This window comes from Castor canadensis, chromosome 3 (genome assembly GCF_047511655.1).
Source record: "Castor canadensis chromosome 3, mCasCan1.hap1v2, whole genome shotgun sequence".
Lineage (NCBI taxonomy): Eukaryota > Metazoa > Chordata > Mammalia > Rodentia > Castoridae > Castor > Castor canadensis.
Genome location: NC_133388.1, coordinates 91,633,791 through 91,705,879, shown reverse-complemented (window position 1 = coordinate 91,705,879; position 72,089 = coordinate 91,633,791). Strand labels below are relative to the sequence as shown.

At 38.1% G+C, this 72,089-nt stretch overlaps 1 protein-coding gene and 2 pseudogenes across 1 annotated transcript; all 3 read left to right on the top strand.

Annotated features, from left to right (window-relative positions):
• The first annotated feature begins 31,904 nt into the window (after positions 1 to 31,904).
• Positions 31,905 to 32,848, top strand: LOC109679098 (olfactory receptor 11H6-like; annotated as a pseudogene).
• A 12,302-nt stretch (positions 32,849 to 45,150) lies between these two features.
• Positions 45,151 to 48,790, top strand: LOC109679097 (olfactory receptor 11G2-like). The gene is made up of 2 exons (XM_020154432.2): positions 45,151 to 46,056; positions 48,755 to 48,790. Exons 1-2 carry the CDS (start codon positions 45,151 to 45,153, stop codon positions 48,788 to 48,790), a joined length of 942 nt encoding a protein of 313 aa, XP_020010021.1.
• Positions 48,791 to 66,165: 17,375 nt separating this feature from the next.
• LOC141421312 (olfactory receptor 11G2-like) lies at positions 66,166 to 67,100 on the top strand (annotated as a pseudogene).
• The last annotated feature ends 4,989 nt before the right edge of the window (positions 67,101 to 72,089 follow it).

Genomic DNA, 72,089 nt, shown 5'->3' with positions numbered 1-72,089 from the left:
GAAGAATTAATTTAGAAGGTAACACACATGTACAGGAAAGCAATGTGAGTCAACTCCCTGTATAGCTATCCTTATCTCAACTAGCAAAAACCCTTGGTCATTCCTATTACTGCTTGTACTCTCTCTTCAACAAAATTAGAGATAAGGGCAAAATAGTTTCTGACTGTCAGCGAGGGGGTAAGGGAGAAAAGGGAGGGGGCAGGATAGGTAAGGGAGGAGGTAGGGGAAGGGGGAGAAATGACCCAAACATTGTATGCACTTATGAATAAAGGAAAAAATTTTTTAAAAAAGAGCCTGCTATGGAGTGGGAGGAGTGAAAGTAACCTCCATCATGGCTGAGACAGATTTAGAGAGAAGAGTTTTAAAGTTATGCAATGTTTATGTCTTGTGAGTTGAGAAAAAAGGAAAGGATGACATAGAGCTGGGTTGAAGTCAGAGGAGGAGGTTTTTAATGGAGATGTAGCTTTGAATGGTAAGGAAGACACAGTTTTTGAAGATTTTTTGTTTGTTTGTTTGCTTGTTTGTTAGAAGGAAGATCTGTAAGGAATTATAAGACTGACAGAGAGAAGGTTTTGAATGGAGATAAGTGAAAGCTTAGATGTATTGGACCTCAGACCATCTGCCATAGCATTGGAGAAATTTTTTACATTGAATTTGGAAATGAAAAAGTGTTTTGTTTAGGCCAACAGTTATCGTTGTTTAATTTATATTGGAGCCAATTTGTGTCACAGTAAAAAATTAGCCATTTGGGTTTAATAGTTTTTATAAGCCTCAGGGTCTGAAGGTTTTGGAGAAGACATGTCAATGGATTGTCCTTTGGGGGGCTTAGATGACTTCTGACCCATTTTGTGGATTGGAAATTGAGCGTTTGAAATCAAGATGGCTCCAGTTGAACAATTCCAGTGAGACCTAAGGTCCAAAACTGAGATGACTCCCATGGGACCTAGACATGGGTGGAAATCTAATGATGGAAAGTAGTCTCTGGTGGAGCTGTCAAAGAAAGGAAAGGGTGGGAAAGTGAAAAAGAAGAGACAGTAGGGACAGGGGAGGAAGATTCCAGCCTCTGTTTAGGGCCTGAGAGTAAACATGGTAAGAGCTGCTATGATCCATTGCTATTCAGGTAGTGACAGCAGAGAGCTAGAGTCAAATATACACCCTAGTAGTGTGAACAAAGGGAGGGTCAGGATTTGAGGTAGAAGAAAGCCATTTGCCATTTCTCTCAATAAAGTAGTTAAGGTCTCAGAGGACATTGGGATTAAAAGTTTTAAATATGGGCCATTTAGAGGAATTATCTAAATTTAGAGAAAAATGGATGAGGTTTTTTGGTTTTAGATTGCCCTTTAGGCCCAGTTTATTAAGATTATGTAAAACACACTCCAGGGGTGAGTCAGAGGGAATCTTTGAGTGGGCATTGCTCATGGCCGAGGTTAGGAAGTTTTTCCTAGGGCGTCCCCCAAAGAAAACTTGCAAAACTGGATAAATGAACCTGGGGCAATAGGTACACATCTCTAACCTATGTAGCCAGGGGCCAGACTCACCAGGGCCAAATAGCTGAAGGTGAGAGGGAGAGAGAGAAATAGGAATAGTGAAGAAAAGAATGGCTGGAGACCAACACACTGACTTGCCAGGGAGTGCCAGACAGAGAGGCCAGGTCTTACCTGTCCCTGTAGAAATTGGAGCCAGTGTTGAATGTGTGGAGTAGAATTGGCAGGAGGTTGCAGAGGAACAGGAAGTTTAGAGGCATATGTATAACCAAAAAGTCAGGCCCCAGAGTAGTGTGGCTATTAGGTAGAAAAAGCCAACTAAGAATATTTTTTGTACTTGAGTCCAATTGAAAAGAGCAGTTGCACCTAATCCTATGCCCAGAACAATTGTCAGTATGATGGGGAGGCTCAACAGAAGATATAATAGTTTCAGAGTCATGAAGAAAACAGTGAGAAGGGAAATAAGGGAAAGAAAGAGAAAGGAAGGGTGGGAGGGAGGGAAGGAGGAAGGGAGGGAGGGAAGAAAGAAAGAAAGGAAGGAAGAAAGAGAGATAGAGAAAGAAAGAAGGAAGGAAGGAAGGAAGGAAGGAAAGGAAGGAAGGAAGGAAGGAAGGAAAGAAAGAAAGAAACAGAAAAGAAAAAAAGAAAGAAAAAGAAAGAAAGAAAGAAAGAAAGAAAGAAAGAAAGAAAGAAAGAAAGAAAGAAAGAAAGAAAGAAAGAAAGAAAGAAAGAAAGAAAGAAAGAAAAAGAAAGATAGATTTGGAGAGAGGTCAAGCAGTTTGGGATGAAGGTGCTACCCCTGCTCGAAACTCTCTCCTGGGTTTCAGCACCAAATGTTTGAAATGAAAGATGCAGAGAGACAGCTCAAACACCAACACAAGGTTTATTGTTCAGGCAGGAGCCCCATGAAGGGGGATCCCAGCAAGAGAGCTAGAGCCCACTGCCACACACAGGCTTGGGCTAGATATAGGGAGCTAGGGTAAAAGTACCAGAAAGGTCTCAAAGGAATACCATTGCTTGGCAACCAAGAAAGGTGAGTTGTGGCTAAGTTACTGTCTGCTCAACTGTCCTTGGCACTCATCTGGAGATAAAAGTTAACAACTGTCCCTTTGTCAGTCTTTGGGGTCAGGTGGGGAGTTTCTAGTAAGCCACCTGCAAGGGAGGAGGGGGTCTGGTCCTAACATGTCTGTCCTCACTGTTAACCCCAATACCAACTGTCTTGCAAAATGCTGTTTCCATAAAGCTTTGATTATTATATGCTTTCTCTATTCTAGTTCAAGTTGTTCTTCCTTGATTAGCAAAATGAGCATGCACTAGATTAGCAGAGTGTTCTCTGCCACATGACCCTTTGTTTGTACCTTCAATCTAATAATTCCTTTTCAAATACTTTTACTCTCATGGGCTCTTTTGAACATTTTTGTGTCCAAATCTTTTCTCATGTTATTATAAGATAATGTTACTTCTGTCATTGCCCTTGCAAAATTCTACCTTTGCCAAGATACATCTCCCTCATAAAAACCTTTTACTTTTTCTCTGACTAAATGTAATATTTATGTCTCTGACAACAGCAAAAAATTATTTTTATTTATCATATTTCTTTGTCACATGGCAATGATAGTGCCATAAGAAGGGTGGATGGATGCTCACATCCTTCCCACAATCTGTGTGAGCTCTCTATGAAGTTGCCACAAACAATGATGCAACTTAGGTTAATACAGTATCCTGGCTATATAAAGGAAGTAGCAGGATAAATCTCATCATATATTTTCCAATCAAATGCAAACTCCTAAGCACTCTCTCTGGAGTCACCCCTGTACTATTTGAAGATACTTTGAAGAAAAGGTATTTGACCACCGCTATCTAACATTAGAGACTTTTCTTGTTTTATTCATTGCTCTTACTCTATATCTAGAGCAGTGCCTGACAACAATAATGTGCAAACAAATGTTTATTGAGTAAATGAGGGAAAAATGGAGATAGGAGAAAATAACAGCAAAGCCTTCCAAGGGGAATGCAGTCTTATCAGAAACTCAAAATAAACACATATCTATTCACCAATAAGAAGGAAAAAAAAGTAAATATATCTATATCTATCACCTCAACAGGTTGGACCAATGAATGCCTTGAAGACTAATATCTCTGGGTCTGTGAGTGAGTGCAATCTCCTGAGCTTCCTCTGCCTCAGGAAGACCCAGATCCTCCTTTCTGTGATCTTTTTCCTCACTGCAAATTTACAGGTATAAGCTTGAATATGTTAATCTTTTTTAAATTTACAAATTTTAACTATTTCTTTCCTGTACCACAATGATTTCTACAATAGTAAGAATTCAAAAAACCTTTATTGAGCTCTTACTATGTGTTAGGCATTATTTTGGACTGTAAGGGACACAGCAGTAAAATCTAGCTCTCATGAAGTTCGCATTTTTTTTAGGGAGGCAGAAATTAAGAAGCAAATGAAGCAGGTGCTGGTGGCTTGTGCCTTCAATCCTTGCGACTTAGGAGGCTGAAATCAGGAGGATTGCAGTTCAAGGACAGCTCAGGCAAAGAATTCGCAAGACCCCCATCTCCAAAATAACCAAAATAACTGGAGGTGTGGCTCAAGCTATAGAGCACCTGATTTGCAAGTGTGAAACCCTGAGTTCAAACTTCAGTCTCATCCCCTAAAAAAAAAGTAGAGGAATAAATAGACAGTGTTTACCAGTTTCCAAGGTGATAAATTCTTTGAAGAAAAATAAAACAGGTAAAGGGATCAGGCAATAATGTAAGTGAGGTATGTCCTTTTAAATAGAATGGTCTAGTCAGACTTCTTTTTTAAAAAAGCATATTATTAATATTTTTATAAGTGTAACATAAGTATAAGTTAGTATAAGTTAATTATACAGGGGGTTCTGTTGGGATATTTCCATATATACATGTATTATACTCCAGTTAGGTTCATCTCCTCCATTATTCTCCCTCCTACCCCATTAAAGTGGCTTCAGCAGGTTTCAATGTTCCACATTCATGTTGTACAGAAAGTAAATCAACCATATTCATCGTCTTTTTCCTTAGTCATTTATCCCCTCCCACTGGTGTCCTCCCCTTAACATGATCTATTTTACGTTCCTGTCCTTCATTATTTAAGTGTCTGCTCATTGTTCAGTGGGCATTTTGCCTTGGTGTTTTACCTTAAATCATTCTAACCCCCTCCACTACTCTTCTCCACCCTTTTCCCCACCGCCCTATATTAAACAGTTTTCAGTGTGTCTTGGTGTGTCTTGTTCCTACACAGATGTGATGTATTTCATTATTATTCACTCTCTATCATTCTTTTCTTCTTTTAGGAAGGCCTCTTTTAAGCAAAATTTTGAGATCACCTAAAGACACTGAAGGAGTTCTGTCTCAGTCATTTTCAGTTTCCATGAACAAGAAAGTAAGGCAATTGTCAAATGTGTATGGAAGCACTGCCAAGTACAATTAGAAAGCCATCCTCAATGGTTGCAGCTCAGAAAGGCAAGAAGTGTCTGGAGACACACCATTGAAAAGTGTGGCAGACTCAAGACTGGTTGAGTCACTGTGGCCTGTGTGAAGTGAATAGGTCTCAGATCCCAGAATAACAATTTTACATAGGTGCTGATATGGGTGGATGTATTTTGTATGCATGTATGAAAATGAAACATTGAAATTATTATAAGAAACGGGGTGAATTTACTTAAGATGCATTGTAAAAAAAAAAAGATATGCTGTAGACACATATGTAAATGCCACAATCTATCCCCTCTGTACAACTATTATATTCAAATAAAAAAATTTAAATCATAAAAAAACTGATTAATACAAAACTGGGTGTAGTGGCCCACATCTGTAAGCCAGCTACTCAGGAGGCAGAGATCAGGACAACTGCGGTTCAAGGCCACTCCAAGCAGAAAAGTTCTGCAATCCCATCTCAAACAATAGCTGGGTGTAGAGGAATGAGCCTGTTATTCCAGCTCCACAGGAAGCATAAAGAGGAGGACTGCAGTCCAGGACTGCTTGGGTATAAACATGAGAACCTATTTGAAAAATAACTAAAGCAAAGAGGGCTGGGGGCTTGCCCAGAAAGATCAAGTCCCTGAGTTCAAACCCAAGAACTCCCCCACCAAAAAAAAACTGACTAATACACATCCACATGGAGATTCCAGCAGGCAACCACATATTCAAAGCTTGATGTATGTGTAATTCAGAGTGGATACAAAAACCTGGATTTAAACATACTGGATCCTTTAATCAGTATAAATCAGTGCTGTGCAATAAAAATGCGTGAACTATCCATATAATTTTAAACATTCTAGTAGACATATTAACAAAGGAAAAAAGAGGTAACATTTTAATATATTAATATCTACCTTTTAATTGATTTATCTAAAATTATATCATTTAAATATGTAATCAATATAAATACCATTAAAAAGGTACTCTTATCCAATTAAGTTTTCAAAATTTTATACAATTTATACTTGGGGTTCATCTAAATTAGAACTAGTCACATTCTTTTCTCTGTTTTTAATAAAGGTATATTAATTGTACGCAAGTAGGTATTGATAGATTATGATATTTTCACACATGCATACAATGTATTTTGATTATGTTCACTGGACTATTGCTCTCTTTCCCCCTCCCTCTTTGTCTTCCCTCTTTCCTTTCCACTTCAGCAGTAGACCTTTTTTATATTCATGACCTTATTTTTCTTTTGTTTTTAACCTCAAACCTTGCAAAAATGAGCAGAAGTATGTAATACTGGTCTTTGTGGAACTGGTTTATATCACTTAAGATGATGCCCAGCTCCATTCATTTTCATGCAAGTGACATAATTTCATCCTTTTTAATAGCTGAGTAAAACCATTTATATATAACATACACATAATATAATAATAAATACATATAATATATATAAAACATTTTCTTTATCCATTCTTCAGTTGATGGGCTCCTAAGCTGATTCCATAATTTGGCTACAGTGAATGGTGCTGCCCCAAACATGGGTGTGTAGGTACATCTGTACTAAATTGACTTTGATTCTTTTCAGTATATACCCAGTAGTGGTTTTTGATAGGGATTGAATTGAATTTTTATATGGCTTTTGGTAATACAGCCAACTAACATTTATTTTTGCCTATCTGTGAACATGGGAGGACTTCTAGTGTTTAATTTCATTCTTCAGTGATTTATACTTTTCATTGCAGAGGTTTTTTTTATCTCCTTAGTTTATTTCTAAGTATTTTATGTTCTTTGAGGCTGTTATGAATGGGATTGTTTCATTGATTTCTTTATCAGCCTGTGGTTATTGCTATGTATAAAAGGTACTGATTTTTCTATACTGATTGTGTATCCTGTTATTTTACTGAAAGTGCATATAAGACCTAAGAATATTTTAGTGGAATCTTTTAAATATAGGATCATATCATCGGCAAACAAGAGGACTTCTCCTTTACTAATATGTCTCATTTATTTCTTTATCTTGTCTTACAGCTCTGGCTAAGATTTCAAGCACCATAGTGAATATGAGTGAGAATAGTGGATAACTTTGTCTCCTTCCTTATTTTAATGGAAATTATTTCAATTTTATCCCATTAAGTATAATGTTGGCCACAGGTCTGTCATATATAGCCTTCACTAGTTTTCCTGATTTCTTCCCAGCTTCTTCATGATAAAAAGGGATTTGAATTTTATTGTTTTTATATTTATTCATATGTGTATACATTATTTGGGCCACCTCTCTCTTTGCCCTCCTACCCTCTCCCCCTTTTAATTAGGAAGAATATCTCTATTTGATATAGTAGCCTAGGTTGGAAGTTTTTACTTTTATGGTATGCCTTCTTAATTTTAGAATTTCTATTGAGAAATCTGTTGTTATTCTGATGGACTTGTCTTTATTCGTGATTTGGTGCTTCTCTCCTGCAGCTTTCTATATTCTTACCTTGTTCTGTATTCTTAGTGTTTTAACTATAATATAATTTGGGATGGTTCTTTTCTGATCTTGTCTGTTTAGTGTTCCAAGAGCCTCCTGTACTTTGATGAGTATTTCTTTATCAATATTTGGTGAATGTTCTCCTATTATTTATCAGATATGTTGTATATGCCTTTGCCTTGCACACCTTCTCCTTCTATGGCCATGATTCATAGTTTTGGTGAATCATAGTTTTAATGGTGTTTTATAGGTCTTGTATGTGATGCTCATACTTTCTTATTTTAAATTCTTATTATTACCTAAATGTTTGAGTTCCTTGCTCTTATTTTCAAGTCCTGATACTCTGTCTTCAACTTGATACAATTTATTGGTGAAGTTTTCAACTGAGTTTTTAATTGGTTTATTGAACTTTTTATTTCCAAAATTTCAACTTGACCTTTTTTTCAGAATTCCTATGCCTTTATTAAATTCCTCTTTCATATCCTGCATTATCTTCCTTATTTCATTCAGCTCTTTGTATTCTTTTTTAATTCATTCAAGTGATTATTTGATTTTGTTGGTCATTCTTATCATCATTCTTTTGAATTATTTGGGGCTTTATGCACTCCATTACCATTACAGGGTATTACTGTTAGTTGCCTTGCTTTTTCATATTTCTTGCATTTCTCTGTTGGGATTTGCACATCTAGTGCCAAGTTGTTGTTTGGAGTTTTTAATCTCCTGTACTCTTTTAATGAAATTTTTGCTATATTTAGGCTGAACTGGGTTGTGACAGGGTTGAGGTGTGGTTTCTCAGCACTGGACAGGAGGCATAGCTCACTAGCCCAATTTTTTCCCAACATTCTCAAGGCACTGACCATAGCACCACTCAGAGAGGAGAAAGGAGGTGTAAAAGCAATTGATACATGCACCCACTATGGAAATACTGACAGAACTGATTAAAAATCACTACCACAACTTCAACAACCTTAGAGGAATAACAGGCAAAGGTAACACTACATGAACTAAGGTGATCCTAGTTAATAAGAATAGGGGTGGAATGAAAAGGAAAGGGATAACACTAGTTAGTAGTACAAGAGCTATATATAAATAAAAATGGAAGGAGATAAGGGAGAAATAAGTAGAATGGAGGAACAAGAAAGTAGAAGGGACTAGGTAAGGAAGATTCAGGTAACAGTAATGTGAGAAAAGTAATACTAATAATTCTATCCAGAAACCAAACAACCAATCCAAAAACTGTAGCATTAGAGAAGAAATTTAAAGGGGAAATAGAGAAAGAAGAAAAGTTAAGGAGAGAAAAAAGTGATCTAATTGAAAAAATAAAATTGTGGGGAGGGACATAGAAGAGACAGCAAAAGTAGGTTGAAAATCTAATATTAACAACTGGATATGGTGACTCACATTTATAATCCCAGAAGTTGGCAGATGGAGGCAAGTGCTTTGGAGGTTTGGCCACAACCTCCAAACCAGCCTGGAGCCCATGAAGGGAGCCCATCTCAAAAACAGAACAGAACAACACACACACACACCAGAACAGGACAAAGAAATTAGATATTAACCAGGAAGTCATTTAAGGGAAATATATAAGAAATTAGATATTAATCAGGAAGTCATTTAAGGGAAATATAAAAGCAAAGAAGGGAGAAAAAACAAATTATATAAAAAATATAAAATTCTTGTGCAAATATTTAAACTAATCATTCTGGTTTTAAAAAACTGCATAGGAAAGTGCATACTTAAGGAAGAAAGAAAAAATAAAATTGCAAATCAAAATGACACTGAGATTTCATCTCACTTTATTCAGAATTACTATCATCAAGAAAACAAATAACAAATACTGGCAAGAATATAGGGAAAAGGGAGCCCACAAACACTGTTGGTAGAAATGCAAACTAGTGCAACCAGTAAGGAAATCAGTATGGAATTTCATCAAAAACCTAAAAAATAAACTTATCTATCACCCTAATATCCCACTCTTGTGCACATATCTGAAGGAGTGTAAAGCAGCATTCAAGAGAGAAACCTGCACACCATGTTTATCAAAGCACTATTCACAATAGCCAAGCTTTGGAAACAGCCTAGATGTCCAACAACTCATGAATGGATCAAGAAAATGTGGTATATGCATGTATTCTGTCTTAAATAAGAGCATGCTTGTGTCATTTGTGGGAAAATGGATGAAACTAGAGATAGTTTTGTTGAGCATGATAAGACAAGCTCAAAAGGTCAGATGTTGCATGTTTTTGCTTAGGTGTGGAATCTCAGCATAAACTGAGAGTAATGAAAATGCATAAACATAAAAGGAGGATTTTTGGGGAGTGGATATCAGCAGCAGTGGGAAGGGTAAAGGGGGGGGAATATGGTTCAAGTACTTTATACCCATGTATGAAAATAGAACTATGAAACTTGGTGTAGAGGGGGAGAGAGAAGGAGTGGGAAAGAGAGGAGGTGAATTTAATCAAGATTTAATGTATGCATGTGTGGATGTATCACAGTGAAACCTCTTTTTACAACTAATACATGCTGATAAGAAGTCAGTTATATTCCTAAAAAACTCTACAGGAAAATGAACAAATGAAGAAAGAAAAAATGAAAATAAAATAAATATTAAAAATTAAATGAAAAAGAAAAAAGGCTTCTAGTCTTCCATGTGCCAGTCATGTGGGCTGTAGTGCAAATTCTTGGTGAGTGCCTCTGGCTTTTCTCCACCCATGAGGCCACTCTGTGCACAACTGGACTTCACTTTTCTTTGTGACCATGGACTAAGCAAGAGTGTATTGTGGGAAGAGCCTGCCATCCACTGACATGGTAGTGTCCTTGGGTGTCCACCCCCAAGACTCTGCTTAGATCAGAAGTAATTTCCACTCCCCTCTGTGACTGTCCAGTTTCCCATCACCTGGAGATCTCTGACTCTCTAACTCACTGTCCTCTGGCCAGCATTCAGTGAGCGAAGACCAGCTTGGTTCCTTGCCTGTGTGCTTCCAGAGACTGGACAATACAGGGACTTCTGATCTCTAAGCTGCATTGGGAAGAAGAGAGAATTTTACCTGTGCATAACCACTATGGGATTCCAGAACTTCTGCCTGGAGAAACCCATCTGCTTAGTACTGAGGCAGGTACTCATTATACTTTCCACCTCCCATTCTATCATCTACTCTTCTTCCCACTTCTGCACAGCCTCTGCCCAGACTGTTCAGTGAAGTTTTCATCCTTCCTGTTCTGCTCTCCAAGGCCCTCTTCTTTGTTTGTTTGTTTGTTTGAGAACAATATTCCATCTGTTCACAACTGAAACTACTGGGCATGTTTTCTGCATTTTCCTTCCTTCATTCTTGCTCATGTCTCAGTCCCTGCCCCCTACAGCTTGTGAGATCCATGCTTCTCACTGAGCCCTGGGCACACTGAAGGGGAGTTTCTCTCCATTTTGTCCACTTTCCAGAACTGTTAAACTTCCTTTTAAAAATCTGGTTCATCCATTTCAGCATCTTCCTGCTGTCACCTACCTCAAAAGGTAGCAGTTCTCCAGTTTTTCTCAGTCACTTCCTAGAGCTGCTAGAAATATACTGGATGATAGTCCACCATCTTCACTTCCTTATCAATATTCTTTAAATTTCAAGGAAGAAACTGTGAGCTAAACTTTCTGTATTCCTTCCTCCACTGGGAGAAGATCTAAGGAACTGCTGCAGTTGGAGGCTACAGTATATACACTTCCATTTCCTACATGTGGGGTGTCCTGAGGAACTCTCTAGGAATATCTTAGCACTGGCCAGTCACAGGATGATGGAGGCAACAGGACAGCCACTTGAGACTCCTGGGATGAGAAGACCCTGGAGCCAGCCACATTTCATGTGCTCAAAATGCACATACAGACTATGACTATCTTATTGTACAGAGCAGGTACAGATAGGGGTCTGAGAACTAAATATTGAGCTCAAAAAATATTAAGTTTTAAAAAATGTTGAAGGTCAACATTGATTTCAACATTGACTTTGATTTTCAGAATAGCTTTCTCTTCCTAGAGAGAATAAAAATTCTCATATCTCACAAATTTTCCTAATATAAATCTCATTTTTATGGGAGAATCTACTAGGTACATTGTGGGATTAATGATCTCAGATATCCATGTAGTATACCACCTCTGGAAAAGTTTTTCCTGACAAATTCTACCTTTGACTTGATTCTCCTATTTTTGTGTGAGACTGATAGACATTCCTTTAGAAGCTGGATAAAATTCCTTTTTCATACGCTTTTTACATGACAGGATGCTCAGTCAGTTGTAGAACAATGCTTCTATACAACCCAATTTATATACCATTCAAACCCCACAATTTATGCATGTATAAAAATAGAATAATGAAACCCATTAAATTATTTAAAAAGAGGGAGGGGAATGAGAAAGAGTTGTAGAGGGATGAAATTGATCAAAGCACATTCTATGCATGCATGGAAATATCACAATGAAACTCCTTTGTGCAATCAATATATGCTAATAAAAAGAAAATAAAGCCCACAATTTATGTTTTTATATGTAAATGCACAGAAAAAAAGAGTTCAAAAATATATCCACCAAAAAAAGACCTAATACAAATGTAGCAATATTATGAAACACTGCTCACACTAATGGAAGGTCACATAAGAGAGGTGTAGGGTAAAAGAAGGAAACTAAGAATTTGAATATGGCTGACATGCTCTCTACATAAGAATTAATATAGAATTTTTTTATTCATTTATTCATACGTGCATAAATTGCTTGGGCCATTTCTCCTCCCCCGCCCCATCCCCTCCCTCTCCCTCTATCCCCACCCATCGCTTCCAGGCAGAACCTGTTCTGCCCTTTTCTCCAATTTTGTTGAAGACAAGATATAAGCAACAATAAGAAAGACAAAGCATTTTTTGCTTGTTGAGATAAGGATAGCTATACAGAGAGATTCCTAGCAATGCTACCGTGCACAAGTGTTTTACAACCCAAATTGATTCATCTCTATCTGACCTTTTCACTAGTTCCTGATCACCTTCCCATATTGACCTCTGTCACTTTAGGTTTCTGTATCAGCTCCTCTTTTTTTTTTTTTTTTCATTTTTCTTTTATTATTCATATGTGCATACAAGGCTTGGTTCATTTCTCCCCCCTGCCCCCACCCCCTCCCTTACCACCCACTCCACCCCCTCCCGCTCCCCCCCCTCAATACCCAGCAGAAACTATTTTGCCCTTATCTCTAATTTTGTTGTAGAGAGAGTATAAGCAATAATAGGAAGGAACAAGGGGTTTTGCTGGTTGAGATAAGGATAGCTATACAGGGCATTGACTCACATTGATTTCCTGTGCGTGGGTGTTACCTTCTAGGTTAATTCTTTTTGATCTAACCTTTTCTCTAGTTCCTGGTCCCCTTTTCCTATTGGCCTCAGTTGCTTTAAGGTATCTGCTTTAGTTTCTCTGCATTAAGGGCAACAAATGCTAGCTAGTTTTTTAGGTGTCTTACCTATCCTCACCCCTCCCTTGTGTGCTCTCGCTTTTATCATGTGCTCATAGTCCAATCCCCTTGTTGTGTTTGCCCTTGATCTAATGTCCACATATGAGGGAGAACATACGATTTTTGGTCTTTTGAGCCAGGCTAACCTCACTCAGAATGATGTTCTCCAATTCCATCCATTTACCAGCGAATGATAACATTTCGTTCTTCTTCATGACTGCATAAAATTCCATTGTGTATAGATACCACATTTTCTTAATCCATTCGTCAGTGGTAGAGCATCTTGGCTGTTTCCATAACTTGGCTATTGTGAATAGTGCCGCAATAAACATGGATGTGCAGGTGCCTCTGGAGTAACCTGTGTCACAGTCTTTTGGGTATATCCCCAAGAGTGGTATTGCTGGATCAAATGGTAGATCGATGTCCAGCTTTTTAAGTAGCCTCCAAATTTTTTTCCAGAGTGGTTGTACTAGTCTACATTCCCACCAACAGTGTAAGAGGGTTCCTTTTTCCCCCGCATCCTTGCCAACACCTGTTGGTGGTGGTGTTGCTGATGATGGCTATTCTAACAGGGGTGAGGTGGAATCTTAGTGTGGTTTTAATTTGCATTTCCTTTATTGCTAGAAATGGTGAGCATTTTTTCATGTGTTTTCTGGCCATTTGAATTTCTTCTTTTGAGAAAGTTCTGTTTAGTTCACATGCCCATTTCTTTATTGGTTCATTAGTTTTGGGAGAATTTAGTTTTTTAAGTTCCCTGTATATTCTGGTTATCAGTCCTTTGTCTGATGTATAATTGGCAAATATTTTCTCCCACTCTGTGGATGTTCTCTTCAGTTTAGAGACCATTTCTTTTGATGAACAGAAGCTTTTTAGTTTTATGAGGTCCCATTTATCTATGCTATCTCTTAGCTGCTGTGATGCTGGGGTTTCATTGAGAAAGTTCTTACCTATACCTACTAACTCCAGAGTATTTCCTACTCTTTCTTGTATCAACTTAAGAGTTTGGGGTCTGATATTAAGATCCTTGATCCATTTTGAGTTAATCTTGGTATAGGGTGATATACATGGATCTAGTTTCAGTTTTTTGCAGACTGCTAACCAGTTTTCCCAGCCGTTTTTGTTGAAGAGGCTGCTATTTCTCCATCGTATATTTTTAGCTCCTTTGTCAAAGATAAGTTGCTCATAGTTGTGTGGCTTCATATCTGGATCCTCTATTCTGTTCCACTGGTCTTCATGTCTGTTTTTGTGCCAGTACCATGCTGTTTTTATTGTTATTGCTTTGTAACATAGTTTGAAGTCAGGTATTGTGATACCTCCTGCATTGTTCTTTTGACTGAGTATTGCCTTGGCTATTCGTGGCCTCTTGTGTTTCCATATAAATTTCACAGTAGATTTTTCAATCTCTTTAATGAATGTCATTGGAATTTTGATGGGAATTGCATTAAACATGTAGATTACTTTGGGGAGTATCGACATTTTTACTATGTTGATTCTACCAATCCATGAGCATGGGAGATCTCTCCACTTTTTATAGTCTTCCTCAATCTCTTTCTTCAGATGTGTATAGTTTTCCTTGTAGAGGTCTTTCACATCTTTTGTTAGGTTTACACCTAGGTATTTGATTTTTTTTGAGGCTATTGTAAATGGAATTGTTTTCATACATTCTTTTTCCATTTGCTCATTGTTAGTGTATAGAAATGTTAATGATTTTTCTATGTTGATTTTATATCCTGCTACCTTGGTATAGCTATTGATGATGTCTAGAAGCTTCTGAGTAGAGTTTTTTGGGTCTTTAAGGTATAGGATCATGTCGTCTGCAAATAGGGATATTTTGACAGTTTCTTTACCTATTTGTATTCCTTTTATTCCTTCTTCTTGCCGAATTGCTCTGGCTAGGAATTCCAGTACTATGTTGAATAGGAGTGGAGATAGTGGGCATCCTTGTCTGGTTCCTGATTTTAGAGGGAATGGTTTTAATTTTTCTCTGTTAAGTATAATGCTGGCTGTAGGTTTGTCATATATAGCTTTTATAATGTTGAGGAACTTTCCTTCTATTCCTAGTTTTCTTAGAGCTTTTATCATGAAATGATGTTGGATCTTATCAAAGGCTTTTTCTGCATCTATTGAGATGATCAAGTGGTTTTTGTCTTTGTTTCTGTTAATGTGGTTTATTATGTTTATTGATTTTCGTATGTTGAACCACCCCTGCATCCCTGGGATGAAGCCTACCTGGTCGTGGTGAATAATCTTTTTGATGTGTTGCTGAATTCGATTTGCCATTATTTTGTTGAGGATTTTTGCATCAATGTTCATTAAGGAGATTGGCCTATAGTTCTCCTTTTTGGAGGTGTCTTTGCCTGGTTTTGGGATAAGTGTAATACTGGCTTCATAAAATGTGTTTGGCAGTTTTCCTTCCCTTTCTATTTCATGGAACAGTTTAAGGAGGGTTGGTATCAGTTCTTCTTTAAAGGTCTGATAGAATTCAGCAGAGAATCCATCTCAGCTCCTCTTAACACTTTAAAGTTTTGGGTTTCCTACCTATCCCCTTACTGTGTGACCCTAGTCCAACAACATTGATGCATTTGCCCTAGAGCTAAAGTCCACATATGAGAGAAAACATACAATTTTCCATCTTCTGAGCCTGAATAACCTCGCTCAGAATGATGTTCTCCAGTTCCATCCATTTACTTGCGAATGATAAGATTTCATTCTTCTTGGCTGAGTAAAACTCCATTGTGTATAAATACCATATTTTCTTAATCCATTTGTCAGTAGTGGGGCATCTAGGCTGTTTTCATAACTTGGCTATTGTGAATAGTGCTGCAATAAACATGGGTGTGCAGGTGCCTCTGGAGTAATCTGTGTCACATTCCTTTGGGTATATCCCCAGGAGTGGGATTGCTGGATCATATGGAAGATCTATGTTTAGATTTTTTTAAGAAGCCTTCATATTTTTTTCCAGAGTGGTTGCACTAGCTTGCATTCCCACCAGCAGTATATGAGGGTTCTTTTTACCCCCACATCCTCGACAAAACTTGTTGTTGGTGATGTTTTTGATGAACCTATTCTAACAGGGGTGAGGTGGAACCTTAGTATAATTTTGATTTACATTGCCTTTACGGCTAGAGATGATGAGCACTTTTTCATGTGTTTTTTTGGCCATTTGAATTTCTTCTCTTGAGAAAGTTCCATTTAGTTCAGTTGCCCATTTCTTTATTGGTTCATTGATTTTGGGAGAGTTTAGTTTTTTGAGCTCCCTGTGGATTCTGGTTATCAGTCCTTTGTCTGATGTACAGGTGGCAAATATTTTCTCCCACTCTGTGGATGGTCTCTTCAGTTTAGAGACCATTTCTTTTGTTGTGCAGAAGCTTTTTAATTTTAAGTAGTCCCATTTGTCAATCTTTTCTTTTAGTTGCTGAGCTGCCGGGGTTCCATAGAGGAAGTCCTTGTCTATACCTATTACTTCCAGAGTATTCCCTGCTCTTTCCTGTACTAACTTCAGAGTTTTAGGTCTGGTATTAAGGCCCTTGATCCACTTTGAGTTGATGCTAATATAGGGTGAGAAACATGGATCTAGTTTCAGTTCTTTGGAGACAGATAACCACTTTTCCCAGAAACATTTGTAAAAGAAGCTGTCTTTTCTCCATTGTATGTTTTTGGCACCTTTCTCAAAAATAAGTTGGGCATAGCTGTGTGGATTTATATCTGGGTCCTCTATTCTGTTCCACTGGTATTCATGTCTGTTTTTCTGCCAGTACTGTTTTTATTACTATTGCTTTGCTATATAGTTTGAAGTCTGGTATTATGATACCTCCAGCATTGCTCTATTTGCTAAGTATTGCCTTAGCTATTTGTGGCCTGTTATGTTTTCAACTGAACTTTAAGGTAGATTTTTCAATCTCTATGATGAATGTCATTGAGATTTTGATGGGAATTGCATTAAGCATATAGATTGCTTTTGGTAGTATAGCCATTTTTACTATGTTGATTCTACCAATCCATGAACACAGAAGATCTTTCCACCTTCTGTAGTCTGCCTCGATCTCTTTCTCCAGGGGTTTTTAGTTCTCCTTGTAGAGGTCATTCACATCCTTTGTTAAATTTACTCCTAGGTATTTGAGGTTTTGAGGCTATTGTAAATGGAATTGTTTCCATATATTCTTCCTCAATTTGTTCGTTGTTGGTGTATAGAAAAGCTAATGATTTTTGTAAGTTGATTTTGTATCCTGCCACCTTGCTGAAACTGCTTATACTGTCTAAGAGTTTCTGGGTAGAGTTTTTTGGGTCTTTAAGATACAGGATCATGTTGTCTGGAAATAGGGATATTTTGACAGTTTCTTTACCTATTTATATTCCTTTTATTTCTCTTCTTGCCTAATTGTTCTGGCTAGGAATTCCAGGACTATGTTGAATAGGAGTGGAGATAGTGGGCACCCTTGTCTCATTCCTAATTTTGGGGGAAAATGGTTTCAGTTTTTCTCCATTAAGTATGATGCTGACTATAGGTTTGTCATATATAGCCTTTTACAATGTTGAGGTACATTTCTTCTATTCCTAGTCTTCTAGAACTTTTATCATGAAATGGTGTTGGATCTTGTTGAGGGCTTTTTCTACATCTATTGAGATGATCAAGTGGTTTTTGTCTTTGTTTCTTTTAGTGTGCTGTATTACATTTACAGATTTGCGTATGTTGAACCACCACTGCATCCCTGGGATGAAGACAACTTGGTCTTGGTAAATGATCTTTCTGATGTGTTGTTGGGTTTGGTTTGCCATTATTTTATTGAGGATTTTTGCATCAATGTTCACTATGGAGAATGACCTCTAGTTTTCCTTTTTGGAGGTGTCTTTGTCTGGTTTTGGGATGAGTGTAATACTGGCTTCATAAAATGAGTTAGGCAGTGTTCCTTCCCTTTCTATTTCATGGAAAAGTTTAAGGAGAGTTGGTATTAGTTCATCTTTAAAGGTCTGATAGAATTCAGCAGAGAATCCATCAAGTCCTGGACTTTTCTTTTTTGGGAGACTATTGCTGCTTCAAGTTCATCTTGTGTTATAGATCTTTTTAGGTGATTAATATCCTCTTGGTTCAATTTTGGATAGTCATAAGTATCTAAAATTTGTCCATTTCTTCAAGATTTTCAAATTTATTAAAATATTGGTTTTCAAACCAATCTCCGATGATTTCCTGGATTTTCATGGTATTTTGTTATCTCCTCTTTTGCATTTCTGATTTTACTGATTTGGAGTTTTTTTCTCCTCATTTTAGTCAGGTTTGCCAGGGGTTATCAATCTTGTTTATTTTTTCAAAGAACCAGCTTTTTTTTCATTTATTCTTTGTATAGCTTTTGTTTGTTTGTTTCTATTTTATTAATTTCAGCCCTTAGTTTTATTATAATCTCTCCTTCTGCTTGTTTTGGGATTTGCTTGTTATTGTTTTTCTAGGAATTTGAGATGTAGCATTAGGTCATTGATTTGAGATCTTTCTGCCCTTTTAATATATACACTCATGGCTATAAACTTTCCTCTTAGGACTGCCTTTGCTGTGTCCCATAAGTCTGGTAGGTCATGTTTTCATTTTCATTAACTTCCAGGAACTTTTTAATTTCCTCTTTTATTTCATCAATGACCCACTGACCATTGAGCAATGTGTTATTCCACTTCAAATTGTTTGCATGTTTTCTACTATTTTTTTTATTGTTGTTGAGTTCTAGTTTTAATGCATTGTGATCAGATAGAATGCATGGCATTATTTCTATTTTCTTATATTTGCTGAGGCTTGCTTTGTGTCCTAAAATATTATCTATTTTGGAGAAAGTTCCATGGGTTATTGTGAAGAATGTATATTGTGAAGAAGTTGGATGAAATATTCTGTAGACATCAGTTAGGTTCATTTGATCTATGGTGTGATTTAGTTCTAGAATTTCTTTATTGATATTTTGTTTGGATGAGCTATCTATTGGTGATAGGGAGCTATTGAAGTATCCCACTACCACTGTGTTGGAGTCTATATATGCTTTTAGGTCCTTCAGAGTATGTTTTATGAAATTGGGTGCACAGACGTTGGGTGCATATTGGTTGATAATTGTTATTTCCTTTTGGTGTATTTCATCTTTTATTAGTATGGAGTGTCCTTTATCTCATTTGATCAATGTAAGTGTGAAGTCTACTCTGTCTGATATACATATTACTACTTCTGCCTGTTTTGGGGGTCATTGTTTTGTTAAATGTTCTAGCCTTTCACCCTAAGCCAGTGCTTTTTTCTGTTGATGAGATGGGTCCCCTGTAAGCAACAGATTGTTGGAGTTTCCTTTTTAATTCAGCTTGCCAAATGGTGTGTTTTCATGGGGGAGTTAATTCCATTAACATTCAGTATTAGTATTGATAGGTATGTGGTGTTTCCTGTCATTTAGTTGTTTTTGTTGTTTAAGGGTTTGATTGTGTGCAGCTGAACCAATGTTACTCTCTGATTCCTTGTCTTTTTTTCTCCCATGGTTTGGTGCTGCCTGTCCTCTCATGGTTTTGTTTGCTTTTGTTTTATGTGTGCAGAATTCCTTGAAGAATCTCTTGTAGTGGTGGCTTGGTAGTCATGTATTATTTTAGTGTCTGCCTATCATGGAAGACTTCTATTGCTCCATTTTGAATGATAGCTTTGCTGGGTAGAGTATCCTAGGGTTGACATTATTTTCATTCAGTGCCCGGAAGACCTTACTACATTCTCTTCTTGCTTTTAAGATTTCCGTTGAGAAATCTGTTTGTGATTTTGATGGGTTTACCTCTGTATGTTATTTGTTTTTTCTCTCTTATGGACTTCAATATTCTTTCTCTATTCTCTGTGCTTGTTGTTTTAATGATAATATGTGGTGGGGTAGTTTTATTTTGGTCAAGTCTGTTTGGCATCCTGGAGGCTTCCTGTACCTGAATGGGCATAGCTTTCTCTAGATTTGGGAAATTTTCTGTTATTATTTTGTTGAATATATTACAAATTCCTTTTGCTTACACCTCCTCTCCTTCTTCAATGCCCATGACTCTCAGGTTTGCTCTTTTGATGGAATCAGTGAGTTCTTGCATATTCCTTTCACAGGTCTTGAGTTGTTTGACTAATAGCTCTTCAGTTTTTCCTTTAATTTCCATTTCATCTTCAAGTTCTGAGATTCTGTCTTCCACTTGAACTGGTCTGCTGGAGTGGCCTTCCATTGTGTTTTGTATTTTTGGTTCAGTCTCTTTTCTTAGGTTTTCCATATCATGGGTCACTTCCTCTTTAATATTGCCAATTTTCATCTTTAATTCACTTATCTCTCTATTTATAGTGTTCTCTGTTTTACTTTTGTGTTTAATTAGGGCTCCTATGAGTTCATTTATTTGTTTCTGTGTCTTTTCATATTCTTTATTTTTGGTGTCTTGGAATTTCTTAAGTGCCTCTTGTACATTTTGGTTGACCATGTCTAGTAACATCTTCATGAAATTTTCAGTGATTACTTGGAGGATTTCTTTCAGGGTGTTCTTGTGGACTTCGTTGTGTTCCTTGGCATAGTTTATCTTTGTTTTGTTGGAGTCTGGAACTGGGTATCTTTTTTCTTCATTTCCTGCTGAATCCTGTATTAAATTATCTTGGGAGGTAGAATGATTTCCATCTCTTTTTCATCTTCCCATTGCTCCACTTGGTACCATGAAACTATGTTCTTGATAGGCTATTGGTGGTTTTAGTCACCTGTTTTCTTTCCCTTGGTTTAATTTTGTTTTGTGGGTGTGTTGGGTTTTATAGGTTAGTGGATGTATGGTATTTCTGTCCTTGGTCTGTGTGTAGTTTAGTATTAGCTAACTCACAATAGTAAAACTAACAAAACAAAATTTAAAAATTAAAAAAAAAAGCAACAAAATCAACAGGGAGAGACAGACAAATACACACAAACAAACAGGAAGCAAAACAAGCAGCCAAACACACAAAAAACTCCAGGTTCAGGAACAATAGAATTTCAGTCTTAGTAGTTCTGGTTTTACTCCTTCAGCATCTAATCCTGGTGTTGGTATTTAAGCAGAGGCTCTGACTTAGTCTTGCAACATGGCTGGGGAGTCTCACCAGTTTTGATTTCCTGTCCTTCAGTGGCAGCTGCTTATGCAGCTCCTACCTCAGTGAGGTGTGACACTTTGAGTTTGTGTATTGTCCTCAGGTTCCGGAGAACAGCTCTGTAGCCCACCAGCCATCCTGCTTTGGAGTTGGGTTTTTGCTGTGTTGGTTTATTGGGGGTTTGTTTCTTTGCCTCACTCCCTTTCTCTGGGGCAAGGTCAGAAATCCATCAGCCAACTCCCTGCTGTCAGAATGTTGTGATGGTTTGCTCATTGTTTTTCAATTTTGCAGTGTCATTTGACTTTGGATGCTGCTCACTGGCTCAGGAGATGAGCTTTGTGGACCACTACCTGCCCTATTTCAGGCAGCGGCTTATCACCCACCTGCTGTCAGACTTCTGCCTTTCCAGTCTTTGTTTACTAGAAGTTTGCACAGAGATCAGGTCCTTGCTCCTCCCCGCTTCTCCAGTGCACTTACAGCACCCCACCTCCTCTGCTGCGTGTTCATTTTCAGTTCCTTGTTTTTTATTCTGTTTTTGGTTGGGCTTTTTTTTGTGGGCTTGAGGGGGTCAATCTGTCCAGGGGGCTATGCTGGTTTATCCCAGGAGTGGCCTTGGGAATACTGTGTGATGCTCGGTGCTCACCTGTTGGTCTGATGGATGTCTCCAAAGCAGGTTTGGAACCGGCATCTGGCAGCATGGGAGCCCTCCTATTTTCTCAGTGTAACATGGTTTGGAGAAGCTTTGTATGGGCTGGGGGCTCAAGGTGTCAAACTTTTTATTCTTCTTGGTGCTTTATTTCTGCCAAGTGTGGCTCCAGCATTTCAGCAAGATTTTTGATTTATGGAACTCATGCTGTCTGCTTCTGCACTCTACTCATGATCTTGGATCCTTCCATGACTATAGAATTCTTCAACCAGATAAAACCACTGTAAGAAATGGAGTAAGGTAGAATGAAGAAAATTAAAGGAGATAAACCATTTGAGTTTACAATACATGGAAATATCACTAAGAAACTCTCTATGTAGCTACCTTTATCTCAAAAAAGCAAAAATGTCATTTTTTTCTTTTTTCTTCTACAAAATCAGAGAACATGTGGGTGAAACAGGTCCTGCCATGGGGGAAGGTTGGTACCAATGAGGGGGGTAGGTGCTGGAGAAAGGAGGTAGAAGGATGAATATGGTGCAAAAAAATGTGTGCACCTGTCTGTAAATCCAAAAATGATACCTGTTGAAACTATTCCAGGAATGAGGAGGATAAAGGAGAGAGATGGTGGGGGAATTCAAGTATTATATATTTGATGCATTGTAAGAACTTTTGCAAATGCCACAATGTACCCAACAAAACAATAAAGGGAAAAATACAAAAATAAATAAACAATAAACAGAAACATATCCACCAAACCAAATTTATTGCTAAGGATACACATAGGTGTAGGGGTTTTCATTATTTTGTAATGTTCTGTTTCTTATAATAAAATTTTATTTACTGAAAAATACATTGCTGTGTAATTAAAAATATAGAAAATGTAACATAATTCATCCCAGTGCAGCTAAGCAAGCTGCTGTTGTTGAAAATTCAATGTATACAACATTTATACTAAGAAGAAATATTTTAAATTTAAATATTTAAATTTTACATATGAACAGCTTCTTTAGATACTATAAAAACTTAGCTATAAATGAAGATTTTAGTTATTTGGTTAGTTGCAGTACATTGACAGCCTATACTTTGTCTAGGAATTTTTGACTTAAGGAAAAGAGTAAGTGAAGAAACTCCCATATCCAATATTTACAGCTCCAAGAAGAGTGAAAAGAGAGAGGGCAGCACCCACTTCTCTGCAGCTAACGAAGACTTCACGTTTTCTCTCAAACCCCCAGACAATGCAGCAGTTACACAGAATCAGCGCAGTACTTTCTAATCATCCCCATTATGAGATGGATAACTACCCCCGCTTTCACCTTGCTCCCACTTCTGCGCTATGGCATAGGGGCACTCTTACTACACCCTTCCACTAATGGAAGCACTAAAGAAAACACAGCTCAGGGAGATAATGCAGGAGTCAAAATGAATGCACTCTTAGAGTTGATTTTTGTTTTGTTTTGTTTTGTTTTGCTTGGATAGTGGCTCAATTCCTTTTCGTGTTTGGGGAAATCACATTATCACTAGACTTGGAACTTATTATCACATAATTAGAGTTTGTAATTTGGGGCAAAGGTGCTCAAAACATATGACAGAGAAATGACATGCTCTTCAACAAATCTTGCTGGAAAAACTAGATATCTGTGTGCAGAAGGCTGAAACTACATCCCTGTCTTTCATCTTGTACAAATATAAATTCAATGGATCAAAGACCTATATAAGACATAAAACTTTGAAACTTTTGTGGGAAAGAACATGGAATACATTGGTTACAGAGGCATAAGCAATAACTTCCTAAATAGGAACCCAATAGCTCAGCAACTAAGAGAAAGGGACTACATGAAACTTAAAAGCCTCTACAGAGCAAAGGAATCATCACCAGACTGAAGAGGCAGCTCAAAGAATGCAGAAAATATTTCCAGCTACACAACTGACAAAGGATTAATAGCCAGAATATACAGGGAACTCAAAAAAGTAAACTCCCAAAAAAATCAATGACCCAATGAAGAGATGGGCAAATGAACTGAACAGAAATTGTTCAAAAGAACAAAGTACAAATGAAAAAAAATAAATAAACACATGAAGAAATGCTCAACATCCCTGGCCATAAAGGAAATGCAAATCAAAACCACATTAAGATTCCACCTCACTCTTGTTGGAAGGGCTACCATCATGAACACAAACAGTAGCAAATGTTAGCAAGGATGTGGGAAAAATGAACCCCTTATATACAGCTGGTAGAAATGTAAATTAGTACACCCACTATGGAAATCAGAATGCAGGCTCCTCAAAAACCTAACAATAGAACTGCCATATGATCCAGTAATACCACTCTTAAGAATATACCCAAAGGAATGTAAGTCAAGATATAATAAAGACACTTGCACACTGATGTTTATAGCAACATTGTTCACAACAGCCAAGCTATGGAAGCAACACAGATGCCCTGCAACTGATGAATGAATTAAGAAAACATGATATATGTGTGTGTGTATGTGTGTTTTACTCAGCCATAAGGAAGAATAAAATCATTTGTTTTGAAGGTAAATGGATGAAATTGGAAGACATCATGTTAACTGAAGGAAGCCAGGCTCAGAAAGACAAAGGCCACATGTTTTCTCTCATATGAAGGAGATAGTCACAATACAAATATAAGCAATATTATGAAAAACAGGTTACACTAAAGGGAGTCACTAACGAAAGAAGAAGGGTAAAAGAAAGAAAAAGGTAAATATGGGTGATGTACTTTCTATTAAAGAATGAATACAGAATTTTCAAACCTATTAAAATCACCATAAGAAAGGAACTAATGTAGAAAGGAGAAAAATAGAGGGCATGAACCAATTCTAGTTCTAATACATATATACATGGAGATGTCAAAGGAAACTCTTTGTATAGCTATCTTTAAAAATGTCTTTTTTCAGAAATGAATAATAGGAAGGTAAAACAGATCCTGTCTGGGGGTTGGTATCAATGGAAGGGGAGAGGACATAAGGAAAGGGTGTAGGAGGATGAATATGGTGGAAAATTATGTAATCATATATGAAAATAGAAAAATGAGACCTGTTGAAAATATTGCAGGAATGGGAGGAGGGGTGATAAAGGGGAATGATAGAGGGGGTGAATTCAACTATGATATAGAGAAAGAACTTTTATAAATGTCACAATGTACCCCCCAGTACAACAATAATTTAAAATTTTTTGCAAAGAACACAAGCAAGAAATGTTGAGGATGCAGGGAAAGAGGAACCCTTATACACTGTTGGTGGGAATATACAATGGTACAAACACTGGGGAAAACAGTATGGAGGCACCTCAAAAGACTAAAAATAGAACTGCCATATATCCAGGAATACAACTCCTAGGCATATACCTGAAGGAATGTAAGTCAAGATGCTATAAACACTTGTACTTTCATGTTTGTTGCTGCATGATTCACAATAGCCAAGCTATAGAAATAACACAGAGGCACTACAACTGATGAATGGATTAAGAAAGTGAGATACACATATACACAATGCAATATTATTCAGCCCTAAAGAAGAGTGAAATTTTGTTGTGCACATGCAAATGGATAGAACTGTGAACATCATGTTAAATGAAGTAAGCCACTCAGAAAAACAAACATTGCATGTTTTCTCTCAAATGTGGATGATAGATTCAGTTACAAATACCAGCATATCTTATATGTTTATATATACATATATATGCTCTGAAGAAACTAGAAATAGAAGAATCATTCCTCAACATACTAAAGGCTATACACCATAAACCTACAGCCAACACCATACTAAATCTGGGAAAACTGGAAGCATTCCTCTAAAATCAGGAATGAGACCAGGGTGTCCAACATCAATCAATATAGTGCTTGAACTCCTAACAATAAGGCAAGAGGAAGGAGTAAAATGAATACAAGTAGGAAAGAAAAAAGTCAATTTTTACGTATTTGTAGAAAACATGATCTCCTCCATAAAAGACCCTGAAGATTCCACATAAAAAACTCTTAGACATGATAAACACTTTTAGTGTTTCTATACACCAACAATGAACAGACTGAGAAAGAAATCAAGAAAATAATCCCATTCATAATAGCCTCAAATAAAATAAAATACTTAGAAGTAAATAAAAACAAATAATAAAGTAGCCTTTACAAGGCATTGAATGAGACAGATAACAACAAAAGTGAGGATTCTAATGTCATAACTCTGATTCTGACAAAGAAGAGGTTACAAAAGCTGATATAGACAAAAAAGAATAAAACTGATATGAAAGAACACAAAATGGACAACAGTCTTGTTTAATAGAAGCTGGTGTCCCCATCATAACAGTAACCTGTTGAATGGAGAAAATAAACATGTGCTCCATGTGAGAGGATATGACCATCACTACAGAAACTGGGTCCCAACAAGCCCAGTTAGAGGGCTCCTGAGGGAAGAAAAGGAACAATTGAGGTATTCCTTCAGAAAGTCTCACTACTATAATCCACAGGAGACAATATCCCTTAGGATGAATAAGCCTTAGGTATCAGAGCACCATTGATAAGTCTCTGTTGCACAGTAAATATGCCAGTCTGTCTCTGGCCACACAGTCTATACATAGTTTTTGGCTATTGCCAACCAAAGATGCCTTGCCCCCTTCTTTGGCTGAATTTTGTTCTGTGAAAACAGAAGGTGAGCAGGGAGGCCCACCATTTACATGAGGAGATGGACTCAGAAGAGATAGCAGAGTAAGGTAGCTTTTAGATATAACTTTTAACTCCACCTTCCTTGGTGTGGCTGAAGAACAACAGTCCCTCAGGTTACATGAATGGATGGAAAAAGATTCGTCATTACAAGTAAGACAACTGGGGAACTCAGGGAAGAAAACGATACCAGGAAGAGATTCAGTATCGGACTTGTGTCTTTATCAAATGAATGTTAGACTCAGGAAGATCCAGATCTTCAGGAGAATAGAGGTGTCAGTGAGGTGGCACCTGGAAAGGGCTGTCAAAATGTTATAAAGAGCAGGGCTGACAGGTTCAGAAAGACAAGGTCGCATGTTTTCTCTCATAGGTGGGAGATAGACACTGTACCTATATAAGCAACATTATTAAAAACAGGTTACACTAAAGGGAAGTCACTAACAAGAGAGGGAGGGTAAAAAAAAGGACAGCAAGAAGATGTACTTTCTACCCAAGAATGAACATAAAATTGTTAAACTTGTTGAAATCACCATAAGAAAGGGACTAAGGTAGAAAGGATAAAAATAAAGGGCAGGAACCATTTCTAGTTATAATGCATTTGTACATGGAAGTATCACAATAAAACTGTCTATATAGCTATCTTAAAAAAACAAAAATGCCTTTTTTCAAAATTGGGGAAAAGGAAAGTAAAACAGGTCCTTCTGGGGGTTGGTATTAGAGGGAGTGGGGAGGACATAAGGAAAGGGTGTAGGAAGATGAATATAGTGGAAATATGATGTACTCATATGAAAATGGAAAATTGAAACTATTCCAGGAATAGGAAAAGAGAGGATCAAAGGAGAATGATGGAGGGGATGAATTCCACTATGGTATATTGTAAGAACTTTTGTAAATGTCACAATATACCCTGAGTCCAACAATAGTATAATAAAAAAAGAAAACAAGAGTAGAAAAAGTAACTTACCATGAAGTGGCAAGATAAATGCATTGCAGTTATTCCCACAGGAATAATGATGAAGACACCCTACTATTTGCAAGCATTGATTATACACAGCAAGGATAAATAAATGGTTTAATGCTCCTTATTATCACTTAGTTTTCTAATTACAAAAACTCATATTATCTGCATTCTTTGACTCACAGATAAATTTACTGGTAGTCTGTATAAGCCAGTTAATTACATGACACAGAAAAGTAGATTCTACTATAGTCCTGACTATCATTCCTTACTTGAGCTACCAGTTGATTTGCCTCCTTTTGGTTGTAATTGGCACAAACACATCACTGAGCACAGAAGCAGAGATGCACTCTGTAAATCCCTATGGCTTCAGACACAGTTCTCTTTTTCCCAACTGTGATGTAGCAAACCAAGCTTGTTGATAATTAAGGTTGAATACCCCTAACAATTGTCCCTCAGCCCATACTATGAGAGACCTAAAGTGTCCAGGTGACTATATCTGGTTCAGTGTAATATTGATATCATCCAGTATAAGCAACAATTTCCCCCACTGAAAAAAATGAAGCCTTTTTCCCAGGATAACCTACATTTGTCAGGACATGAAGAATAATGTCATAATGTGTCCCTTGGAGGATTCTTAAGGACAGTCACGTCATCCTCCCGCACCATGGTTTTCATACATGGAACACACAGGGGGCTGATACCATGTATCATCCACTGATTTAGTGCGTAAAGCACATGATGAAGAAACCTTCCTCGGATAACTCGATGGTGTCCTTAAAGTGGTGCTTTAGCTAAGTTTTAATGGTCATTCTGTCTTGCCATCAGGCCAGATGCAGCTAGATAATGGAGGTACATGGTAAGCCTAATGATTCGGAATCCGAAGCTCAGGGCATGCCTCTTTTGCCATGAAATGAGTGCTGAAGTATTAAGCAATATTATCTCAGATACTATATTGAAAGCTGAAGATGATGCTTTTGGAGCCACTGTAGGAAAGGATAAACTCAACCTTCAATAACTGTATGCTCTCTGTTCTAAGATTTTCAATAGGAATCTCCAACTGGTTTACTATTCTTTAACAGAGATTAGAAAATTCCTTCTCCTTTTGTTTGTGGTAATCAGTTCCTATTTCAATATTGCCAATGGCTTTTTAGGTGGAACTTGCTGAGACCTAAATAAATAAAGTTTACAGAGCTTTTTAAAAAGGAGTTAGTTAGCTATGCACTTGTAAAGCCTAGGCTATGTCTCTGAATTCAGGCATGATTGGATCCTCCTAATTATGCTATCAAGATGTTGCCACTCTTAGCTCTGCCTCTCTGTGTATTTGTTTCATTCCCAATTCTTCTTAAGGTAGTACAGGTAAATACCAGTGATTTTATAAGAAATTCTTATGTCTGGAAGTCAGAAAGAGAGGTAAGAGGTTGGGAGAGGGAGAGAGCCTTTTTTCTAATAAAAGACCCAAGGAACATTCATTGTCCTGCCTTGAGGCATAACATTCTTAGACCAAAAAACAAAAGTGCTCTGGCCAGCTGCTTGGATGTCTCAGATTGATGAGGACTGGGCCACATACACACCTGAAACCTACAGACTGCAAATAAGCTATTTAGTAGACAAAAACGTATCACTATGACCTGAGTTAAACAGACAGATTGTGGAGATTGACAATTAGACACTGGTGCTTCACGCTTGAAATCCTAGCTACTCAGGAGGCAGAGATCAGTTCATGGCAATCTGGGGCAAACAGTTCAAGACCCTGTTTCTAAAACCTCCAACACAAAAAAGGGCTGATGGAGTGGCTTAAGTAGTAGAGCACCTGCCTAGCAAGCATGAGGTCCTTTTTTGATGAAAAAAGAAATAAAGATAAAGAATTTAGAGACAGGAGTTCTAAGCAGCTAGAACAAAGTTCCCATGAAAAGGGGCAAGCACAGGTGCAAAAAATGTGTGTTTATGGTAGGAACCAAAGTTAAAAGTGGCAAGAAAAAAATGGAAGAATATATATGCAAGGTCTATAAGATGCCATTGGGATTTGATCCATATCCTAAGAACCATGAGAATGTATTCAATGTATTTTCCTTTAGTGGGGAAGTAAACTCAAATTTACTTTTAGAAAACATGATTCAGATTGCAGAATAGAGGGCAAAAATCTTGTAGGCACTGATATTTGGTGGCTACCATAGGATGCCAAGGGAGGAAGTTGTTTACACATTCAATTTCTAACTGTGTTATTCTTTCTACAAAATGACAATGCTTTCATGATCCGACACCATATTCTTCCCAGGCTGTGACTCATATTTCCTCTGCCTATTTGTCTCAGATCACTCTAGCTAGCATGTCTCCAGCCTTGACTTGACATCAAGACCCTTATGTGGGCACCCTTCTCATTACAGCTCCCCATGCTCTAAGATAGGACTGATCAAAAACTGGGGGAGCTGATATACAAATAGGAAGGTCTTTTTTCTAAATTACTATTAATCATTATTTTGTGGTCTGCAGGTTGCTTATAAGGTGGAATCACCATGGGACACCTTAAGGTCAGGAGGAAGAGAGGAAAGACATAGGCAGCAAGTTAAACTATTTAACATAGCTAAATTCTGACTGAAAAGAAGGTAAAAGTTAGATAACAGTTGGGCATTGTCCCCTCCCATCACATCCCTCTACTTCCCTCCTTCCCTACTGGTTCCTTCTGTTATTTCTGTTTGTCTGTTCCCCTAGGACAGTCTAGTCTGAACACAGGTCAATAAACTCAGGAGGTATTTCTAATGTATTTAACAACCATTTATGCACTTCGCTTTACTCTCCACTCATCCTTCTCTTATCTTCTTACACCTTCTCTATCAGTCTACCTTAATCTCACATTAAGTGATTTTTGCCACTTAAAGCATTTATTACATCAAATTTATTTGGAAACCTAAGTAAAATAATGTAGCTTATGTTGTTAAGGTCATTATTCTCAACTACAATTTCTGAATATTCATATGGTAAGACCATTTGACATATAGTATGTAATATTTAAGTGGGTTCTTTTATAGAAAGATTAGTCAACTAAATACTAGAAAATTATTTCAAGCAGAAGAAATGTAAGCTTATGTGGAACAAAAAGTAATGTGAACTGATGAAATTGATGTGTTGGTAATTTGAAAACAACAAAAAAAAAACAAACAAAAAAAAAAGAAAACAGAGCAGGGCTGAGAACCATAGCTCTCCCTTAATTTTAGCTTGGTTCTTTTAAAGAGCAGAGGTTCATCCATGAGGAAAGGAGAGCAGCAAGACCCCATTCCTCTGCGATTCTGACCTCACTGGAATCCTCACAAATTATTATCAAGTAGTTCTTGGGGTTTTTTTTAACTCTCTCCTCATAGCTTCTATGGTAACCCTCTCTTCGTAGCTTCTTGGGTACTCTGAATTACTGATAGAGCGGAATTTCTTACAGCTCTTCTGTACAAAAAGTGATAGATTCAAACAACTTAAAAGAGCCTGAAATTGGAGTGTGTTATGAAATTTTTTATTGAGTTCACTTATTATCTTCATGACCTTCTGCGTCCTTGCATCCTGTACCCTGGTTCTCAGGGCAGTGTTTTGTGTTCCTTCGGCAGCTATCAGATGTTAACCAAACTATAGGCAATTGAATCTTAGCAAATTTCATGTTTTGTTTACCTCTTTCACAAAGGAAGTCAGACACTGTTCCAAACTATGTCAAACTCAACAAAGGATGTTTTCATAAATATTCTCTCTTCACTTCCCAAAACTCCAACCATCCTCCCCATAATTAAAACAAAAACACAGGAGATGAGGAGTAAAAGAGGGAACCCTGTCCATGCCAGACAGCGTATGGCTGCCACCTCTCTCCTAGGCAGCCAAGGGTCTCCACTTTGGAGTATTTGACATTTGTTATCCTTAAACCAGAAGAACAGATACCTCTTTACAAATCCTGGCACCAAAGACAAAATTCCTAACGAAATATACCAAATCCACTGCTCATTTTTTCTACTTATCAATAAAATTTATATACACTAAGTTTTTTAAAGACACTTTATAATCAAGCTGGTGAAGGTTGGCACCAAATCAAAAACCACTTTGTAGGAATTTGGACAGTCAAAGCTTTCCTGACATAAGAAGATTTGATGAGCATTGGATATAGGACTTCATATTTGACACTGTCTCTTCTGGGGTTTTTAACAGTAATGCTGATAATGACAATGCAGATGCAGAAGAAATTGAAATGCACAGACTTCATCATCCCATTTTTACTTATCTCTCTCCTTTTAACTGTGATGCCTAACATTTCTGTTTCTGATTCAAAACATCCAGGTAATGCAAATTCTGTCTCCAATATTAAGGTCCATGTCAATCACGTTCTATGGACACAAATGCTTGAATTTCATATCTCCTTACAACACTTGTAAGGACAAGCTTCTGCAAGATGCTCACTGCATAAGATCCTACCTTTGCCTGTGAGCAAATACTCAAAGAGAAGTGAGATGCACTACAAGAATACATACTAACCATTTAAAGCACTAAGATCGACAGTCTCCGCAATAGACTTAAATGTTATTTACATAATGGAAAAATAGAATCTGAGGAACTTAGAGGCCTTAAAACATGGTGGAAATATCCTTGCAGTTTAGAAAACAAGACTGTCTGTGCCACTGTCAGATTTCTTTCTTTCCAACCCTTAGAAAACCATGAATGTGTCAGAAGCCAGCACAGTGACTGAATTCGTACTTCTGAGTTTCCCCTGCTCCAGAGAGGTTCAGATCTTCCTCTTTATGCTGTTCTCTGTGGCCTACATCCTGACACTTATGGGAAACAGGGCCATTGTCTGTGCAGTGAAGCTAGACCACAGGCTCCATACCCCTATGTACCTTCTGCTGGCCAACTTCTCATTCCTGGAGATCTGCTACATCAACACCACTGTTCCCAATATGTTGGGAAACTTCCTATCTGAAACCAAAACCATCTCTTTCACATCCTGCTTCATCCAGTTTTACTTCTTCTTCTCCTTTGGCATCACTGAGACATTCTTATTGCCGCTGATGGCTTTTGATCGATACTTGGCTATCTGCCAGCCTCTCCACTATCCTACCATCATGAGCAGTCGGTTCTGCCTAAACTTGGTGTCCATGTGCTGGGTGACAGCCTTTCTCTGCTATCCAGTTCCTAGCTATTTTATTGCTCAACTCCCCTTCTGTGGCCCCAATACCATTAACCACTTTGTCTGTGACCCTGGTCCTCTTCTGGCTTTATCCTGCATCCCTGCACCTGGAATTAGCTTTCCTGCTCTTTGTTGAGCTCACTTATTATCTTCATCACCTTCTTCTTCATCCTTGCATCCTACATCCTGGTCCTCAGGACAGTGTTTTGTGTCCCTTCAGCAGCTGGCAGACGTAAGGCCTTCTCTACCTGTGGGTCCCACCTAGTTGTGGTGTCTCTGTTCTACAGGACCATCATGGTAATGTACATCAGCCCAAATTCTGGAAATCCAGCTGGAACACAGAAGATTGTCACCTTGATCTACTCCTCAGTGACCCCACTCGTAAACCCACTGATCTACAGTCTCCAGAACAAGGATGTGAAGGCTGCCTTAAGAAAAATTATGATGCGCACAAAAACTACTCAAAATTACTGAGAACTCATGAGAAGACCCTGCTTCTCTGCATTTGTTTTCCCCATTTCTATTCCAGTTTAAAAGTAGGGCTTTATTCATTTGAACTTATATACATAGACTCAAATTATACCTGTTAAGTAATAAAAAAGAACATTCAACTTAAAGGGGGGTATTGCCTTCAAATCAGGATTTGATAGAGAGTAGTTTAAATTAAATTGCCTTAGACTCTTCTCCTGCTGCAACCTTCAGTAACTACTTACCTGTTCATCTGAGATCACTCACCCAGTCATTTACTTCATACTTTTTTACCTTGACTAAGTTTGCTCTTTCACTTGGCATTCCTGGCCTAATGTTCTCTGTCCTAAACCTAGTAGAGAAATAGAGCATGCACACCTTTTTAGCTCAGATTAAATTGGTTATTTCCCATTAGTAAATTGTAACTGGTGCAAAAATTTTAATGGACATTCAGGCGACGTGACTGATAATTATCTAAAGCACTGTCTTACAAGCCTGTGTCATAATTACTTGGGAAGTTTTTGAAAAGAGAGATACCCAGGCCTTTCTCCAAATTTCCTACATCAGAATCTTTGAGGCACACTTTAGAATTTTTATTTAATTTTACCCAGTGGATTTTTTTACACCTAGACCAGCTCTTGTCCAGACTCTGATTTTACAGAGCCATTATGGTGAATAAATGTGAGACACAGACAAAAACAGAAGTTACTGTTAGCAGGAGAAAAGAAGTTACGTGAGTTTCATGGGTTACTCAAACATTCATGAGGTTGTGGTAGCAGTTTCTATTCTGCACTAGACTTTCAGGTTCTTTTTTCGAAAAATAAGTCATAGTTTATATTCTTCTAACCCTTTCCTATCTCTGTGAGATCATTAACATATGTGCAAATATGTTTGCATTTCAAAGAAGATTGGTACATGGTGGCATTACATGTCTGGGGAGACTTCAAGGCAAGGAAGGTTCAGTTGAGCACTCAACCCAAAAAGAGGTAAAAGTAGATAGAAAAGCCAGTGATTCTATGATGCCAAGAAGACAGATGCAGAGGAACACAATGACAGTTTCAGGTGATTTTTCTGGATAATTTGGTCAAAAAAAATTGGTCAGTGGGCATCTGTGATTTGTGTGTTTATGTTATCTCCTCAGTCAACACCCATTTCCTATGAACACACAGTGGAATTACATCAGTGTAAAAGGTAAATCTCTGCCTTGTAAAACATACATTCTTGTGAGGAAGACTAATTATAAGTAGACAAACAGAACTCTGTCGTTCTAGTAGTCAGAAGTAATATGAAAAAAATAAAGGAGAGTGTAAGTGTAGAAAAACAGTGGGTAAGATAGGAAATAATTCTGACAGGATGGTAGACAAAGCATATGTGAGGAGGTAGTAGTTCAAAGTAAGAGATAAGCCCAACAAGATCTAGGGAAATCAAGTTCCAAATAAACACTGGAATAAGTGTGTTAGTTTGGGCAGTCTAGAAGAAAAATGGTGCATGAGACTGAAGAGGTAAGCAATATCAAAGAATTTAGATTTCTAGGCCAGTTTCATGTGAACTCCTGAAGTATCTGCTCAAAATTATATGCTAGGAGGAAGGCAATTAGAATCCCTCCACTTTAAAAAAAGAATTGACCAGGATGTGGAAGCTGCTGGAAGAAGTAATACTGTCCTGCAGGGACAAAAGGAGGAAATTCCATCACAGAGCCCAACAGAGTGGAAGTCACTAGCAAGGGGCTCCTGGGCAGGAGTTATGCGAGAGATTGAGGAAATACTCCGACCTCCCTCTTGCCCAGGCTTCCCATTGGTTGATCCCAGCTGGGATTGTGGTTCATAGAGATCAGCCTGCCTGAGCACAGACACAGAATAGGCATACCAGCACCTCTGCTTCTCCTTCCCTTCCCTTCCCACATCAGTGTTCAGCAGCTTCTATACAGGAATCAGGATAGTTTAAATGTACACTGATGGGCCAGACCCTGGCCTCTTCTTCACTTCTAGATACAAGCTTGTTGGGAGACAGACAAGCAGCTAAGGAGGCAATTACTTTCTGTTCTAACTGAGGAAGGAAAGACAGTGATTCGGCTGCCATGCTAACATTTGCCTCTGAACCTTATGTCCAGCTCCTTATCCTTTAGAGTAGATTTGCCCTCCTATACCATTAGGGGCTAAGGAAGTGACAGTGCCTGTTTCCCAGGTCGCCACCCACCCTCACTCAAGGGGAAGCACCTCTCCCAGGTGAGCTCAGACTCAGAAGTTAACTCCACTTCTGTGCCTAGAACATCTTTCTCTTAGTTCCTCCTTCTCCAGCACTCCCCAGTGCCTTTTCCTTCTTTAAGCACAGTTTTTCCTTCAAAGCTCCAGGCTCCTTAACAGAGCCCCCTGCCAGGCCAGGGCTCCTCTGTCCCAGCGTCTCCAGTCCCTGTCTGGGAGCTCCAGTCCTTCCATTTTGCTTCTAACCAGAACTTGGCTTCCACATGAATAAAGATGGCGGCATTGGAGTAGACAACTTCTAACACTTCTGGCATCCTAAAGACTATTCTTACAGGAGCAACATCTTTGGAAAGTAAAATAATGTTATAAAGATTGATCTTTATGGCAAATATTTCTCAGAGTTAGTTTTTAAGTTATTTATTTAACTAAGGGCACAAAAGTGTGACATTTTAAATTTATTTCTACGAATTTTAAAAGCCTAACAAATACTTTTTCCTTAATAAAGTTGTAAAGCACAAAATAAAAATTGTATTTTTTAAGTATACCTCCAAAAGCTAAAAACAAGAAGCCTTCCACTCACCTACATGTTTAATTATATGTACCTTTATTTATTACATTCTACCAAAAATCTGTTATTCCATCAGTAAAGCAAACAATAAAACACACTACACACAAAAAAGGAAGATAAATATGAAGTTTTTTAATAACACAAATATTTGTTTTGCTATTAATAATGTCAAGCCCCTGTATTATATACTCCCTTTTTTCTTAAAACTTATTTTTAACTGATACATTAAAATTGTACATATTAGTGAGGTAATATGTAATGCTCCGACATCTGTATGCACTGTGTGACATTTAAATCAGGTTAAACACATGTATTTCCTAGTTTTCATTTTTAATGGTGAAAATACTCAAAATTCTTTCTTGTAACATTTTGAAATATACAATACATTTAGTTATCTACATCACCTTACGGCACAAACAACAGCAGAACTTACTGTTCCAATCTAAAACTGTAACTTTTTACCCATTAACCAACCTTTCCCATCCCTCCCTCTTCACTACTCTTTCCATCCTCTGGTAGCCACCATTCTGTTCTCAACTTTTTTTTCTCAACTTCTATGACTTCAACTTTTTTTAGATTTAGATATGAGTAGGATCATGGGATACTTGTCTTCCTGTCCATAAGTCATTTCTTTTAACATAATAATCTCTAGTTTCATTCATGTTGTTGCAATGTATGTATATGCCTTTTTAGGGAGCAGCATATGAATCCAGTAAACTATGTTAGCCAAACAAATTACCACTTGTATTTTGAAGACATGTGGCTTTTAAACTTGGCTTCTTCCTTTCTTTCCTTAGAAAAGTTTTTCTTAAATGTGTACACTGATGTATGGACTAAAACAAGGAACCATGGATTTTATTTCTATAATCAATCCTACTAGGACAGCGAGTGAAGCTTCCAGACCACTGGAAGTCAGGTCCTGAGGGAAGTGTGAGTAAGAGCAAAGGCCTCAGGACCCAGAAGGAGAGACAGAGATTAAGACAGTAAATGTAGTCTTGCCAGCCATCAAGACCAATTCCTCCCACTTGTAGTTTTTATCACCAAGTTTGATGAGACGAGATCACTTTCAACAGCAGCAAGTACCCTCCACGGGGATTAAAAAGACCAGACATGTGACTCAAGTGCTGGAGTGACTGCTTCTCAAGCACAAAGCCCTGAGTTCAAACCCCACTCCCACCAAAAAAAAAAAAAAATTACTGGTCCTTCCCAGGGCTCACAAAGTAGCTCAAGCAGTATGGCGCCTGCGTAGCAAGCTTGAGACCTTGAATTCAAATCCCAGTATTGAAAAAAAATGCTACATAGGGGATAAAAAAACTCATGGGTGGTGTGAGAGGGTATCTTGGAAGCCTGAACCATCATAACACCACATGTTGTGGGTTGGAGTGCTAGATAACCTTATCAGCACATCTTCTATACCCTTTGTTGTTGCTAAAACAACACTCAGACTTCACTGGTATGCCTGATGTCAGTTTTTATGCATGCTGCCAAGATAACATCAGCTATAGAGACAGAATTTTTATTTTTATCAGGCTGTTCTTAGGGCTTTGTTATTGTTGATATTTCTGTTATTTCCTTAAATAAACCACTAATGCAGTGCTGTGGTCTGGATATGTCCCCACAAAATTCACCTTTTTAAAATTAATGCCCAACACAGAAGTGTTAAGAGGTGGGGGCTCTGGGGAGTGATTACCATGCAATGCAGCAACGCTGCCTTCTGTGAACCCGAGCGTGGGCCTCTCTGAATGCAGGGCCTTGGAATCCCAGCCTTCAGAGCTGCAAACAATAAACTTCTGTTGTTTGTAAGTTGTCCAGTTTATGGTACCTTTATCATCAGCCCAAATAGAATAAAACCTATATGTCTGACCCAACAACTGCCATGCAAGTTCAGGGAAAAACTTTTCTCAGGAGTGAGTTATTTGAAATTTGACATTAATTTTTCTAATTTAAACCATATTAGATATGTACTTAACACATAAAAACCTAGGAGATATGTAATGTACTTTTTCATTTAAAATTATATTCTAACCAACATCCTGTCCTGAAATAGGTTCTTAGAAAATTGGGGCTAGGTTTCTATGATTTGTAAAAGCCAGCTTCAAAAATAAACAGCTTGGTGGGAGAAATGTCCCAAACACTGTATTCACATATGAATAAATGAATAAAGAACAATATATATACACAGCTAACATCACATTTAAAAGTGAAAATGATTGCTTTTCCCATAAAATCAAAAACAAGACAAGAATATCTGCTCTTACCACTTCTATTCCACATTGTACTGAAATTGTTACTTGAATAACTCAATGACATCCATATTATTAAGATATGAATTTTCCCCTGAAATGACCCATGGATTCAATACAATGCCAAATCAAACTCTTAGGAGGATTTTTTTCTGGTATACATTAGTGATCTAATTGTAAATTTTATACACAAATGGAAGGATGTTAATTAGACAAAACAAGGTTGAAAAACTAACACAAGCTGATTTCAAGACTTATTGTAAAACTGCAACAATCAAAACAATGTTACTCAATATTAAATTATTAAACTGGTCAATGGAACAGTATAGAGAGCCCAAAAATAGAGCCACAAATACAGAGAGCTGATTTTGAACAAGGGCTCAAAATGGCTAGTATGGAATAATTGGAATATCCACATCCAAAAAATGAACTTTAGTGTTTCAACATATCACAAAATACCTTTAAAAATGGATCACAAAATCATAAATCATCTAGAAGAAAACATATGTGAAAATTCTTGCAACCCTGGCTTAGGTAGAGATTTCTTTGGTACAACAAAAGAATTTTGTATGAAAGAACAAATTGACTCATTGGAGTCCACCAAAAGTGTAAACCTCTGCTCTCAGAAAGACACAATTAAGAGAATAAAAAGACAAGCCAGAAGACAGGGAAAACTATTCACAAAGCACATATCTGTTGAAGGACTTGCATTCACAATATATAAAAAAAAAAAACCCTCAAAAACAGCAGCTCCTGTATTTGTTGCAGCATTATTCACAATAGCTAAGATGTAGATGTAACCTAAGGATCAATGACACATGACTAGGTAAGTAGTGTTTTACTATACGTAGATGTGTATACACTCACATCTGTATGTACATGAGTGTGTGTGGTTCAGTCTTCAAAAAAGTTGATCTTGCCATTCACAACAATATAGATGAACCTGGAGAACATCATGCTGAATGAAATAAATCAAGCACAGAGAGATAAATACTGCATGATCCTTCCTATAGGTCACATCCAAAAAAGGAAAAATACATAGAAAAAGAGCAGATGGTGGTTATTGGGGGACAAAGTCGCAGTTACACAGGATGAATAAGTCTAGAAATCTAATAGTATAGCATAAAACAGTCAATATTTTATCATCTATTAGAATCTTTCTAAGACAGGAGATTTTGGGTGCTCTAATAACAAAATGTATGAAAGATGATGGATGGATTACTTGGCTTGATTGCAGTAATCATTTGACTGTTCACTTATCTCAAAATGTCATGTTGTACACTTTAAATACACACAAAAAAGGTAAATGATTTTTTTATCATTTTAAATTTTGAAATGGGCAAAACAGCATGTATACAGATGACAAAAAGCAAATGATAACATGTTCCGTGTCATCAGTCATTAAGGGTATACAAACTAAAACCACAATGAGACACCACTGTGTACATACCTACATGACTGAAGTTAAAAAGACTAATCATACAAGTGTTGATGATATACAGGAACTGGAGTATGCACTGCTGTTGGGAAGGTACAATAGTACAAGCACTTTGGAATACAGTTTGGCAATTTCTTAAAAAGTTAAGCATGCATCACCATTTGATATAGACATTTCACCCCCAGCTATTTATTCAAGAGAAAAAATATCAAATGTCAGACTAGAGGCATGGCTTAAAGTTCAAACCCCAGTTCCACTGCCAACAATAAAAAGCACCTTGTACACAAATATTCCTAGTAGGTTTATTCATGATAATAAATACCTACAACAACTCAAACATCAATCAACATATGAATGAACAAATATCTATGCAAAGAATCCCCAGTACCACCAAAAAGAAGTTATTATTGCTGTCCAGCTGCACTGTCCCTGTTAGCCACCTTCTCTCTCCCCTCTCCCCGCCCCCCGCCCTTTCCAGCCTCTGGTAACCACTAATCAACTTTTTTTTATGTGAATCAATTTTTTTTTAATTTTTATTTTATTCATATGTGCATACAATGTTTGGGTCATTTCTCCCCCCTTCCCCCCACCCCCGTCCACTCCCCACTACCCCCTCCCTCTTCCCCCACCCCCTTGCTACCCAGCAGAAACTATTTTGCCCTTTATCTCTACTTTTGTTGAAGAGAGAGTATAAGCAGTAATAGGAAGGACCAAGGGTTTTTGCTAGTTGAGATAAGGATAGCTATACAGGGAGTTGACTTGCATTGATTTCCTGTGCATGTATGTTACCTTCTAAGTTAATTCTTCTTGATCTAACCTTTTCTCTAGTTCCTGGTCCCCTTCTCCTATTGGCCTCAGTTGCTTTAAAGTATCTGCTTTAGTTTCTCTGCATTGAGGGCAACAAATGCTATCTAGTTTTTAAGGTGTCTGACCTATCTTCATACCTCCCTTGTGTGCTCTCGCTTTATCATGTGATCAAAGTTCAATCCCCTTGTTGTGTTTGCCCTTGATCTAATGTCTGCATATGAAGGAGAACATATGATTTTTGGTCTTTTGGGCCAGGCTAACCTCACTCAGAATGATGTTCTCCAATTCCATCCATTTTAGCTAGCACTCTAAGTGGCAACATGCAGCATTTGTCTCTCTGTGCCTGACTTATTTCCCCTAAGCTGTGGAAAGTGCAAACTCATCTGTAGTGAAAGGACAATAGATAGTCATCCAGAAAGGAAGTCAAGGAGGAGTAAGAGGGGGATAGCAGAGGGCATGAGGGGACTTTGGGGATGGTGGTTGTGGTGACTCTCTCAGTTACAGTGGTGATTGTGGTGTCACAGGGTGTATATATGTCACTTCATTAAGTCACACGATTTTGGGGGAAACTGTAGCACATTCACGCTTTACTTCTGCTTATCTTTTCTGTCCAACCAGAGACTGGCATGACCCAGCTCGGAATGACTAGCATGAACACCCAGCTCGGAATGTTAGATCAATTGCAGAGCTCTCCCCTCAGCTTCATAAGATTTTTCATTGGCATATGGTAGGCACACTTACAGGAGTTAGATACAATGTTATTTGTTGATTAATTAATCAAATTATTTGTTTATTAATATTTCATTTCACTAGTGAGAAGTTTAAAGCAAGCAAAAGATCTTATATCAACTGACATTAAAAACAACAAAAGCAGAAATTAAGACACGCCCCAAGGGAAGTGAATAGTAGGAGCAAAGCTGTCTCTTGGCACTGCTCTCCTTTTAGAAGCAGTAAATGGATCCTCAGGGATCAGGAGAAGCAGAGTAACTTAGTCCCTGACACTCTGCTTAAAACCTTTCCATCCTTCAGCAATGAAATCAAACATCCTTATCAATTGCCAGCTTTTCTCTCCTCTCTGGTTATTGCCAAAAAGACTCTTGCTACTCTCTAAGAAAATAACAAGGAGACTTCCAAAGACTTTCATTGGGATTCCCTTTGCTGGTCCAGGTAATCTAATAATTATCCTTGCTTCTTAAAGTGTTTCTAGAAACAGATTGTGCAGAATAGCAGGCATATTAGCCCTTCATTAAAACTGCAAATGACTAAAGGAGGAAATTGTGTTGTGACACATAACTGCACAACTTTGTTGTGCAGACAACAAAGTTAAGTACCAAGGCTTCTGCTGTATCAAACTTCGACGGAAAATTTAAATACCTAGGAAATATCTTCCTCTCACACTGTGTATGGCTCAGTCATACATAGTCTGCCTCAACTCTTCTGTGGTTGTCTTACCTAACAAGCAAACAGATCCCCAAAAAAGGCAGTTAATGATCCAAACAGCCTGGGTCTATAAACATAATATTGTATCTGCAGTCACAGAATCCTTCACAGCCAATGGAGAATGAACCCACAGACTCTTTTTGTTTATTTTTGTTTTTTGCAGTGCTGGGGATTGAACACAGGGTTTTTCACACACTAGGCAAATGTTTGACCACTGAGCTATACCACCAGGCCTAGATTTTTTTGTTTTAGTGTAGTTGGTTTATTTGGCTACTCCAGATTAGACTTACGGTAGGCAAACACCATAATTTCTTTTGCATGGAAGTGGTAAGAAATAAAAGGTGAGTAACAATGCAACCTGACTACGTATGTTAGGGTGAGCATAAAATGATGTTGACTCACCCAGAATTGTCTTTACATTTTTCCTATTCTCTAAAACAGGTTTGTAAGGCTTCCTGACAGAATTGCTCTGAGAGGGAATGGTTTTACTCAAAGGTCTAACAGAATTGGTTTTCAGTTTTTAAGGAATACTCTGCTACTATATCAAAAATGGACCATAGGCAAAAATTCTGGGGAGTAATAATTTCAGTTTGAGAGAAGACAGCGGAGAGAAAGAGAAGTGCGTGGGTTACAATTCAGCAATAGCAGCAGCAGGTCTTACTGATGGCCTTGCTATGAGAGCTGAGAAATGAAAGAAATGAACATCAAAATATGTCAGGTGGAAAAGTTCTTGAACATTAATCTACGCAAAGTGTTGAAAATACTTTGAAATTATGAGGAAAGCAACTACCTCAAAAAAAGACATTTAGAACACCTTGATTAAAAATGTCCAATCATTAATAGAAAATCCTTTGATTTACAAAGACTTGAGTGACTTTTCTCTGAGTTGATACTAAACCTGCAGATCTAAAATGGATTTTTTTCTTTTACTTTATGGAATTTAAAGTCCAAATCACCTTGACATGTTATAGTTAGTGTTCCCTTGAATCAGTTTTTCTGTTGGTTAGTGGTCAGTGTAACTCTCCTGGTTCCAACATCCATTAACAGCCCCATTTAAAGAACAGGTTTTTGGTTGAATGGTTTCTTCAGAAATTGCCATCTTCTTAATGTTTTCATAGTATAATACAAAATATATTCAACATTTCTATATCCAGCTTAATTCACCTTCAAAGAAATGAATATTTGATATCTGAAATTCATTCTCAGTCTCTAGTCACATGTCCTTAAACTAACAGCAGAAAAGAGGGTTAGAAAATATAAGTTTATGGTACAAGGACAACAATCTGTTCTTTCCACAGTTAAGATACTATGAGGACTAAGGTAATATAAACTAAGGCATAAACTAGCAGAATCTTGAATACTATTGGATCCTATGGAAGTCAGATAAAATCTTAATCTTAGAATTAGTTCTAAGTCAGAGAAGGAAAGTTTTGCGTACATTTTATGAGTTCCAAAATACTGATAATTTTGCTCGTCCCCTGACACTGTCTGCCTTTTATCCAAACAGTCTTACTATTTCAACAATTCCAAATAGATCATTGTCGGACTCCTTGGGTCATAAATTATTCAAAAATAATTTATGATTGATTGATTGATACAGTAATTCTGACAATGGAAAATAGATATTCATTCCTTGTGCTTGTCCTATTTACAAGGATTATAATAACCAAGTCCAAGGTCTAACTGCAGGATTACTAACCGAAGACTGTTCGGATTTTTTAACTCAGAAAAACATGAAGTCATTGTGCAGAAGCAGAACCATCCACAGGTTCTCTGAGGTGCTCCCAGGCAGTGAGAGGGAGCAAAAAAAATTAATGTTTTCTCTTCTTCTCCAGTTTCCTGATAAAACTACCTTAACATCGTATCAATAATGGCAGTTTCCACATTTATATAACTGAGTTAGGATCCAATGAGCTTTATAGGTTTATATTCCCATCCAGACAATCAAAGATCTACCTCAGCAAAGTCAAATTAATGATGATTCTATCCCTCAGCTTTGTCTACTCTAGCTATCTAAAGAACTGTTTTCATAGAAGTCACATGCAGCCACATCCTGCAATTAATTTGAATGTTTTGGACCCAGAATTGGTAGATTGCATTATCAAATAGTATGAATCGGAAATGTAACTATTTGAAAAGAAAAAAACTGTTTCCAAATACTTCCTAGGGTAGCCTATTCCACAGCCACACAATCTAAGTTAGCTTTGTTCCAAATACCTATGTAGGTTTCTCTCTCTCTCTCTCTCTCTCTCTCTCTCTCTCTCTCTCTCTCTCTCTCTCTCCCTTTCTCTCTCTCTTTCTCTCTCTCTCTGTCTCTCTCAACTGAGTGAATGAATTTATTTATTCATTTTATGAATTTTTATTAGAAGTTTTCTGGGTGTAAAGCAGTAAGCTAATTCCTAATGGCCTCTAAACAAGTTACATCTCAAGGAAACTGATATTAAGCTGAGAGCAAAGTTCTGCTTGAAACTCGCTGCTCAGGAAGATGCGCCTAAGTGAGACAATTCAAAGAACTCACTCTTGGTGCAAGTATGTGGGGAAAGCAAGAGGTACAGAAAAGAAAGGTCTGCTTTAAATCACAAGTCTAATCACAGGGCTCTTTGTACATGAATAGTGAACTTCTCAGCTGTAAGTTACAGCCTGCATTAAATGTTCTCCTATACCAGGTTTGGGGACTTTTTTTCTTTATCACTATGGAATACTCTCTCTTAAGAGGAGAAAAGATTTCATATAACTACAAAATCTAGTTATAGAAAAACTACTGTGAAAAAGAGAGCTACCCCATATGACATTATTCGAAGAAAGAAAGAGAAGCCGTCAAAATGCATCCTTTCTATAATTTCTCAGGCTTTGGTAAAGACCTTAACAATAGAGAAGGACCTTAACAGTAAGAACTCTCATACAGCCAGGAAGAGTGAAAAATAGTGCAAGGAAAACTGTTTAGCTTAATTGACTAAGGCTGAAGATAAATACACTCTGGTGAAGTGCTTGCACATGTGAACCAGGAGAGATGAACTATTTAGTCTTAGTAACACTGCTCCTAATAGACCCAAACTAGAAATCAACCAAAATATTCACCTATAGTAGTGTGGCTAACAAGTGGTGCTTTATTCATACAATATAACAGTTCAGAGTAGTAAAAATGGACCAACTGTAGATACATGCAGCAATATGAACTTCACAAACTTGCTGCTTTGAACCAAAAGTCCAAAAGTATAATTTTACTTATGGAAAGTACAAAAATAGGCAAAACCATGAACAATTATTAAGAAACGCATACTTAGTTAGTAAACTATAAGGAAAACAAAGAAATGATTACCATAGGGAAAAAAGAATGTTACAATTGGAGGGCAGAGAGATACAGACAGTGATTAGGCTGGGGGCTGGGGAGGGAGACACAAGTGATATTCTATTCCTTGATATCATTTGTAGTTACAGTGGCATTAGACCAACAACTACCGTCTGAGAGAACAGCATTTTGGGATTAGATAAAAATGATTGATACATAAATATGTACTACTTCCCCAAGATGGATTAAAGACATTTTTGAGTTATATTTGTCTTTGCACTGTCATTCAGTAATTTCTGGTGCTTTTAGTGCTCACAGACACATGAAAACCATCAATACACACAACAACTTCACCATAACTGGCTTCATCCTCCTGGGCTTCCCTTGCCCCAGGCAGGGGCAGGTCCTCCTCTTTGTGCTCTTCTCTGTTGTCTACCTCCTGACCCTCATGGGCAATGGCTCCATCATCTGTGCTGTGCGCTGGGATCAGAGACTCCATACCCCCATGTACATCCTGCTGGCCAACTTCTCCTTCCTGGAGATCTGGTATATCACCTCCACAGTCCCCAACATGTTGGCCAACTTCCTCTCCCACACCAAGGTCATCTCCTTCTCTGGGTGCTTTCTCCAGTTCTACTTCTTCTTCTCCTTGGGTTCCACAGAGTGCTTTTTTCTGGCAGTCATGGCATTTGATCGGTATCTTGCCATCTGCAGGCCCCTACATTACCCCACTCTCATGACTGGGCATCTCTGTAACATCCTTGTGGTCAGTTGCTGGTCATTTGGTTTCCTGTGGTTCCTGGTTCCTATCACTGTCATTTCCCAGATGTCCTTTTGTGGATCTAGGATTATTGACCACTTCCTTTGTGACCCAGGTCCTCTGCTAGCCCTCACCTGTACCAGAAACCCTATCATAGAGTTGACTAGCTCCTCCTTAAGTTCCTTACTTTTATTTATTCCATTTCTCTTCATTGTGGGGTCCTATGCTCTAGTCATCAGAGCTGTGTTGAGGGTCCCTTCAGCAGCTGGACGAAGAAAGGCCTTCTCCACCTGTGGGTCCCATCTGGCTGTGGTTTCACTCTTCTATGGCTCAGTGATGGTCATGTATGTGAGCCCAACATCTGAGCATGAAGCTGGAATGCAGAAGATTGTGACTCTGTTTTATTCTGTTGTCACTCCACTCATTAATCCTTTTATATATAGTCTGAGGAACAAAGATATGAAACATGCAATGAAGAATTTACTAAAAATATATGAGTAAGATTCATATTTTTTAAAAATTTAAGAACCTATATGTTTTGCCTTTTAATTAAAAAGAAAACCATTATCACTCAGAAAGTATTTCTTTTTATTATTTCCTAGAATTTGTAGAGCTGTAAGAGATCAAAAAGATGCCTTCTAGCTCTCTGATTTTACAAATGATAGAGCTACCAGTTTATTAAAATGTTGGGAAAATATAATTAAAAACAAACTTTATGCTAAACCAGAAAGCCTCTCCACAAAAATAGAAGAGAAAGAAAACAGTCCTGTTATTAAACAACAGTGCAATGTACATCATAGACAATCACTAAGTGACTGCAGACATGGATACAAATCTCACCTTTTATGTAGCAAAGTGAACACAACCCACTGTGTACATATTCTTGAGATAAGCACAAATTAGTCCTCAAGACATCATGATAGCACAACGTGTCAGAAGATGTCACCCTACGTTAACTGATAATTGGGGTGGCCATCGAATTTGCTGTGTGGCTTTACACAAAGGAAAAATAGCTTCATGCTTTTATGACAAATTAGCTTTGCACTTGGAAATTAGCCAATGAGAGTCAGGCCCCTGCCTTCTTACAGAAATCAGGAGATGAAAGCTCCGTCTTCCCTGGAGGTAACCTCCAGGACCTGTGTCCAGGTCCTTGAAAAAGATGTCCCTGGGTCATAAAGCTGGCCAGAAGCTCAGTTCACCTTTAAAAAATGACTTACATGTATCTTTTGAAGAAAGAGAAAGCACTTCATTACACGTTTTCTAAAGTAAATGTTCTGAGGAAAGGAAGAAGAGAAAGTCTCACCCTTTATTTTCAACCGGGACAATGAAACCTCTTGTTTTTTCCTTGTATTGCCCTTATAAGTTACACAAAACCACAACTTCAGGACAAAACCTGAAGTTTCTCACTAGCCTTTCAAAAACACCAAATTGTCTTTATTCCTGTAGCTGGGCTGAGCTTCTGTCCTCCAGAACATCTCTCATAGTGCTATTAACTAATCAATTAAAGATTTACATCTTTGAAATATATAAATACCTTCAGATACAATAGAATAACTGTCAAGTACATGAAATAAGTCAATAGTAAAACGTTTTGGGCATATAAGGGACATTCTATCTTATTCATAAAGAAAAAAAATACAAATAAAACTATCATAAATATAGCTCTTTTTCCCAAAAATGACAAAGATCAAAAGTGACACTGGGAAAGATAGCAGTTTTATCCTTTGTTAACAGAACACAAATTGGTACAGTGTCTACAGAGACTTTTTGCCACTAACTATTGAAATAAAACGGTTTTCCTGTTGACCTAGCAATTTTACTCTTAGACATGTATCTTACTGGAATATGCACATAAGAAAAATAGCATATGGGCAAGAATATTGACTACTGTTTCTAATAGCAAACATTTGGAGCCACCCAAATTCTCATTAATTAAAAAACTAATTACACAAATTATTATATATCCATAAAACAGAAAACTATAGGACTGTTAAAATAAGGAGCTGTGCATATTTTTAATATAAAGTACAGATTATTAAGGGAAAAGTTCATTCATGAAGAAAGATTACAGAGATATGTGTGTATTTGTTCATAAATATATCATGTTTCTTAAAGAGAAGAAAAAAGAAAGTACTAACAGTGATTGATTTGGGAAAAGAGAATTGAGTATCTGGGGATAGAGAGAGGAGACATTTTCACTATATATGCTTTTATATTTTTTAATCTTCATTCTATATGCATGTATTGCATTGAAATAAACATTACAACAATATTTAATTTCCATATTAAAAGAACAAATTTTAAAGCCATCTCACTGTAAAACTATAACCAGAGAAACATTTATTCATAATTCTTTGGGACACTAGAAAGAGAGATGATTATTGAGACCCAGTAAAAAAGAAAGGAAACTAACGAAATCTTGGTGTCATCTCACTTAAATTCTTTGTGTTAGTACAAAGTAAAAAATGTTTTCCTTCTCTGAGGACCTGCAAGAGTAAATAAACTGTGAAAAATTGTACGTGGTGATTCTTACAATTATGTCATCTTCCTCAATGGTCATGTCGCCATTTCAGAAAATTAAGCACATTCAATATTCTATCCACTGAACTGGCAGGTAAACCACTTTACATAAATGAACAAGACACATTTCCTTCCCTGTGGGATTTACAAACTCATGTTAGCCAGAGTAAATGGAGCAAAGTACTCTATAAAGCAGGAAATTTTAAGTTGCTATGGCAGCAAGAAAAAGAACAGCACATATAAAAGCCAGGGATAGAAATCAAGCCCGTGGTGTAGGTCTGTGATCCCCATACTCAGGAGCCAGAAGCAGGAGGCTCTCAAGTCCAAGGCCATCCTTGACTACATGGTTAGACCCTGTCTCAAAAAAAAAAAGAAAACAGACCTATTAAGGGGCGAGAAAGCATGGAACGTTCCAAACAATGCATATAGCCACTCGTGGGTCACCGCCTATTTATAATTATATCACGATGTACAGAAGTGTCCCAAGGCTGTGTCCATAGGCATTTACTATCCATCGTGAGTTGTAATGCTCACACTTATTTATTGACAAGAACTCTTCATCAAAATAAGTGTGGATCCAAGACGTAATATAATTTACAATTTGACAAGCAGATACAAATACACAGATAGATGTACAGAGTAATAGAGAGTAATAAAAATATCACTGGGTATTAAAATATAAAAATCAATCTTCAGAGATATCAAAGTAAAAATTGTATACTTACTAATTGGGGGCATGGTGCAAGTGGTAGAGGATCTGACTAGCAAACTCAAGGCTCTGGGTTCAAACCTCAGGATAGCAAAAAAAAAAAGTGTACTGATATTTAAGCTATTGTAGCAGAACTTATTTTCCTTTCAGGCAGAATCACATTATCTGAATGGTACCTTGTATATTTGAGTTTCTTTTATTAATTCTGTGTTTTAGCTTTCTTTTTGTGAGAAAGCAGTCTTTTCTATCAAAGTGTGTGTTGCCATTTTAATTACCTGGATTGCCTGTAATTCGAGGCTCTTCTTCGGATTCCTTCTAAGCCCCTTTTGCCCTTGAAAATTGCCCTCCATGCTGTGCATCTTAACCCCTCTCCCATGTTAGTATAGCATTTCAGCCAATGGAGAAGATTGTGATGTTTTGATCTGGACCAATCCAGGTCAAGAGGCAGGGCCAGTCCTATCAGGAATATAAGAAGGGACAGGCTATCCTGCCCCTTTGTGTGCCCATGTGCCTGCACGCTCTTCTGCAGAAGTAAATTTTGCCTTGCTGAGACAATTCTCCATTTCTGTGTCTTCAATTGTGATTCCAATGGTCTTATTACTAACATTTTCAACTGCAAGGGATATTCTGGCATTTCTTTCTACTCAAGAGAGACTTATTTAATGTAATTCTTTACAACCACACTAAAAATACTTCACTCTTTTTTTATCATACAAATAATATTTATAATAATTCTCAATCATTACAGTATAAAGATATTTAAAAGTCATCTGAAATCCTACCACTCTGAGTAATTACTATTAATACTCTAGTGAGCACTTCCCATGCATTCTTTCATAAACACACACACACACACACACACAACCAGCAGAGTGTGTTTCCCCACCCTCCACGCTGCTTTCATGGGGTCTCCTGAGATCCAGAGTGCAGTGGAGCTCAATGTCAGCCCAGCTGTAGAGTTATATCAGCCTAATCCATCTGGAGAAAACTAGCTGAGGGAACTTTGATTGCATGCTACCATGTGCAGGTGAGCAGGAAACCGACAGCCATTTCAAACAACTCTGGACCCAAGCCACTGACCAACTGGCAAGCATCACACAAAAAATAAAAGTGTGGATATTCTTAGCCTTTGCTTTCTCTAAGCCCAAGAAGACACAGAAAGAGATGCAGGTCTGAAGCAAGTGGTGACTACCCACTCACCCACATGACTGCCCAGCACAAATAGTACCTTAATTTTCTTACTATTTTCTTGAGACCTTTATTTTTAACTTGCTGATTAGTTGATTGATTAGTATATATTTCCCCCTTTTATTTTCTTTTTTAAATGTGTCTTTTCTTTTTATTATTCTCCTGACTCTTTTGTTAGTCTTTCTCTCTTCCTTTATTTCTAGTAGTAAATTCTCCTATTCTATCTCTCCCCAACCCCCACTCACTTTCCACCTTTTACTTTTTGAATATTCTAACATAATTTTTTGCTTTCCATTTTCCTCTTTCTTACTTTTCCAATTTTTTAAAATTTTTTACTTTGTTACTTCTGCCCCCACCATTCCTGTTGTTGTTGCTAGAGTTGTGGATATCACAGTCAGTACTTGGTTTTTACGTTATTCATTTATCTGTTTCATTGCTGTTTTTTGCTGTCATAGTTGTTTTTCCCTTTCTAACAGCGCTGAGGATCAAGCATGACACTTTCAGTATGAGATGTAGATACTCTCCCAGCCCAGCTAACAGTCAGGCCACATTGCTCTATAGACAACCAAACGTGCTCAAACATCAAACTCCTATCTCAAAGAATATGGGAGATTTTTAAAACCCAGCTGATGACCAGGATCCAAGTAGGGATAGCACTTCCACCCCTATAGTGACAGTAGAGGGAAAGGAAAAAAGTACTGTAGACACTACACATATGAGGGGGCTCATCACAAGTTGCTCCTATGCCTTTCAAACTACATTATTGACAAGACCAGAGGAGTAATCACAGGGGACATACCCCATATACTACACTGTCTACAACTCAACTGTCTGATCTGCTAGAAGTTCCCCATTTTTGTGAGAGCTAAGGAGAAAGCAGCACCTATAAGCCCTGATACAGTATGCACTATGTCAAAGTAATTAATCACCACCAAAGAAGTAAAAGGGAAACTATAACACAAAATCCAATAGTAAATATGTTCAATATTTCTGATAACCCAGAACACATAATCTAGAGATGGCTATTCCCTAAGAAATTCCTCACATAAATGTGGGAGAGATATCTAATCCAACAGATACACAAAACCCCACACAGAAATACAGAAAACAAGAAAAAAGCAATATAACTCTTCTAAAGTTCATATTCTGTAGCAACTGACTCCTAAGGTATTAAAGTATAAGAAATATCAGATAAATAATTCAAAGGAACAATTTTTTAAAGATAAGTGAATTCTAAAACAATATAAATAATCTGAATAAATAATGGAAGACAATACAGGATATAAATGAGAAATTCAGTAAAGAGAGATTTAAAAATAAAGAAAAGCAGAAATTTTGTGTTGGTTCTGGAGACCTAAGACAGATGAGTGAGTATCCCAACCCCATAGAGAGCATCCTGAGGGGTTAGAGGCCTGCATTCCTGCATCCTAAAGAAGAAATAGAGTCTGATAGATCTGCCACAAGGCTGATGAGCAAAATGCTCTCAAGATTGTTTCCCCTCCCCCAATAAAGGTGCAAAACAAACCAGTTCACCTGAGAAAGCCTGCAAATCCATGGCCAATGAGAAAAACCCACCTAACCCAGAGTTAGAACATCCACAAAAACCCCAGCCTTCACCTGAGCAGCAAGCTAACAGCTTCTGAGCTCTCCTGCGCTTCTCTAGCTATAGCCTTTCCTTTCTCTCTAATAAATCCTACTTTATGGTAGGAGGCTTTGTCTCCTCATTCAGCTGCCTCATGAGCCAGTTCTCTGGCCTGTGAAGGCAGGGACTCTCGACACCAGCAAGTGACACTTGAAAATGAAAAGCTTAATAAGTTCAATTAAAAACTTAGTGGAGATGAACTTGCAGAAGTCCTGTTCAAATGGTTTCCAATGCACTCCAAGAACGGATGTGAAGATACAATTGGCCCTTGAACTTACTACTGTTATCCAGCTTTGTTAAAGAAAGTTTTTAATTAAAGGACATTGACTTTAAATGCAACAGTTTAAGGGATTTAAACACAAAAATTTATCCTGATGACTGCTTCTAAAATCAAGATCTACGATATTACCATAAACCCTGAGAAGCTGTTTCCTTCCTTTTGTGATCACCTTCCTCTTCAATCAACAGAGATCTGCCTATTGTCATGCTAAGTTTTCCTTTTCTAGAATTTCATGCAAAAGAATTATATAATGTGTGTTCTCAGTATTTTTTATTTTTAGGGCCTTTCATGTTCCATATTCCAAATGTTTTATTTATTGATGAGCACTATTTAATTGTATGGCAATGTCACAGTTTCTTCTGTCACCTGCTGATGACCATTTTGGTAGTTTTCACTTTAAGTTGTTATAAATAAAGCTACTTTGGATTTAAAAAAACAAAAAATTCAGTGGAAAACCTCATCAATAGGCCAGATCATGCAGAAAAGAGAATTCCAAGGCTTAATGACAAAGGTGGATGAATTAGAATACTCAGAAATAATTGAAATTAAGAGCAGAACATGCAAGACCACTGGGACATGCTTGGGTGCTGAAGAAGATACTGAGAAAGACTAAAGGCAACATAGAACATCTAGTCAATGAAATGATAGCATAACATTTCCTAAAGTATGTGGAAGTACATGGTCATTTGGTACATTTAAAACCCCAAATAGACATAATGAGAAAAGAATCTTCCCATGTCATAGTATAATTACAATGCCAAGAGTACAGGAAAAAAAAGAAAGTTGAAACTGTAAGAGAGAAGCAACAACTCACTTACAAAGCCAACCCCATCATAATAAGAGCAGATTCTCAATAAAAGCTCTAAAGACCAGGAGGTACTAGAAGATATAATGCAAGTCCTGAAAGAAAATAACTGTATCCAGAAAAGTTAACCTTCAGAATTGAAAGAGAAGTAAAGGCTTTCTAAGAAAACCATAAAGTTAAACAATTCATGACCATAAGCCAGCAATGCAGAAGATACTTAAGGAAATTCTACATGCAGAACAGGAAGACAAACACAACCACAAGAGTACAGGAAGCAATAAATTTCACTATGAGAATAAATAAGCAAGTGAAAATTAGAATAGAATCGAACATCAGAAAAGCAACAAAATGACAGAAATTTGCATTTTTATTAAAACCCTGAATGTAAATGGTCTTGGCTCTCCAATTAAAAGACAGAGATTGGATGATCATTTTAAAATGAATGGGAGGAGGAAAGATATAAGGAAAGAATGCAGGAAGGTGACTATGGTAGAAATACTATGCATTCATGAATGAAAATGGAAAAATGAGACCTGTTAAAACTATTCTAAGAATGGGGACAGGGGGTAAAGGAAAATAATGCAGGGAGTGAATTTAAGTATGATATATTGCAAGCACTTTAGTAAATGTCACAATGAACCCCCAGTACAACAGTAGTATGATAATCACAAAATTTAAATAAAATAAATTAATAAATAAAAATTAATTAGTTAATAAATATTTAAAAGTGAGTTCAGTTTATTAGCTAATTTGTACATAAGAACATCTGTATGTTGGCATAATTACTTTTTTTCTTTTGCTTTTCCAACCACCCCTAGTTATTCTAATTAGATTTGAGAAGTCATTGCTGTTACGAGCTGGTACATAGTGTGTTGAATAGTGTGTCATATGCACCATTTATAATATTTAGATGGAAACAATTATTGCAAATTTTAATCATCCTCTGGCTTGAATTTCTATTTCCAACAATAATTACTTTAAATATATAACCTGATATGGGAACTTGTCACAAATGAGGATACTATAAGGAACTGCCGAATAAAGACCACACCATGTGTGGAAAAGAAAGATTTATTAGGAACCAGACCACAGGACTGTCACTCTTGGGTTCAGAGCACAGCGGCTTGACTGAAATGGGTAGTGGGCTTTATAGGAGGGGCCAACCCATGGGGGAGGGACAGGGTCTCTGGTCTCCGATTATCTGTGATCACCAGATGGAACAGGTTGACATGCCTGGCTAGTTGAGTAACTGGAAGTTCCTGAGGTTTTGTAAGCAGAGAAACAAGCAAGCAAGGAGTTTGGCAAGCAGTCATAAATCAGGGGGTCTAGTTTTGGTGCTAGCCTCAGGACCTTCTGCCCACCCCAAGAATGCCAGGGACCTAACATTCCAGCCTTTTGTTGGTATTATGGGCGTCAATTGATCTAGCTGCTTTGTGTTGAGTGGGGTCATTAAGAAGGGGTTGGGCTGGAATTTGGAAGTTTGTGAGGTCCCCAGGAGCATGGCTGATGGGTTTTCCCAGGCTTCATATGCAGACAAGGCCAGTTTTTGGGAGAAGGTTGTAGTAGCATCTGGTGGGAAGTCTGTCTGCTGAGTTCCCTGAATGATCCTGGAGGCATCTAGGTTTAAAGAGCATTTTCCTGGTTTAAGGGTTTGTATTTCCATAGCATCATTACATGTGCAGCTGTTTTTCTTTCTATAGTAGCCTCTATAATGGACCTAATAGATCATATAACCAGGGGAAGGAAGCAGGGAAGTATTGTGCATGCTCCCAGAATTAGGCCCACTGCTCCCACCAGTGTTTTAAATACACCTATGGCAGAAAACCATCCTCCAAACAAGTTATTAAGATCCCATCCTTTCCAAGTCTGGATGGGGACATGGGCAAGATTTGTCATTCCCTCAGTGATCTCCTCTATGGCTTTTCCTTCATCATCAATCTGCAGGCAGCAGTTGCTCAGGTTAAATTTTCCACCAACTCCTCCCTCAGAGGCCAGCAAATAGTCCAAAGCCAAGCAGTTTTGATAGATAGCATTGCTCATCTTAATGCCTTGTTTTGCCAGTAAATTGAGGGCTCTTGCAGTCTCATTAGTAATAATTTCAACAACAGCCTGCAGCCTGATGATGCGGTTGAGTGTATATATAGGGGTGCGGTAGCACAAAGACCCATCCTCTGCCCAGGTGGTGGGATCATAGTACTGGATGATTCTTTCAGGGGGCCATTCATCATCCTTCCAAGTGCCTATTTGTTCCCTATTTTTTTCTATTTAGTCTTTGTTCATATATGGAGACTCCCAGATTTTCACCTTATCCAAGGGGAAGCAAGAAGGATGGTCTGATAGAGCCCAGCACACAAGACCCAAACCAGTTTCTAGGCAACACTGTATAGGCTTGCCTTCCACAGATCCAATATAGCCCCCTGGGAGACTGCCAATCTATGTCTGCAGTAAGATTGTCCCATGCTGTTTTGAGATTAGAAAAGTTGGTCAGTGGGTGAGGCTGGTGTTCCATATGGTTTGGAGTACCCCACCACTGAGTCTCTTGGGCTGTATCATTGTAAAACTTCTGTCCTAGACAAGTTAGGTCCCCCACTAGGGTGGAGAATTACTTTCCTTGGCAGGAGACACAGCAATTCCCAATAATGGAAGTTTTAAGGAGCCAGACACCTGTCCTGTGTCATGGGAAGGCACTTTCATTGAAAGGCACTCGTGGGTCTAACATGAGTTATTTCTGTTGTAACAGAGATGGGGAATTTGTCTGGCATTTCCTCATAAAAGGAGTGGAAGACCTGGTATAGGGAACTCTCATGGGTAACAGTTGTTAACTTAAGGTGTAACAGAGTCCTGGGGTCAAGACCTTGGCTATCTATCCTTATGCTAATTATCCGTCCCTGTGTCCAATGAGATGGCTTAAGTACAGTGAAATTTACAGGGTTACAGGTGCCTTGACTGCAGATAGGGATAGTAGTGCCCTTTTGAAGGAGGGCTAAGTGTGTAGCCCCATGCCATGTGGCCCATGAAACACAACCCCAATAAGGGCAAAAATGATAACCTTCATTATTACACCAGGAGTTGTCTCCCTGGCACATATATTTTTCATTGATGTGTAGGTCCTTTCCCAGCCCAGGCCCCCACAGCCAGAGCCTGTACCTCCACATAGCTTGTCTATGGCCACACATGCATCAAACAATAATGACACCAGTTTTTCAGTATTGAACACCTGGGTGTGAGTAACAATGTCCCTAGTGGGTTGGCCATTCCTGAGTTCTAACCATTGCTCTACTGGGTGATAAGTGGGGTTGAAGCAGGTAAATTGATTATCATGGGAGCACACTTGATAGATGGTGTGATTGTGAGTGCATGACCCTATAACAGAGCCTGCACAGGAATAGTGAGTGTGGAACAATAAAGTCTTAGTAACAATATGTCCTGCCTGCACAATGCACATGCATGGGTCACAGGAGGAGGATTTCTGGGCTGTGAAGGGAAAGCAGATCGAGAGCCACATGAGGACTAAGAACTTAAGTAGGGGTGGAAGAGGGAGAGAGTTTGCAGGAGAGGCATAGCTGCATGGGGCCCACTGGTATGCAAGAGTACTCATCCTTTGCTGTAGTGGAAGAGTCTGAGGTGTTTTATCCTTCAGAGGTGCTGCCACTGGGAGATCCCATTGAGATTGACAGCAGTGGGCATTGTGAGGATGACCAGATGAGGTCTGGTCCACCGAGGTCCCAACAGAGAGGGTCAAAAATCCTTTAAGAGAACAAGATTCCCTGGTTTAACAGAAATTGTTATAGGGTAGGGCAGGATCTGGTCAGTATGCTCTCTGAGAAGTTCCTGGAGGAGGTTAATATGAGGTAGATAGTCAGCCAAAGGAGCAGGGTCTGTTGGAGGCAAGTTTCCTTAGAGAAATGGGCATCCATACACTATTTCAAAGGAGCTCAAGAAGGAAGGGCTTTGGGGAGTCTGTCCTTTTAAGATCACACCTAGGTAAGTGACCTGTAGGAGACAGGGGCTGATTGTCAGGATTTAGGTTAAATGTAACACTTTTGGATAAAAGAGAGCTTTATCTCATTATTTTATATAAATCTACATTTTTAACTTTACAAATGTTTGTACCATATTTTGATAAACTATAGATACAACACTGTTATGAGATGGTCATTTAAGACACATGAGCAAATATGTAAATGAACTCTGATTTAGTGGTACTTAAAGCTTGACAAGATCAGCAGAAAACAAATAATTTCTTTGATAAAATCTTTCCCTATAATAGTTTTTTTGTAGCTGTATCACACACTGAAGCTTTTTATTATACACTTTTAAAACTTACTCAGACCTTCATACAACATACTAAACCCTTTGATGGTTTGTCCTTATTCTTCCTCTCCATATTTGAAACAAGCTTTAGGGCAAACCATTCTTCACAATATCCTTTCTCATCCAAAAAGACCATTCCTTTTTTCCTTTAATTTCTCAAAATATACACACAATACCTATCTATTTCCTTTCCAGTTGTTTACTTTGAAACATATTTTTAAATTAACCTCCATAATACTTTAAATTTTAAATAAAAACTGTCTCTCTCTTTTTTTTTTTTTTTTTTTTTTGGCTGATGGAGGAGACCACCCACCCCCACCACAGAGTTCTGTGAAGAATAAAGCTTACCCGAGAAGTCTGGTAGCACCAAGTAGGTGATTGAGGCCTACCTGCTACTTGGACGGTTACCCTGGACTCCTCTGAGGTGATCTTGAAGGGGGCCGAAGTCCTAGGACCATGTCAGTCTTCTGCTGCCAGGCCCAAGAGGTCTGTGAGGCCTTCACTCTGTTGAAAGTGGGACTGGGAGACTGACCCATCTTGCAGAGACAAAGAGGGGCAGTTGTCCTTCCAGTGTCCACTCTGGCCACATTGTGGATAGGGTCCTGGTGACAGGCAAGGTAAAGAGCAGTTTTTGCCCAATGGCTTATCAGGTTGTACTTGAAGCAGGCCCCTGGAGGCGTGCATTGTTGTCTGGCCCATCTGGGAGTGGGATGAGGTGGCCTCAGGGCAGCCATCAAGAGCTGGGCCTTTCACTGATCTCAAGCCTCATCTCAGTTATTAAATATCTTAAATGCCATTTTCATAAGATCTCCCTGGGGGGGTTGATGGCCGTCCTCTGCCTGTTTAAGTTTTCTTTGAATATTAGGGAAGGATTGGGAAATAAAATGAGAGTTGAGAATAATTATTCCATTCTTGGAAGATGGGTCTCATGCCAAGTCATATCATATGCTTGGGTTAGGTATTTAAATTCTTTAATATAGGAGGCTGAGTTATTAGAAAAGGAGTTAAGTCTCTTTTCAATTTGAGAGAGATCAGTCATGGAAAAGGGCACACGGGCTCTGATAATGCCATCAGCTCCTGCCACCTCCTGGAGTGGGTAGAGATGGGCTGAGCGTGTTTGGGAGGAGGTATGGGAGCGGGTATGGGACGCAGGTGGGGAGGAGAAGGGTGAAGGTGTAGCAGGGGCTGAGGGCAAGGCTGGCAGTGTTGGTTCTTGAGGATCCAATGGCTCAGGGTCAATTGTGACCACTGTAGAAGGGGAATAGGGTGGCGGATGTTTGGGAGAGCCAGAAGGAGTGGAAGAAGGGGGATCTGAGTCATGGGAGGATGGGGTGGGAGAAGAGATTGATGTAGAGGACTGGCAGGAGGAGTTGGGAGGTGGTCAGACAGAGTCCATGAGGTCACAAGTAAGAGAAAAGTCTTCTGAAGAGGGTTCAGTGGGAGGGAGAGACACAGACTTTGAGGGAGGGGTTGTCATTGGCAAGGAAGATTTGACCGGTGTTACAAGATTGGAGCAGAGAGGGTAGAAAGGAAAGCTTGGATGAATGGAATTTCGGACACTTGCCATTGTGATGGCAGAAATTGTCAAAATCTAGAAATCAAAAGTACCATTTTCAGGCCATTGTGAATGATTGTCTAGCTTGTACTGAGGCCAACTGATGTTGCAGTAATATATCAGTCGCTTAGATTTCATATTGTCTTGGAGACCAAGGGAGAGGGTGCAGAGAAGTCATCCCAGTGGATGCATCTAGAGTGTGTGATTCTCCATAATGTAGAAGAAAAGGAGAGAGAGAGAGAGGCAGGTGCCTTGGTGAGTTTACTCTTCAGGGAAATATAGATCTAGGTCAAGATCTACCCTCCCTTATGTGACTCAGGCAAGGAGAGCAGCATCATCCAGTTGCCGTTTGGTCAAAGTAAGCTGGAGGGGCTGTCAAGCTCTCACCCTGGGCAGAGGAAAGGAAAACAGGGAGGGAGAGCAAGATAGAGAGAGAGAAAGAGAGAATGTGAGAGTGAGAGGGAGGGGGAAGTGTCACCTGAATGGGTTCCCAAGGGTGGGCGTCCCCGGCCTGGGTTGCCATCCAACAGAGAATGCCCAACTGGTTAGCCAGGCATCCCCATGCTAAGCAGTGGGCACCCCAGTGGGCAGGAGAGGTGTACCTGGCATAAGGCTACAACTTCCAGACCAGGCAGAGCAAGCAGCCCCAGCAGGAGGGTGACACTTACCAAGTCTGAGGAGTAGGTCAGGTGGAGAGCAGTGGAAGAGAGACACTAATGATGGGAAAGCTGGCAAGGCAGTAAGGTCCAAAATCCACAGTCCAGAGGCACATGGGGTCAATTCAGCAGTCTGGGTCCAGGAGAGGGCAGGACAAGAAAGCCAAGGGAGCAGCCCCAGGCTGGAGCATCCTGTTAACCTCTCCCGGGTTTTGGCACCAGATGTAAGGAACTGCCGAATAAAGACCACACCACGTGTGGAAAAGAAAGATTTATTAGGAACCAGACCGCAGGACTGTCACTCTCGGGTTCAGAGTCCAGTGGCTTGGCTGAAATGGGTAGTGGGCTTTATAGGAGGGGCCAACCCATGGGGGAGGGAGAGAGTCTCTGGTCTCTGATTATCTGTGATCACCAGATGGAACAGGTTGACATGACTGGCTAGTGAAGTAACTGGAAGTTCCTGAGGTTTTGTAAGCAGAGAAACAAGCAACCAGGGGGAATTGGGCAAGCAGTCATAAATCAGGGAGTCTGGTTTCAGTGTTAGCCTCGGGACCTTCTGCCCACCCCAAGAATGCCAGGGACCTAACAGATACAAAACAAAAATATCAGTAATAACTAGATCTCAGAAGAACTGAAGATGTTCCAGCTATATGGTATTCTTCCCAACCCTTTATATTTCCAGATATTTGTGCATCATAAGTACTAATGTTAGAAACAGCAGGCATAGATCAACTTGTAACTATTTCTCTTCTTGCTTATTATTGGTTTACAGAAGCCCAGGAGCTCAATTTAATGCTCATTATTAGCTCAGATCAATATTGAAAATAATTTTTAATTTTTCCTATAGGAACAAAATGCTTAAAAATCTTGTGCAGGATCTGATATACTTATCACTCAGCATTCATGGAGTCTTATTCCTTCCTACTATATATTTGTGGGACAAGGCAGTTATTTTAATTTAAAATACAAAAGTTTAATTTTGAAGAATAATTCATTTCCATAGAATTGTATAGCAAAACTTTGTTTTTAGAAATCTACTTTTGAACCCCGATGTTTTCACACATCTGAAGACTCATTTGATGTTAAATATGATCAGTTTATAAGCCTATTAGATGACTATGAGGCATAAAAGACTATACAATGTGATTGATAACAATCTTCAGTTTGAAATACTGCTAGCATAGTTTTATCTCAATTTCTATCTCATCAGTTGATATAATGGGGTTGCTACCACCTCCATTTCCTCAAGAGATTTAATGGTTCTCTCCTAATTGAATTCATTTTTCATATTTCATTTATTATTTATATTTTATTAGCATATATTGATTATACAGAATAGTTTCATTGTGACATTTTCATACATGCATATAGCATACTTAGATCATAATCAACCCCTCCTCTGTTACCTTCTTTTTTTCCCCTTCCACCGACCCAGAACCTCTTCCTCTTCCCTGATAGTGCCCCTTCTACTTTCATGAATGTTTTCCTCCTCTGTATTCCACATATGAGAGAGAACAGGTGATACTTGTTTTTCTGAGTCTGGCTTATGTGATGCTCTTCATTTCCATCCATTTTTCTGCAAATGACATCATTTCATTTTTTAAGGCTGAATAAAAGTCCATTGTGTATATATTCCACATTTTCTTCAGCCATTCATTCACTGATGAGCACTTAGGTGATTCTATAACAGGGTTATTGTGATTAGTGCTGCTATAAACATAGGTGTATACTGACTTACATTTCTTTGGGTATATGCCCAGGAGTGCTACAACAGGATCATATGGTAGTTCCATTTTCAGTTTTTTGAAGAGCCTTCATACTGATTTCCATAATGTGGGGATTAATTTATATCAATATGTAAGGGTTCCTCCCAACTGTATGTAAGAGTTCCTCCCCTCACATCTTCACCAGCATTTGTTGATTTTTTGTTTTCTTGATGATAGCCATTTTGACTAGGGTGAGATGGAATCTCAGTGTAGTGTTGATTTCCAAACATTTCCCTGATAGCTAAAAATATTGAGCATTTTCCCATATACTTATTATCTATGTATACTTCTGTTGAGAAGTATTTTTTCAGTTCTTGTCTCCATTTGTTGATTGGATAATTTGTCCTTTTTGAGTTAGTTATATATTCTGCATGTTATTCGCCCTTTTGAGAAATAGTTGGCAAAGACTTTCTCCTCTTCTGTATTTGTCTCTTCACTCTGGTAATTGTTTCCTTTGTTGTGCAGGAGCTTTTTAGTTTGACACAATACCATTTATTAATTCTTGCACTTATTTTTGAGATATTGGAGTCCAATTCAGAAATTAATTTCCTATGGCTATATGTTGAACGATTTCTCAATGTTTTCTTGTAGCAGTCACAAAGATTCAGGTCTTACAATAAGGTCCTTGATGCATTTTGAGGTGGTTTTGGTATAGGGTGAGAGATAAAAACCTAGTTTCAGTCTTCTACATATGAATATCCAGTTTTCCTAAAAGTGTTTATTGAAGAGGTTGTTTTTTCCCCCAATATATGTTTCTTTTTTTTTTCTGTTTATTCATATGTGCATACAATGTTTGGGCCATTTCTCCCCCTTACCCCTGCCCCCTCCCTATCCCCCACACACACACCCTCCCTCACCTCCCCCTACCCCCTCGCTTCCAGGAAAAAACTGTTCTGCCCTTATCTCTAATTTTGTTGAAAAGATAGTATAAACAATAATAAGAAAGACAAAGCATTTTTGCTAGTTGAGATAAGGATAACTATGCAGGGAGATTCCTAACATTGCTTCCACGTACAAATGTGTTACATTCTAAGCTGATTCTTCTCAAACTGACCTTTTCTAGAGTTCCTGATCCCCTTCTCCTATTGACTCTGTTGCTTTAGTTTCTACATTAGTTCCTCTGCATTGAGGATATCAAATACTATCATGTTTTTTGGTTTTCTTACCTATTTCCATACCTCCCATGTGTGCTCTTGCCTTATCATGTGACCAAAGTCCAATCACATAGCTGTATTTTCCCTAGATCTAAAGTCTGCATATGAGGGAGAACATACGATTTTTGGTCTTCTGAGCCTGGCTAACCTCACTCAGAATCATGTTCTCCAGTTCCATCATTTACTTGCGAATGATAACATTTCATTCTTCTTCATAGCTGAGTAGAATTCCATTGTGTATAAATAACACATTTTCTTGATCGATTCATCAGTAGTGGGGCATCTTGGTTGTTTCTGTAACTTGGCCATTGTGAATAGTGCTGCAATAAACATGGGTGTGCAAGTGTCTCTGGAGTAACCTGAGTCACATTCCTTTGGGTATATCCCCAGGAGTGGGATTGCTGGCTCATATGGCAGATCTATGTTCAGATTTTTAAGAAGCCTCCAAAATTCTGTTTAAGAGTGGTTGCACTAGTTTGCATTCCCACCAGCTGTGTATGAGGGTTCCTTTCACCCCCTATCCTCACCAACATTGTTGTTGGTGGTGATTTTTATGATAGCTATTCTAACAGGGGTGAGGTAGAATCTTAGTATGGTTTTGACTTGCATTTCCATTATGGCCAGGGATGGTGAGCATTTTTTCATGTTTTTTTGGCCATTTGGACTTCTTCCTGTGAAAAAGTTCTGTTTAGTTCAGTTGCCCATTTCTTTATTGGTTCATTGATTTAGGAGGAGTTTAGTTTTTTAAGCTCCCTCTATATTCTGGTTATCAGTCTTTTGTCTGATGTATAGCTGGCAAATGTTTTCTCCCACTCTGTGGGCAGTCTCTTCAGTTTACAGACCATTTTTTTTGTTGTGCAGAAGCTTTTAAATGTTATGGAGTCCCATTTGTCCATCCTTTCTTTTAGTTGCTGAGGTGCAATTCATTGCCTATACCTATTGCTTCCAGAGTATTCCCTACTCTTTCCTGTACTAACTTCAGAGTTTTGGGTCTGATATTAAGGTCCTTGATCCATTCTGAGTTGACACTAGTATAGGGTGATAAACATAGATCTAGTTTCAGTTTTTTGCAGGCAGCAAAACCACTTTTCCCAGCAACATTTGTTGAAGAGGCTGTCTTTTCTCCATCATGTTTTTCATGCCTTTCTCAAAAATAATGTGGGCATAGATGTGTAGATTCATACCCTGGCCTTCTATTCTGTTCCACTGGTCTTCATGTCTATTTTTGTGCCAGTAACATGCTGTTTTTATTGCTATTGCTTTGTAATATAGATTGAAGTCGGGTATTGTGACACCCCCAGCATTGCTCTTTTTGCTGAGTATTGCCTTGGCTATTCATGGTCTCTTGTGTTTCCAAACGAACTTTAGGGTAGATTTTTCAATCTCTGTGATGAAAGTCATTGGGATTTTGATGGGAATTGCATTAAATATGTAGATTCATTTTGGTAGTATAGCCATTTTTACTATGTTGATTCTACCAATCCATGAGCACGGAACATCTTTCCATGTTCTGTATGCTTCCTCAGCCTCTTTCTTCAGGGGTTTGTACTTCTCCATGAAGAGGTCATTCATAAGTCCTTTTTAAGTTTATTTCTATGTAGTGAAGAGGTAAGATAGAGATGAACCAATTCGGGTTGTAATACGTTTGTGGATGGAAGCAATGCTAGGAATCTCTCTGTATAACTATCCTTATCTCAACTAGAAAAAACGCTTTGTCTCTCTTATTATTGCTTATATCTACTCTTCAACAAAATTGGAGAAAAGGGCAGGACAAGTTCTGTCTGGAAGTGAGGGGGCGGTGGGCAGGAGGGAGAAATGGCCCATACAATGTATGCACATATGAATAAATGAATAAAAAAAAGTTTTAATCCTCAAAACACCGTACATGGTCAGTACTCTTACTCTCTCCACTTTCCAGAAGAGGAAACCAAATTATGAAGGGAATAATAACTTATCTAACATCTACAGCTAGAAAGTGGTGGAGGCAGAATTCCAACCCAAATGGTCTAAATCTGGAAACTATGCCTCTCCTCTCCAGGTCATTGAGGCCAAGAGCTAGACTAGCATGCTTATTTGTATGTTTAGCTGAGGGAAGTTAACTAGTGAAAATACCAGCACTTCCACCCCACCATATGTCTGGGACTCAGTGTTAGGGAAAAAGAAAGTACCACTGAAAACTAGTCAGATTGTTAAATTATTGTCCAAATATCAAGATGCATATAAGCACACAGCCCTGAGGCCCCATACTCATGTTCCCACTAACTCCATCACAGAGCTCTCTGTGGCCAATTCAGGAGAAACATGCCAATTTACACTAGCCTGGTAGCCAAACAGCTGCTTTCTACACTTAGGACCTAACTGACAAAAGACAGCCTAGTAGAAATACTTTTGCTTTTACTCACATCTAATTTTATTAAGTTCATCATAAAAGACTTCCACACATTTCCTATTTTCCATAACAGTTTCTTCAACTTATACTTGGAAAACTGTCAAGAAGGGAACTCTCCTGAATAATGTATCTTCATCTATAATTCATATAATAATTCTGAAATGCTTTATTCCATAATAATATATCACTCTTACTTTTGTAAGTCTAGCTGTTCTATATAGTCTGGAAATTCCTAGACAAACATCCTAGAGTTGAATGGAATTAGAGCTATATGGTACAACTCCCATTTTACTTAAGAAATGAAAACTCACAAATGCTGAAATAGTTTATGCTAGATCCATAAAGAAAGTTTATTCTTTAAAAATCAACAGAACTTAGGAAGTGGTGTTTCCATTCTTCCACCCTTTTGCTAAAGCACGTGGAGAGATAATCAGCTAAATTAGAATAGCCTCCAACTACCAAGAACAGTCAGTCTCTCTTAACCTCCTTTCAGATGAGTTCCCTAAATCTCTACTCTGGTAACTCTAGGTAATATAAAGAAGTTCTTAAATAACACATTCCTGAAAATTTTACTTGTTTTTTGGTATGAAGTTCACATGGTATAAAATCACTTTCATATAAATTATATTATTTTGGAGACCTGGAATTTATTTCTTCCAAAATGTCCTTTATTTATAGATACATTTTAAAGAGGTTTTTATTCTCTTCCTTACCATTTATGCAATTTCCAAAGTTTCTATAATAAGCATATTTTACAGTTTGAAAAAAAATTTAAAGACAGAGTTATTTGTTTATTAAACACCTATGTGTTACAAACTACAACAAAATAATAAATTTTTCAGAACTGATCCCTACCTTCATTCAGAGAACAAAGGTAAGATAAAGAAATATAATAATTGGTATTTTAATAATTTCCAGGAACAAAATACATAGAAAGCTATGGACATAGAAATGTCAGAGGATCTTATATACAATGTTCAAGGAAAGTCTCCCTGAGAAAGAATATTTAGGGTGGAAACTGAGGAAGGAGATCCAGTTAAGACTTGCAGACTAGGAGAATACCTAGAACAAAGAACCAGGTCAGAAAAGTACTGGGTTTCTTCTAGGATTGAAAGAAGGCCCAGGAACCATAAAGGTGGAGAATCTAATTGTGATATTTACACATATGCTTACAATATATCACAATGTATCCTCCTGTACAAGTATTATATTATATCTTAATAATTAAAAAGAAGAACACAAACAACAACATCCTGATACAACCCAGTGTGTTCATTTGTTACCATCTCTACTGTTATCACCCAGTTCAAGTCACTGTCATCTCTAACCTGCATTGCTGCAAAGATCTAGGAAATGTTACTCAAACTCAGACCACATATATGAGCTGTTTCTAGTCCCTGAAGAAAATCATTTTGAAGTAAGAATTTCTAACTTGTTCACTGCTGTATTCCAACTGTTTAGAATAAAAACCTAGCTAACAGTAAACACTCAATAAACATTAAATTAATAGTAAACAAATCTGTTTGGATAAAACATAAATTCCCTCTGGTATTCCTAGGGTATTCAGTAACTGCTGGTGTTTTTACAGCTCACAGACACATGAAAACCATCAACACCCCCAGCAATTCAGCACCATAACTGGCTTCATCCTCCTGGGCTTCCCTTGCCCCAGGCAGGGGCAGGTCCTCCTCTTTGTGCTCTTCTCTGTTGTCTACCTCCTGACCCTCATGGGCAATGGCTCCATCATCTGTGCTGCGTGCTGGGATCAGAGACTCCATACCCCCATGTACATCCTGCTGGCCAATTTCTCCTTCCTGGAGATCTGGTATATCACCTCCACAGTCCCCAACATGTTGGCCAACTTCCTCTCCCACACCAAGGTTATCTCCTTCTCTGGGTGCTTTCTCCAGTTCTACTTCTTCTTCTCCTTGGGTTCCACAGAGTGCTTTTTTCTGTCAGTCATGGCATTTGATTGGTACCTCGCCATCTGCAGGCCTATACACTATCCTAACATTGTGACCAGACATCTCTGCACCAAACTTGTGGTCAGCTGCTGGGTCCTTGGCTTCCTCTGGTTCCCAGGCCCTACCATTATAATTCCCCAGATGTCTTCTGTGGATCCAGGATTATTGACCACTTCCTGCGTGACCCAGATCCTCTGCTAGCCCTCACCTATACCAAAGCCCCCGTGATAGAGTTCTTCTGGACAATCCTAAATTCTCTGCTCCCATTTAATCCTTTCTTCTGCAACATGGGGTCTTATGCTCCGGTTCTGAGAGCTGTGTTGAGGGTCCATTCAGCAGCTGGACAAAGACAGGCCTGTGGTTCCCATGGCTGTGGTTTCACTCTTCTGTGGCTCAATGGTCATGTATGTGAGCCCAACATCTGAGCATGAAGCTGGAATGCAGAAGATTGTTACCTTATTTTATTCTGCAGAAAGACCACTCATAAATCCTGTAATCTATAGTCTAAGGAGGAAAGATATGAAACATTCCCTGCAGAAAGTTCTGAGAACACAAACATTTAAATCCTGATCAAATCTGATCATAAAGAAAAATAGTTATGAGGAAGACACCCTTGACAACTTGCTCAAGTTACTAACTTATTTCTGCATGTTCATTTCAAGTACAGGTACATAAAAGAACATTTGTAATTTCATAGCATTAAGAAGGTTGGGGAGTTGAGCCATTGTTGTATTTGGCTTCTCCATTTCTGTCTCTTCTAAGCAGATTTTAGTAAAATGTCAACTTTAATCCAAAGTTTGAGTCCCTATTTTTAAAATAAATATAAGCCATACATTTATGTATGTATGTGTATATATGTATGTATACATATTTATCATCTAGCTCTGCCTGCTGAGAGAAAGTGCAATGATATCCCGGTAGCTAAGAGCACACCTAGAGCCAATCATTTTTTTTAAATATCATTCTTGAGTAAAAATAAGGAGGGCTTCTTGAAGCATATCATTCTAGGCTAGGATAGGAAAAGTACAAGATAAGCCTATAATATCTTATGGTACTAGAAAGTAAGAAAATATCAGAAAAATGATGGGGGCACATCAAAAGAAACAGAAGCCTACTTTAAATAGCTTTCACAGAGGTAACTTGAGCAGCAAAATAATATGTGTAATGGAACATCATCCATAGAATAAGATAAATATCCAAGAGTCCACACTGACTTAAAAAAATAATAAATAATAGAAGAAGAGAAAAGCACTTTGATAATAGAATTTCAATAAAAAATGTAGACAAAATATAAGAGAAAAATATCACCATTTAGCAATCATCATATTAACAATTGCTATGAGGTCTGAAGTATCAATTAATTGGTCAAAAGTTGTTGAGAAACAGAATATTGTGCACCCCACAACATAGAGTAATGTTAGAGTGGAAAAGCCTGGTGGACACTACCTTACACAGTGATCAAAGTCAACCTCGCCAGTGAAAGAAGTGAACATCATGCGTTTCCTGACACTGTGCGCTGAGAAAGAACTTGCTCCAAGACAACTGGCCAGTACTCTTTCAAGTGTTCAAGTTTAGATCTGTACTAAATTGGAGGAGACTAAGAAGACACAACAAGTGCAGTGTGTAGGCCTTGGCGAAGTCCTGAACCAGAGGAAAAAAACTGGTGGCTTGAGTAGGACTACAAATTAATTAATAGTATGGTAGCAGTGTTACTATTCTGACTTTGACCACTGTACTCTAGCTATGTAAAATACGAATGTTTGGGGAACGTGGGTGAAGGGTATATGGTAATTCTATGTACTATATTTGCAACGATTTTGTGGCAAATCAAATTATTTGAAAATGAGAAATTTTTACAGGCGTTTAATAAAATAATTATGTCAGAAAAAAATAAATCTTTATCAAACAAAATCCTTGCAAACAACTCAACAGCCAAAATAATATTAACAATCTGATTTTTAAATGGGCAATTGATATGAATAGGTATTTATCAAGAGATTGTGCAAGTGACCAACAAGTATGTGGGAAAAAATGCTCAACACCCTTAATTGCAACAAATGCACATTAAAACCACAGTGAGCCAGCGCTGGTGGCTCACACCTGTAATCTTAGCAATTCAGGAGGCAGAAATCAGGAGGATCATGGTTCTAAGCCAGCCCAGGAAAATAGTTCACAAGATCCTGTCTCAAAAACATCCATCACAAAAAAAAAAGGGTTAGTGGAGTGACTCAAGGTGTAGATCCTGAGTTCAAGTCCCAGTACCACAAAAAAAAAAAATACCCACTCCAGTTGGAAATGCTGTTATTAAAAAGACAAAACACAACAAATTCTGGTGAGGATATAGAGAAAGGAGAACTCTCATGCACTGTTGGTGGAAATGTTAACTAATACAACTGTTATAGAAAACAGTATAGAAATTTCTTAAAAAGTAAAAAGTATAACTTCCATGTGATCCAATTATTCTGCTACTAGTTATATACCCAAAAATAAATGAAATGAGTATGCCAGAGATATCTGCACTGGTATGTGTTTTGCAGCACTATTCACAGTAGGATATTAAATCAACCTACAGGTTCTTTAGTGAATGAATGGATAAAGAAATTGTGGCTCTACACTATGGAATATTATCCAGCCATAAGAAAGAATACAATTCTGTTATTTGCCACAACACGGATAAAACTGGAGAACATTATGTAAATTAAGTGAAATAAGTCATACACAGAAAGTCAAATACTGCATGTTCTCACTTATATGTGGAAGCTAAAAAGTTAATTTCGTAGAAGCAGAGAATAGAATAATGGTTACTAGCACCCAAGAAGGGTGAGAAGAGGGTGTATGGGAAGATGGTTAGTGGGTACAGGGGTGCAATTGAGTATTTACTCAACTAAACTATGGTTGACAACAATTAATCCCATGTTCCAAAATAGCTAGTGGAGAGAATCTGTGTATATGTGTGTGTGTGTGTGTGTATGTGTGTTAATCATACAATATGATCATACATATTGTATACAGGTATCAAAATGGTACACTGCCTTCACAAATATGTATAATTATTATGTCACCTAAAATAAAACATACAGAGACAGGCATCATGGCATATACCTGTAATCCCAGCTCTTGGAAAGTAGAGACAGGAGGATCATGAATTTTTCAAGAAAAAATTGGCAAGTGGCCTATCTTCATATTTTTACAGGCAAAAAAATATTAAAAATTGAGCACTCTGAGAATTATTCATCCTATATACTTAACCTACACATATAATCATATATTAGTGAAAATATGGGACTGGGGGAGTTGTTCAAGTGGCAAAGCGCCTGCCTAGCAAGCATGAGTCCCTGAGTTCAAATCCTGGTACTGCCAAAGAAAAAGGAGAAAATATGTATGTACAAGAATATCCACTACAGCATTACTTATCAGAACAAATTATTAGAAACCATTTAAAGGCCCATTAACTGAGACTTGTTTCAATTTATTTATGTCCATACAATGTGTCACTTTTTAAATGAGGGAGTTTCAGGTGTGCTGACATGGTAGTATAGTCAATGAATGAATGGCCAGGTACCAATAGCCGACCATGAAAGAGAGCCAGCAGCACTTGGTTGTGTCCAAGAAAAACAAGCAGAACAGAGGAAAACAGTCAGAGAAGAAAACAGAATGGAGTAATGATTAACATGTTGTGAACTGTTCAGGAAACATAAGAGAATCCAGTCACTCTGTAATCCATCAGCAGAGGTTGGAAGAGCAATGGACCAAACTCTCAACACCTGTGTTTGAATTCTGGTTTAGCCACTTACTACTTGTGCAATGGCAAAAACTGACAAAATATCCTCTGAGCTCTGGTTCCTGTGTAGGTGAAGGTAAACATAAATATAACCTTTCTAAACCCCAGGAGAACAGAAAGGATAGCATTAGATTATGGTATACAAATTCTCATTACTGATAAATCTTAGATGTAGAAATATTTTGGATTTTGGATTTTTTTCAGTTTTTGGAACATTTGCATATATTTAATGGATATCTTGGGGAAGAGACCTAAGTCTAAACACAAAATTTGTTTATGTTTAATATGCACCTTATAACCTGAAAATTACATAATAATTTTAGTTCATCTGCATTTTGACTGCAACTCATCACATGAGATCAGTTGTGGAATTTTCTATTTGTGGCAAATGGAACCCAAAACATTCTTGATTTTGGAGCATTTTGGATTTTGGAACTTCACATTTGGGAAACTCAAGCTGTAGAGCTCTGAAGTGGTGAAACTTACTCTAAGTTGATGTGAACTGTCAAGTAATCAAAAACAGTTAACATAAGAGATCTAGTAAGGAAACTAATGGAGATTATTAATAAAATATTATTGCTCTGATATCACTTAGACATGGTATCAGAAATATCTAAACGAATTAATTCCAAAAGTCCTTTGGATTCTTATGCAGTCACCTATGCAGTCACTCAGTCTGAATCTATTTCCCCTCTGTAAAACTGTGTGGGTAATGACACTCACATGACCTACAGCTGTGTCCTGAGCAGTGTCCATAGCATATGGTGGTTCTTTCTCAGAAGTGAGTATACAGAGCCTGTTGATTAGGGAGGTGAACTGAAAGCAGGGTCTGAAAGCATTGGGAACTTCATCCTAGTGTGTGTTTGCTGCCAAGCAGATCTAAGGTCCCAGAAGCCTGGCCTTCTGAATCATATGATTTCCACAGCTGTCATCCCCTGACAGAGAGGTGAACTGCTGGATGGGGCAGTACTGAGACCCATCTCTGGGAACTGCATCCCAGCATGTTTTACTGCCATGCAGGACTAAGGGCCCAAGTGGAAATCCTCTGAATTCAGAGACTTGCACAGATTCTTCCTCCACAACAGGAGGTGAACTGCTGGATGATGTCTGTAAGCATTAAGGCAGAGTGAACAGGTCCCTCAGTACTTCAATATCCAATGCAGAACTCGTTGCTCTGTGTGTTTCCTTACCCTACTCTCATGTATTCAAGAGTCACCCCACAGCTTGGACACCACTGGATACAAACTTGGGAACTGCCTCACCCACAGACTACAAAGCACCTGCAACCAGCAGTGGCTCCCAACACACAAAGAAGTGATGCTTCTATAGTGAAAGCAGTGCAGAAGCCTGAAGGGCGTGTTGTTTCTCACACTTCTTCCCTTGCTGGAGTGAGGCTTTCTCTCTTGCTCCTTGGTTATTACTGGACATAACTGGGCTTAACTGGGGGCAACTAGATTCAGAAAAAACACAGGATAGACAGAAAAAAAGTTGGAGTCAGGTGTGTTGTACACTCTGCTGGAGAGCACAGCCCTTATTGCTTTTTGTTCTCCATCTTGATTATTTAAGGCCTTGCTCCTTGCAGTTCTTTAAAAATCTTGCTTCTAAAGCCTTCTTTAAAACCTTGCTTTTAAAATTAGACAAGAAGAAGAAATAAAAGGATACAAATAGGCTAAAAAACTGTCAAAATATCCCTATTTGCAGAAGACATGATCCTATACCTTAAAGACCCAAAAAACTCTACCAAAAAACTCCTAGACACCATAAACATCTTCAGCAAG

What these genes read in the sequence shown, in the direction of transcription:
- LOC109679097 (XM_020154432.2), top strand. Translation starts at nt 45,151, where the DNA reads ATGAAAACCATCAATACACACAACAACTTCACCATAACTGGCTTCATC. An exon ending in GGAACAAAGATATGAAACAT is followed by an intron (nt 46,057 to 48,754) that starts GCAATGAAGAAT and finishes ACAGAGTAATAG; the next exon opens with AGAGTAATAAAAATATCACT.